Here is a 72,089-nt window from a genome sequence, read left to right on the forward strand (position 1 = left end):
TAACCACCTTTTGGTGAAAACTATTAAACAATAGCTGGATATGTTTGGAAAGCTTTGTTGCCAGTTATCAGAATATCATGATGTCACTTGAATGTTTGTATTGCTAGCTGGACTCAAACAGATACGCCCTGGCTTTGCTGGCGTTATTGACAGGTATGCTTTATAAATAAATAAAAAAATGTCAGGCAGTTTAAACTGGAGCTGATACCCACCAGTGTTTGTATTCATTGTAGTGATATCTGGCACAAGCAGCTCCATACAGACATGACCATATTCTCAGCTCTTCCTCTTTCCCTCTCTCAAAAGTAAAGTATAAGAGTACTTTTCATAGTGTCAATTTCAATGTCATCTTTTTTTCGAAATTGATATTTAGTGCCAAAACAGGGTTAAAGTTTATACAGTAAAAAACATCCAAAGCACTACTTTGTCTTGTTATTTAGTTAAAATCCAAACAAACAATGACAGCAATCTGCTTTTGAAAGACTTTCAAGCAGCACAAGTTATTGTTTCTGTAACTACTGCCTTTATTTAAAAAAGAGTGCTAGCAGGAGTCAGGCTTCCTGTGGTTTGCAGGCCAGAAGGTAGAAATACTTCACAGACAACATCACCTCTGTGTCCTCAGAGCTCACCCTCATCACTGACATCAACCTGAGGAGAGGAACAGAAGAAACAGTATTATATGATCACTTGGTCAGTCAGAGAGGGTCGTTATGGACTCCAAATTGTCACCATTAGACATCTTAAACACGTTTATTGGACGTAGATATTAATGGGGTTTTTTATGCTTTTTTTTTGTCTCAATTCTATCTACCCTATTTGAAGGATGATTATAATGTGTTGTTTATGACCCTAATTGGTCTAATAATAAAATAATAATGTAAATATAACAATACAACTGTTGGAACTTTTTGACCTATTCAAGGCTTCACTTTCTATGTACTACAGTTCGTAAAGTAGGGCCAAAAACAACCTCTGCTTCAGACATATCTAATAGATCAGTTGAAGCATCCACAGAAACTTCTTTTTTTATTAAGAGTTATTATTGGGCTTTTTGCCTTTATTCTCTTGTGATAGGAAAATCACAAAAGACATTAGGGAATGGGGCCGCAGGTCGGACTTGAACCCACGTCATCCACTTGGCTGATTATAGCCTCCGTGCATGTAGCATGACCTAACCCCTATAGGCCATCAGTGTGCTGGAGCCAAAAAAAAATTAAAGTCAGAATATACACATTTTATCAGAAAGCATCATAAGCCTCACTAAATATTAACATATAGGTAGCATTTCAATGTTTTGCTCATGCATTTTAAAAGTTGGTAGGTGAAGTTATTTTTATACTCATCAAGTTGCATGTTGCTTAAAATACAAATCATCAAACTTGCAGGTTTGCACTGCTATCCGTCTCTATAGATGGAGAAGTGTGTAGGGCTTTACTTTTGACAGATGTCTCTGGAGAGCTCGGTGGCTTTCTGTGGGTCTTCTCTCAGCAGACGCTGATAGCTGGAGAACGACTCTACCAGCCCCATGTAGCTGGAGAGAGGCAGGGGCCTTTTCACCCACACACACTCCTTCCTGTTGTACATTCATAGGAAGACACACAGAGTACAGTACACACACAATCTGTGTTGTCTATGTTGTAGACTAATAATTAGAATGATAAAATGCCTTAAAAATAAGAAACAACAGAACATCTGGGTGATAGCAGCAGGTTTTGAATGTCTGCAGGTGTGTGACCTATTGATCAGAAGAGGTCTGGCACAACAGAAGCTGTCACTCACCACTCCTTGTCAGGGTAAGGGATTGAGTTATAGGCCTCTCTGTATAACTCAATAGAGCTGACTCCAAGGTGAGGACTGCGGTAGGGTTTCAGGGCTTCGTAAAACTGATACAAAATAAAAAAACAAATTAAAAAAAACTTCTGTTACAAGAAGAAGTTACAAGAGTGTTTATGATTTAGCTATTTTGATTTGCAATGACATAGCATTAATAAAGCATTTCATTATCAGATGTCTTTGCTCCAGTCAAATCTTGTGGCGTGTGGAATAGTATAATCTCTCCAGAGTAAGTGAATATGTTTTAAATGCATCCTTTCAAAATAGAAAAAAAGCTTTGCACATCCATTTCATAAAACAGGTGTGTCGGAAAGCAACGTGTCAAACTAATACTTACTGTGAAGGTAAACTGTTGTTGGTGTGCCTGATGAAGGTGTAGTACCGAAACGTGACTGATAAATGTTTGATTGACAGTTGGACAGTGTGCGGGAGTTTAAATTAATTATTTAACAATTGGAAGTCCCTGACATGAACTTGTTATCCATATTTACATTATTATTCTCTATGTGCAGCCTCAGTGAGTTCAATTTAGATAACAGTCCCTTAGTTAAGACATGCTTTACCCCTATTGATCCACTAGATGGTGCTATTAAACTTTTTTTTATTTCTAATCCACTGATCGTTTATGCTAAAGCCCACTACAGTATGGTGCCTGAATGCTGACAAACATTACAGCAAGTACACGAGCAGAACTAGACAAAGTTCAATTTGTACCAGTGAAATGGCAACATTGTTGCTCTTGTAGAAAGCCCAAGCAGAGGAAAAAGTGAAATAAACGTCTTCAGGGATGCTTTTCGGTTGTGTAAAAGGACTTTTCTTTCCATTTGTTTTGGGGTTTTTTTTACCAAGTGCATTAAAAAATGTATGTACATGATTTTTTAAAAATGAATTTCTCTGTCTAACTAAAACCTGACTTCTAACTTCCCATAGATGTTTTTTTTCCACATAACACATTTTGTAAAATCACAGCTGCTTGTAATAGCATTCATATTCAATAGCATTCAATGGCATTAAGTGAATTCCAAATAGACTCTCAGGGTGCTTTTTCAGTTCATGATGGTTCCCCACTCTCAAGGCCTGAGCCTATCGGTAAAAAGTTTGCCCTTTGTGCCTTGTGTTTCTACAGTGTTTTCCCCCTCCATTGTTTTTTTTTGTTATTTTTATTTGTCTCTCTCTGCTTGTCTCTGGACGTGGCTATCGTCATCCTCTTCTCACCTGCTCTACCTCCTGATTGCTTTGGCCAGCCCACCTGTCTCTCATCAAGTCATTAGCCTAAAGTGCATATATGTACCCCCTTTCTTCTGAAGACAGATTGTTCATGCTACATCCATGGTGCTATGTTCACCTTGTATCTCTTGTCCAAAAGAGAATATATCTGGATCATAAATCCACTCGTTCTCTGCCTGCCCACCTCTCATTCTTCCACTGAAAAATTATAATCTGCAACTATCATTTTATTAAAATACTTGAGACTAAATATTGAAGTGAGGAATGGGGCAGCAGTAGCTCAGTTAGAACTTGGGTTGGGAGTCGTCGCTGGTTCAAGTCCTCGTGCGGAAGTATAAGTGCTGGAGAGGTGCCAGTTCACTTCCTGAATACTGCTAATGTTTCCCCAACATGTAAGGAGCGCTCCCTATGAAGCAGCCCCATCCTGATGTCTCTCCTTAAATGCAAAGTGTGTGAGCAGCATCTCTTTCAATAACCAGCGTTAGCATTTCCCCAAAACAAGAAATGATTTACAATAAAATAAATGTATCTCAAAGTTGTGTCTTGAGTTTGTAATAATTTCAGTAGAGTTTACTTTCACTGGAATCACTGATCTGTGGAAAGCAGGTAAACATTAGTGAAAATCCAAATGATGCTAACAACTTGAAAATGGTGATGATTTGCAAAATGAAATCCAAATCTCAGTGGGTCATATTTCATTTTCGTGTAAAAAGGCACGTTACTCACTATTATTAGTAATGCTGCTTAGTAAAGTTTCTAAACCTTAAATTGCTTCTGTTGACAGTGAACATGTATAACCATCTATTTTTGCACCTGTGGCTGAGAGTACCAGTACGCATTCACTGTAACCATTCAGGTGAACATTTTTGTCATCACCTCTTTGCAGACATCGTTGAGTGTTTGGGAGCAGCAGTCAGGGTAGCTGAGCTCCATGTCAATGGTGTAGTTAAGCAGCGCCAAGCATCCATTAGGCTTCAGGACTCTGTTGGCCTCCTTTAGAAAGCGTGGTCGGTCAAACCAGTGGAAGGCAGACATGGCTGTTATCAGATCCACTGAGCTGTCAGCAAATGGCAGCTCCTCTGCCACACAATGTCTAAACGCAGAACAGTGGCAATAGGAAAGTCAAAATCCTAGGGATATATTCACAAAACCTCCTAAATACTAACAGTTAGTAGTGACAAAATTCTAAGGAAACGGGACATTTTTTAAGAATTAGTCCTTAAAGTTCAGACTAGATCGTTGTAAAAGTAAAGGTGATTCACAAAGTGTCTTTTCCCTTAGAGGATCTCCTAAAGTGTAAAAAATTAGGATTAGTGAGGAGGACTTCTAACAGGCTGAAGAGAAAATATATATAGAAACATTTGCATTAAACACTATAATAATATACAATAGGGGGCGCTGGTGATGCAGTGGCAGTGTGCGTGTCCCCACGTATTGAGGCCATAGTCCTCATGCAGGCGGCCCAGGTTTGCGTCCGACCTGTGGCTCCCTGACTGAATGTCTTTCCTCGATCTCCCTCCCTGGTTTCTGACCCTATCCACTTTCCTCCTCTAATAAAGGCTAAAAAAGCCCAAAATAAATGTAAAAGAAAATATATAACAATAATCTACAACAGTGACTTAAAGGCAGGGTTGGTCATTTTAAAAGTTGACAAGCAGTGTGGGGTTCCCAGACACAGAAAGTAAAGGATTATGATTGGAATAATAATAATAATAATACATTTAATTTGTAAGCGCTTTTACGAGGGCTCAAAGGCACTTTACATGTAAAAAAGAAATCACAGTAAACAGTTAAAAACAGTAGAAGAACATTAAAGGACAGAGAAACAGAAAGAGAAGAGGGGAAAGAAGAAGTTAAGTAATAAACGTGTTTTTTAAATCAATGGTAAGAATGTAGTTATTCTTTCTTTACTGCACCTTCATCTAATCCTGTGACAGATAAACCTTTCAGAAGACGTATTACTTTCCTGGGTTTGCAGCACATTTGCTTCATTGTTTGGGCTAGTTGGTCGACTTTCACTCGACAATGGTCACATTGTTCCTACATTGGCCCACATTCAACTAAGTGGCTTACAGACTTTAAAGACTGAACTGATAATGTGATATTTGTTGTTGTGCATTTTGCTATAGCCTACTGAAATGATTTCACAAATCCGATTGTAAACCAGCGAAGCTCATGGAGTTAAAGCAAGAGGAAAAAGTATTTGTTGGCTTACCGATATGTAACATTTGGTTCCTTGGCATGCTGCAGTGCCATTTCTATCTGGGCAGGACTAACGTCAGTCCCCACCACAGAGCCAAAGTGTTTGGCCAGCAGCACCGTGCCTTGTCCTGAGCCACAGCCCACATCCACAGCCAACTCATAGGGAGCCCCTTTCTGACCAAATATTTCACAGATGGCATAGCTTTACAGTGAGTAGTCATTCACATTAAGCCTCATCATTTTTGAATTAAACATGCAGAAGCCACTATCAGTATTCAAACTGTACCTACCTGTTTTTCCAGGAAGTCAAGCACCTGTTGTATGAGATGATCTGATGGAGAGATCCTGTATTTCCAGTAGGAAGAAGCATGCTCTTTTCCTTCAAACAGGCGATAAGTCATAGTTACTTGGTTCTTCTCTGAGTTGCTGATCTAACATAAAATCAGTTTTTTTCTGGATAAAATTAGCACACTTTTACATCAGCAAGACTGTTTTCCTTTCTGCATCGGCACACACATATCCCCTCACAAAGGGGGAAAGAGTGGGGTGCCTGGGATTTGGGAGGTCCCATTACTTCCACTGCTGTGTGGTATGTTTGACAATGAGGCCCTTTAACCCTTTATCGGGCAAGTTTTTGGTAATTTCCCCCCTGCTGTACCTCAGTGGGGTCGAGAAGCATGTGGTCCTCACTCAGCCAATCAGCAGAGAGCTGGCGCGACTCCAAGGGTGCATTCGGGTTGTCCCTCCCCTAGGAAGGATATGGGTTTTTTTTGTTTGTTTGTTTTTTCTACCATGAAAGGGCAAGGAACCAAATATGGTAACTTTGTCAACGTTGATTTTCTACATGACAAAAATATAACAGCAATAAAGTTGTGCTATGTCCTCCAATAACACTCTGTGTTATCAGTTATCAGTGCCCTATGAAGGGAAACACTACGTTTTATACAATACAGAAAACGTTTTGACCTTCTTTTCTGAACATTCCTATAGAATAACATGCTACATTTCAAAAGTAATCCTCATGTTTATGTTAAAAGGAACAAAGGTCCAGCTAAACATCTGTGGGCTAAAGGTTCACTTCATGGGTCATTTGTTGGTATGTGTTTGTCAAAAGCAATAGAATCAGTGAAGAGGTGGTTTGGGTAAGGTACAAGCCCAGCAGGGAGTAAAGAACTACAAACACCTTGTTGCTTCATAGGTTTTATTTAAGAGTTTACTTTTCTGACGGCTTTTGTCTTCTGTATCTTCTTCATTTCCACACACAGATGTGTTTCTATCCCAACGTCATTAAAGAAACAGACTCATGTATTTGGATGACTGTATATTAAATAATACAGATGGACACTTTACATATAGCCATATTCTGTGTGAATAGGTAGTTCCTATCTGTGAAGTAAAAGTGCCATAAGAGCTCATGTCCATTTACCATTTTATTAAATGCAGTGATAGTGACAGGGAGACCTTGTACCAACTTGGATGAATATAAACCAGCCAACATTGCCAAACTAATATCACCGAAAATTAAACAATCATGAGACATGCCCATTCACTTAGATGTGCAAGTTGGAGAAGATTAATGTTCATTATAGTAGTAGTAGGAAGCCTTTTTGCACCTTTAGGATGTTTTCATTAATGTGTGTGTGAAGTCATGTGAAAACTATGAATTGATTCAATGCATATTATTTGTCTCCTTAGTTTAATATAAAGATTCCAAATGTAGTTTTGTGAAATAGTTACTTAAGAAGCTACATATTTGTGTCCCTTTAACTTTTTTTATGTAAATCTGTATGCTGAGCTTGAGTGACTTCAGCTCCTTTTAAAATGCAACAAACAGGTTTAATGTGAACTGTCAGCAGGTCAAAGCTTGGTCTGACCTGAGAACGAGCAGAGAATAAAGGAGGGGCACTGAAGCAGTTAAAACAAGTAAATGGGCCACCAGCTGGGCCACCGCCATGAAGATCTTTCTCTCAAAAACATTTGAGTCTTCTCATATAAACCAAAGCATCTGAGCTCCCCTTCTGTGAAAGACCTGGTCAAATGTATTTTTCTAGTTACATAACCTCGCAGTGTGTGTTAAAGTCTGCAGGGAGTCAGCTGGATATTTGAGAGGTGGAATCAGTGAGAAATAAAACATACTCTTTGTGACACCGAAAATAAAGTAGATAGAGTAGAATAACTTCAATAAAAAAAGAAGAGCACAACTGATTCATCGCACAGACGATAATATTGGCCAATCATATCCAGTGAATATAGCGGCAATGTACATTCTGTAATTTTATTGCAGATATGCACCAATATTACTTTATTTATCCAACACTTAAATTGAACTTTATTCGAGTTATATTAACCTAGCATTTCTCCTTCCCGGGCAGAGTGTGCTATATGATTACAATAAGACATGGTGATGCACGAACATGCACAGCTATTTTCCATTTGAGTGAGCATCTTGTCTTCTTTATACAGTACAGGTATATCTTTCCACAAGTGTTTGGTATATGTATTTGAGGGATTAACAGAGTAAATGTTTTTATCTATATCTATCGATTTCTACAGATCAAACATACATCTAAGAAACATATCAGTTGATACAGCAGTATCAAATTTTTACATTGGCCCACAAAATCCCACATCTGTCAGACCCTAATATAAAGTTATAAGTTCTATTGACAGACAACATAATACAAAAAACAGTCCAAAAATGATTTATGACAAAGATAAGTGTGAAGTATTATAATTGCAGCAAATAACAAGTTGATTGGGTCTTCTTGCATTACACAAGCCATCGTACTGTAAATTCCAATATCTCTGACATCAAACATTTCCCTCTCAGTACTTGATTATTGTGGTTTTGATGCCAAGACACAGAAATACCCGAGCTCCAGCCCTATTTCAGTGTCAGGAGACGTCACTCCCATCTCCTTCAGAAACCTGTAAGTCAGAGCAGTGATTGGTTATTCAGAGGGACTGAGAAGTGGATTTGGGAAATGAAACAGCTGAAGGAAAACGTGTGTGGATAGATGACCTCTTCTGAGCGTTGAGCAGCAGGTCACGAGCGCTCTGGTGATCTTTCTTCTTGTAAGCTTGGAACATGGAGAAGGACTCAATGAAACCCAGCAGGTTCCTCACTGAGAGGGGCATGTTCACTCGAATACACTCAATCCTGTTGATTCACAATATCAACAAGTTAGAAATTATAACTAAGGAAAAAATACACTTGACACTGTAATATATTCATGAACAAGGCGAGATCCAGATTTTAGCCACTTTCACTGATAAAGGGCAAGGTAGGAGCAAAGTATCAAAATTGTGTTTGATGTTTACTCTGAACTATTGCAGACAAACTAATATGGCCACATAGCTCCTAAGTCAAGGTTAGTGTTATACATGCAGGAATTCACAGAAATCTAATCATCTGATTAGATTTTAAAAATCAAGCAGTAAAGTGATTATTTACCAAAAATGACCAATTAGGCTTCCAAAATAAAGCTTGAGAATTGTTTTTGATGTGCAACAAATTATATTAAAATCTGGTTATTTTTTAATGGTTCTGTTTTTAAAATGTCTTGGTCTCGAACCAAATCAGTTTCATAAAGACGGTCACCTACTTGGGTAAGTATCAAAGTATCTTAGTTACTTAACTGAAATATGTAACTATATTGGAACTTCAACACATACACATTAACCAGAATGATGTTTCTTACACCAGATTGTGCTACCTCGGTGTTACCTCACATCACCAAGTTATGCAAACCAAAGCAGACCTTTGCACGCTCACACAAAAATACTAAACTTATACAGTGCATTAAAACAATATACTGGTGCTTTGAAAAGCAGACTTTTCCACTATAGGACGATAAACTACATCAGCTACAGATGTAGAATTATTACAATCACAACTTTAACATGTGGCTGTTGTTTTTATATCCATTTTTTTTTAATCCATTCGTGTTTTTTAGTTATTTTTCTTATTTATCCTGTTGCTTAAATCAGTTAACTATTCTGTAGTTCACACAGCTGACAGAGATGCTTTACTTTTTTGCACAATGATAATAAAGAATAAAATTTTGCTTAAACAGACTATAGACAGTAAAAGCATGCAACAGCTTCATATTTGGAAACATTGCGCTTCTGTTCACGCTGCTTAGTAAGATTGGTCTGTGGCAGTAGACATTGTATTCTTACCTCTCTTTGTCAGGAAACGGGATGGCTGAGTAAAGCTCTTCCAGCTTTCCCTCACACGCAGCCACTCGATTAGTGGTGTATGGCAACAGAGCCTGCTTCACCTAAGAGTTCATGTACAGTTATGTAATCCTAGTTAATTGTGTAGTGTTTATATTGCATGTGTTTCCATAGGTTAGAGGGTAAACATTTGGTACACAGTTCTCAGTACAGAAATGCTTGTGTTTAATCTGGCAACCTGATGACAACAAGAACCTGATTCCCCAAGTGGGGGGGGAACGGTTTTATATTTCTGTTAATGTATGACGGGTTTAAATTGACACTTCTAAACATTAACAGGGCCAAACAAAACAGTCATTCATGTGATGTCAGACACATCGAGGAAAAACAATGTTTCTTGGGAGAGAACATTTCATGTTGTTGTTACGAAATTCATACTTTCCAAACCGAAATCATGTGAACACATTGAAGTCGGAAGAATCACTTCCCAGCTCAAACTCTGAGACGATCAGAGGAGCAAATGAATGCAGCATTAGTCTTTGCTTCTGCCTCGTCTTTATGCTAGGCTAAGCTAACCAAGTCCTGACTCCTGCTCTACATGATGCAAATTTAAACAAAGTACTGTTTCTTTCCCAAACATGTTGAAAAATGTCCTTAAAAATAAAGATTGTCATGTCCTGGCTCCCAATTCTTAGTCAATAGTTAAACTGTGTAGCAGCTGCCAACCTTGCAGTGGCAACTCGGCGTCCGCAGCTGTATGCTGACTGTGACTGCAGCATAGATAGTTGGATTAAAAAAAGTTTCCTTAATCAGGCAATCTTGACTTTATTTTGTTTTTTAAAAGGTCAATCAAACCTCAGTTATAACAACAGCCTAATTACATTATAGAAAAATGAAATGAAATTTTTTTTAAATCCACCTCATATGGTGTTAAGTGTCGTGTAATATTACTTTATTCTAGCTAGTAGCTTAGTCAATTAACAGCTGCATTTCACCATCGCTGTGAGGGAGCTCAGTGTGGGAGGGTAAGCATCTCTCTGAGCAGTGGCAGGTGTGTGTGGGACTGATTGGCCCTGATTTGGACCAGGTGTGTCAAACTTAAATATGCCCTGGAGTTGCAGCACTCTGTGTTGACTCATTATCTCACCTTCAGAGGTAGTGAGCGGCTCGCCTTGCATTGTCTCTTGTTGTCTGTGTGTTCATAAACACAAATGAATAACTTTCTGTGAGTTTGTTTTTTTTTTAACAATTTTTGGTAGATGTTTGAGGTTAGAAGGGTGTTTTGGCTCTATACTTTTGTTTGTTCCCTCCTCCCTCCCCAATCTGTCGCTAGCAATTTCTTGTGGTTATCCTTCTTGGATTAGTTAAAGAAGCCCCTGGGTCTGAACCTGTGTCCCACTTCCCCCCTATCCTGACAATGAAAGTCTGGTTTTAATGTAGAATATTTGAAGGACATTGGACTGAGCACAACATTTGATAGTATTGGAAATGAGGGACACCTCAAAGTCCTTAGAGAATAAATACAGGTTTGAAATGAACATGTGGCTCTTTACCTGATGATGATACTTGTGAAAGAACCTTATTTACAAGATAATTTCATAAATTGCTAGGTGATATCAAATATCTACATGTGACTCACAGAGGGCAAGATTACTGATTTATGATATTCTTGAGCCTCATCGGAAGAATATCTCTTTTCCTCTTCTGAGCCAGTGAATCTAAAGTATGTGGCCTCATATTGGGGGACTCCTCACTAAGTACACACTTGTGTATTGTGCTCTCTGTTTTTTTGTCTTATGTTAAGTTTGTATTGACTGTCAGAGTAGGTAAATCTTCCACAGGTCCTTTCCTTAAAAGGTACATAGACGAAAAATAAAAATTGCTAACACTTTGCCCTTGCATTCAAAACCACAGATGTTGTAGGGAGACGCCACTGCAGTAATGGCATCTTTTCAACTTCCGGTAATTAGACAGATTAGTGTGTACTGACCCTGGCTCAGGGTTTATCATCACTCCCATAAACTTGAAAGTCTGCACCCACCTCCTCATAGATGTGATTGAGTCTGTCTCCACAGTCGTGGAAGTGAAGTCTGGTGATGCTGTCGCTGAAGCCCAGCAGAGCCATGCAACCCTTGGGTTTTAAAACTCGACTCGCTTCAGCCAGAAACCTCGACTGATCAAACCAATGAGCTGCTGACGCTGCTGTCAGCAGGTCAACAGAGCAGTCAGGGAAAGGAAGCTCCTCTGCTGTCCCCGTCCTGCAGGTTCAACAAACAGGTCACAGATGAATTAATCATTTCATCATCAATATCATTATCAATGTGCAGACAAACTCATACAGTACACTCCCACCTGTATGTAATATTTGAGTGTCCTGGTACACCTCTGGCCTCCTCCAGCTGACACTCACTGATGTCAATGCCCACCACTTCCTGGAAATGTGGTGCCAGCAGCCGGGAATTCTGACCTGTGCCACATCCAAGATCCACGGCCAGCACATGTGGCTGTCCCTTCTGAGAATGTCGGCACACATCAGTACTACTCAAAGTGTTAAATGTTGCCTTGTCAACTTTAGTTCACTGAGTAGGAAAAAAGTATAGTCTTGACTTACCTTTCTATCTAAGTACTGAAGAATAATGTCCTTGAGCTCTTCTGGAGGAGTAAAGCGATACTGTTGGTAGATGGACGCATGCTCCTTCCCCTCAAACAGTCGGTATGTCATGGTGATGCTATAATGCACAGGTGTCAAACTCCAGTCCTGGAGGGCCGGCTTCCTCAGACTTTTAGACGTCTCCCTGCTCTAACACACCTGCTTTAAAACAATGTGTTGTCATCAAGCTCTGCAGAAGCCTGATAATGAGTCACTCATTGGATTCAGCTGCGTCCAAGCAGGGAGACATCTAACAGTCTGAGGAAGCCGGCCCTCCAGGACTGGAGTTCCTTTCCTCTGGAAATAAGACAGGTCTCCCTTCTCGTCCTCTATTGCTCAGTCTTGTTTTCTTTTCTTGTTTTTCTTGTTTTTGAGCCTCTTTTATCTTTAGTTACATTCCATCTTCTGATCTTTGGTTTTCTCCCTGAACACTCTCGAGCCCTGCAGACTATGACCCTAGACCTACTTCTACAAGCTTAGTTTTTCAGTTGAAGAGTTTCAGGGTAAATCATGCAGCAGCTTAAAATCACCAAACAACCAAACACCTTAAAAAAAAGAAACTTCAATGAAATCAAGAAAGACTATTTGCCAATAAATGACGTTTCTTGCTTGTTGAGAGCTGTCTCTCATGGCAGGAGTCTTTACAACTCAGCTGCGGATTAGTTGACAATATTTAACAGAGGCGGGTTCTCTTTCTTAACCCTTTCATAGTCAGAGGCTTCAGCTGAGTGCATTTTATCCTATTAACATAGCAGTGGCTTAATGTTTGAAAGAATGAAACCACATGAAATCTTTGAAACTGTGGTTCTGCAGGTACACCAATAAACGGTTTGGGGAAAATGTTGTCTGACCAGAACAAACAACATAGTAACGTCATGAGTCACATGTTGTAGCATTGCTGATACAAAAGTACACTCCCTCATCATGTGACCCCCACATACAGATTCAGCTGTTTCTTCCAACATGTCTTTATTTGAATTTGCTCTTAATATCAGTTTATGTCTTGTTATAAAATGCTTTGCACATGATTAATATTTAATCGTAGGTGTGTAGGAGGCTTTATAAGAAATGTTCTTCTGTCTATGCCTTTTAAGTCACTACTTACAATACACAACTTTTGACTTTGTTTAAACTATATGGTTTTAAATTATTGTATCTTGTATGATGGCTGAAAGAAACCTAATATAAGGTTGTGCATGTGGTAATGGCCATGCAGGAATTATAAAATAAAAAAAGCCAAACAAGTTGACAGATTTGCTTTTGTAGACTTTTGATTACATTGTTTGTTTTTAAATAATCTGCACGACAATCTTGTTGTCCTGCCTTAAGTCGATTTTTAAGGTTTATTCTAAAGAGCTGTAGGACGGGGTGGGACGCTGCATGAAACACACTAAGACCACAATTAAATGTGAGCTAAACTTACACGTCAATATTTGATCATCGAACAGCTTTACGTTTTTGAGTTGAATGATCGATTTTATTCCTGTGTGGAAACCAAAAGTAAACAAAAAAAAACAAAAAAACAATCTTGTCTTTGTTAGCATAAATCCAACAAACCTCACCATTTGACTAGTGTTGTACGGGAAAACCAGACAGATTACCAAAATTGGTGTCACGTAGCACTAGTACTGAACTTTCTAAAGTTGAAAATGCCAGGCGAGTTACAGGCTAAAAACAGTTTAGGGCCTTGAACCTTGGTTTCTATTTTCCTTGACATTTTTCCTTAATTTTACAGAGGAAGCATTTCTCAACCACTGGCTACTGTGATTACCGCAGCTCTCCTTTTAAAACTAACAAATGTTACAAGCCAATCAGAAACCGAGAAGGGCGGGTTTTGGCAACAGCTGTGGGATCTAGCCATGGAGACCATATTGTTGGCAAACAGTCGTGGAAAATTTTTTCGCCCACATGATCTGTATTTAAGATCAATCACTGTGTGTGAAAAAATATAGTTTACAACAGGCAAAACATAAGTAAATAAGTAAGGTAAATTAATAGATAAATAATTTGATAAACATAACATTTGTCCACCACAAATTCAGTTTTGCCACAGTCATCCTTCCTCAACCCAACAATAACGACAGACATGGGACATGGACTGAAATGCCTCATTTTCTGAGAGCATGCCTCATACTCTACACACAATTTCAAAATAACATACAATCGGCAAAATCCCTCAAGTCTCCTGCAAAATTAAGCTTCACATTCAAAATAATTTGTGCTGTGATTTGGAAATCTGCAAAAATCTGTGCTTAAAAACTGACGAGAATGCAGGAAAATAAATGTTGCTTGGTAGTCCTAATCAATCGAAGCTGATCCCCAACGCTGCAGCTAAAATCTCAGTCTGAACTCAGTTCAAAACTGGTTGAAAGATCAGCTTGGGTTACCAAAATTATAAATATAAATCCGAGTGCAAGATAAATTGATGTGCTTCGTCTTTTAAATGTCAATTTAAGTATGGCCATTAGGTCAATGAAGAGATATAAAAAATAACTAATTTTATAATAGATCCAATTTACCAGCAGAGGGCGCTGTTCATATGTCTTTGAAGTAGAGACGCACATGTTAATTTACCATCTATTAAGTTGTATACATAATTTCGGATGCTTATATGTACACACAAGTGTTGGCAGGACTATAGTACTGACTTTTTAAAATTTATATCATGTTACATATATCTTGACTAGCAACATGTTTGAAATTCAGTCAGTTAGATAAACCTGAAACTGTGAAAACTGAAGTGGAGACCTTTATGTCTTTAGTAAAGACATAAAGTCAAGATGTTTTCAAACACACATTTTAATTTAATAAAATCCAAGCCTTCTGCTTTCATTTTCTGACATATTCTTATAGAATGATAAATCATATAGTCTTTATGAACACAGCCACACAATGACAAATATACTTGATAATAAAAACTTTAAAAATTAGAACTTGAGTTCAGCCTCTGCTGCATTTGTGCTTTTTCTTATTCCCTTCAATAACCATTAAAAAAGAAACATAACTGAAACAATGAATTTGATTTAAGCCACATTAACACTATATCTCACACGTTTCTTTGACGTCTTACTGAACAATAGGTAAAACTGATTTCCTGCTACCAAAAGCATGAAGAAACAAAAATGCTGTCATCCAACTAAGTCTCAAATATCTGTGGCATCATTATTTGATTTTAATGTTCAGAAAATGCAGAAATCTGTGTTGAATCTTTTTCAGTTTAAAACCATAAATTAGATAGATAGATAGATAGATAGACAGATAGATACCGTAGATACTTTATTGATCCCGAGGGAAATTCAAGCTTTCAAAAATTAAGTTTTTGACAGTTTGAGGTAAATCCTTTGAACCGTATCGACTGTACATAATATCAAGTAGTGCAATCACAAAGAAAGTGATCAGGGAGGTTAAATGTGGCACACATGTCTGCATGAACTTTGCCCTTTTTTCTGCAGAATTCACACATGTTTTGATGAGATACATGTAGGACCAAAATATAAAAACACCATGAAGAACGTAAAATATAATCGTTATGTAAGTCATAATGTTGTTAAGAATAGTTTCAGCTGGGTAACATGCAAGGGAGACAATAATCCAATTCACACAGCCTGGCAATATGATAACTGCATAACTTTAATCTAAAAAATGTATACATGTGAGATGTTATGTATTTGTTTGTGAAATGATCTACAGACCATGTTTTCAAAAAGGATATACCGAAAGTTAAAGAGCATAAGGTTGCTGCTATTACTGCCTTATACAGTATCTTTCCCTCGTTCTAATGATCAAGTACAGTAGTAGTGTATTGACTTTTAAAAATGTATATCATGTACATATATCCTGACAAGAAACATGTTTGAAATTCAGTGAGATACATGAACCTGAAACTGTGAAAAATGAAGTGTAGATTTTTACATTTTTAGTAAAGACAGAAAGTCAATATGCTTTCAAACACATTTGAATTTAATGAAATTCAAGCATTCTGCTTTCATTTTCTGACATATTCTTATAGGATGATAAATCATATATTCTTTATATATACAGCCACACAATGACAGTGTATGAAATCAGATATACTTGATAACAACTTTTAAAAATTAGAACTTGAGTTCAGCCTCTGCCGCATTTGTGCTTTTTCTTCTTCCCTTCAATATCAACCATGACCATGACCATGACAACCATTTGATTTAAGCCACAATAATACTTGTAATGTGCCCTTCTTAAATAATATCTAACACGTTTGTTTGACGTCGTTCTGAAGGTAAAACTGATTTCATCCATGCAAGTCTGCAAAATCAAATATCTGTGGCGTCATTATTTGATATTAATGTTAAGCAAACGCAGAACTCTGTGTTTAATCTTTTTCAGTTTAAAACCATAAATTAAAGGATTCATCAGAGGAGGTATGATCAGAAACTCTATAGAGATATAATTATGGACAGTTTGAGGTAAATTCTTTGACCCGTATCGAATGTACATAATATCAAAAAGTATCACCACAAGGAAAGTGATCAGGGAGGTTAAATGTGGCACACAAGTCTGCATGAACTTTGCCCTGTTTTCTGCAGAATTCACACATGTTTTGATGAGATACATGTAGGACCAAAATATAAAAACACCATGAAGAACGTAAAATATAATCGTTATGTAACCCACTATGTTGTTAAGAATAGTTTCAGCTGGGTAACATGCAAGGGAGACAATAATCCAATTCACACAAAACAGCCTGGCAATATGATGACTGCATAACTTTAATCTAGAAGTTAGAAAGATGTTTGTTGACATGAAGCAAAAAGGTGTAATCACAGAGAAACACACCAACTTTACCAGTCTCTGCTTTGACATCAGGGAGTGGTACTCCAACGGTCGACATATAGCCAAGTATCTGTCGTATGCCATCACTGCAAGAATGGAGAGATCACAGCAGGCAAAGGAGTACATCACTAAAGCCTGAATGAGACATCCAGAATATGAGATAACATGAACTGGAGACAGCAGATCCCAGAGAAACTTAGGATAGAAACCAGATGACCCATAAAGGCTGTTTATACAGACTGTGCACAACAGAATATACATCGGTTCATGCAGAGTTTTATCTATGATGATGGTCACAATGACAATAGAATTGACCACTAATATCATACAGTAACAAAGTAAAGTGAGAAAGAAAATAGTCAAGCGGTAGTTACTTGTCTCACTCAATCCTGAGAGATAAAACATTGAAGATACATTATCCATCCTGGCAGGAGAATTATGTACTATTTTCTTCACTTTGAGGCAAAACTCTGTCCCTTATTGTCTCAGTGCTCTCTCCTCTTTTCATCTCTTCTCGCTGGTATTAATATGTTGTCTGACCATATAAACACACAGGCTGGAAAGGGACAAATCATTAGAGGTTTCATGATTATCACCTAGTAACAAACTATAAACAATACAACTCACATGATTAAATGATCATCATTGAACGCACACAAAAAAATCCACCTGCAAGCACAATGGTTTTTGGTTTAAATTCAAGCTATTCATGCAATTTCATCCTTCTTTTTGCTTAATGTGCATAATGGCAATATTCTATAATAATTTCTAAGCAAAGACAATTAACTTTTTTTTCTGTCCAGTGTTCCTGTTTTCTCTCTTTCCATGTGTACACACAGTCTTAAAAGCTGAAGCTGAGAAGTATGAGTTAAGTGTCAATACATGTGTTGACATAAATGTTGTTTTCAAATGCCAATAGGAAAACAGAAGATCCAATATACATTTACTGCAAAAGGCCAATGCAAGTGTAAGATGTTAGGTAAGCAAGCATCAGGATGCAGGCCTAATGGAGCAGATGTGAGGTGACCAATTTTAAACCTCATGAACCAGAAAGTGACCAGTTGTTCTTTTCTTTTACTCAGGCACTTAAGCAATAAGGAAGCTGCATAAGATAAGAAATGACAGACAGAAGCAGGTATGCCATGTTAAAAAAAGAGATTTAATAAAACCTGTTTTTCGTGTTTGCTGATTATTATTACACTGATTTGTGTTCAAGTTCTTTTTTTTAAATTAGTGATTTGATGTTATAAAAAGGTGTAAACTATCATGTTTAGCAGGTCTGTTGCCATATTTTTGCTGACAGGTGTGAAAATTGCAGCATTATGTGCAGCAGAGTAGAGCACAGGTGAGTGAAAATGTAAAGAATACTAATAATACATGAGTCATTGAACTTAATACTGTACAATTCATGTTTTGGTTAGCAGAAGTGACTTTTAGAGCAGAATCATGAAGGTCTATTATACTGAAATATGGCCATTGAAAGTGCAAATCTACAAATATATATTATAAAATGTCCTTACTACATAATCATATTAAGACCCCAACAATGTTTTCTTTGCCGTCTTTTCTGTCAGTAAGGCAGCAGCCAGTATGTCCTACTGTGTTTTAATTCTGGTCTAAAATAGTTTTTATTTTGATGCGAGAGGACAGGCAGTTTAAAGGAACGCTCACATGGTTTATCTGGACGCCTTTCATTCTGCCAGGACAACAGCAAACCAATCGGTGTTACAGCAATGTAAGCATACAGGTGAACTGGTTCAGATATAAAGCCCAGTTTTCACCAAATGGTTCAGTTCGGGTCGTCTCGGTATGGAACGCATTTTGGGGCATTTCCATCTAAAGATCCCCAAATTACCAACCCGGACCGTCCTAATTTTTGGTACCCTTCTTTTGGGGTGCCAAATCTATGTGACCCTAAAAGGAGGAACTGAAACTGCAGTCCGTTGATTAGTTGAAAGAATCACTTTCACTTTCCATGCGACAGTGGCAAACACAACCACACTGTGTTTAAATAAATACCCAGAAGATGTTTTTATTCGGCTGTATGAATTGCTGGATGTCTTCCATCATTGTTGTTTTTTCTTACTGTATCATGTTTTTCTCCTTAGTTGAATTTATTTGCGGGATAGCTGATAGCTATTAGCTGCTATGATGTGACGCTATTATATAGCTGACCGGCTATCGACATAAAGCTTACACGCCAGCTTTGTCTGTGGAAATGCAAACAGGATCAAGCTTTACCGAACCAAACCAAACTGTACTGATCCATACCAGCATCCTTGGTGGAAACGGGGCTTAAGTAATTCAACCAGGCCTAAAAAGCCTCTGCATCATTTTTCTAACAACGTCACTTCACTGGCATAGAAGGAGCCAGAGCTAATGCGGGAGATGGTGTGTTACCAACTTGACATACAGTAGTTGGGATGTGACGAAGCGGCTCAGGGGCATGATGCTCATTGACTGCCAAGTGTAAAGCCTCTCACATAGTTGACTGATGAGCTGGTCTCCCATTTTCAATGCAACTGCAGGTGCCGGCTTTGTGACCTCCTCCTGAAGAGATTGCTCCAGCATTTTCATGAGTGGGATAACTTTAGAGGCAGACATGATTTCCTCTGCCGACAGCTCTACAGTGGCATCATAAAATGGAGACAGCAAAGAAAATCAACCTGCAACAATGCTGAACTCCTCTGATGACAAGATCAGGATGTCATTTTTGTAACCCTGCAAAAGCTGCTCCTACTGGCTCCCTCAGATCAACCAAACGTTGCAGCATCAAATAAGTGCTGTTCCACCTGGTCTCCACTTCTTGCATGAGCTTCATGTTTTTCATCACCAGATGAATCTGCACTTGAGCAAGCTTCTCCTTTAAAAATACAGACGAGTAGGCCATAAAATCACTGCAGTAGGAACACAGAGAAACTATTAGCGTTATTATAAATTGGAATAAAGGGAAAGAGCATACCTTTGCAGTGGTACTGCTTCTAAATTAGCCAATCAACTTCCTTGCTCTGGCCCAAATGCCAGAGAACACAGGGTGCTGGTCAAGTGCCTTCTTTACAATCAAATTCAGTGTGTGTGATGCCAGTATGGTGCCGAAGCTTCAGCTCTCACACAGGAAACCATATTAGGAGCACCATCTGTGACCAAACATGTCACCTTATTAGTGATTCCCCATTCCTCCTTTAGCGAGGCTTTCGCACAAGCTATATCAGTGTGTGATTGGGGGAATACCTGCACTCCCAACAGCACTTTTCTCCCCCACAAAATGGCATCTTACAGCCAGGTAGGCTGACTCAAACTTGGCCTCCACCATGGCCTTCAGAGTCTAAAAGCAAAAATATAGAGTGCTGAATTGTGAGACATAAAATAAAATACTCATTCTTTTCATGCATGCATCCATACATATCTGCATTGCAGGGATAACATAATTGGGATCCAGTTTGGACACAAATGTTCTGAACCCAACATGATCCACAATACTGAAGGGCTGTGTATCCTTCCCCATCATTGAGACCAGGGCTTCATCTAGCTCTTTTGGATTTTTTTCTCCCACACTTCTATGCTAGTAAACATTTTGATGTTTACCAAGAAAGCCATTTATTCCTGGAATACCTCTGTTGGTGGAGACATTTTTCTTTGCAGACAAATCAGATGCCTGTTGTCAGCAAAAGCCAACCAGTACCAAGATGCCTCCTTTCTCCACAGATGACCTCCAGAAACTGCTTCAGCAGGTTGCAGTTTTGGAGAATAAAGTTCTACGTTTAAAAATAAACCCAGAAGTGAATGGACCCTGCAGAAATGACAGCACCCTTCCGTTGATTCAAAACAACAGACTGGAGAATGCTAACGCTCAGCTAATGAGCTCTGATACAGCTCCCACCAAACAGAGGGGCTGTGCAAAGGGTAACAAATCTGCCACTATCAATTCTCCCTGGAATGCTCTCAGGGCAAAACCAAAGAGTACACCAGCTCCCACATGGAGACATCCAGCTGGTAGAACCCAGCGCCCAGAGATCTGTGATGCTACAGGCTGGCCTGCGGTATATGCCTCCTCAACACCGGTGCAGAGAAAGACACAGCCGTGGATAAAGGCTAAAGGGAAGATTAGCAACAAGGCTCCAATACCAGCGGCTGTGGAGTTATAAAATCAATTTGGTCCTCTATTGCAGGACCCAGAATTTCCATCTGGACACCTGGACAACCCCCTGAACCCACAGAGAAAGGTAAGATTCGTCAAGAAGTCAAAAGTTAGAAAGCTCCAAGGAAAGCTACTGAATGATGCTGAGACTCTGGTTGTTGGTGATTCTGCTATCAAAGATGTGGTAAGCATGTACAGCAGGAAAACAAGAGTGTTGTGCTTCCCTGATGATAAAGTCTCCAATATGACCGACAGAATCCTCAGCCTTTTTGAAGAAAGTCCCAATTTGAAATGCCTTGTACTGCACACAGGGGCAAATGATATTGGGAAAAGACAATCTGAAGCGCTCAAACGAGACTTAGGTAATCTGCTAAATGCAGTGAGCTCTCTGAAGGTTGAAGTCTTTTTCAGTGGGCCTTTACCAACAGTCAGAGGAGGAAGAGAGAGATTCAGCAGACTGTTGGCAATCAACAGATGGCTTTCAACTGAATGTGAGGTCCGCTCGGTCCAATTTATTGACAATTTTAACTTTTTCTGGGGCCGAAGAATTTTTTCAAAGGGGATGGCATTTCCCTAAACAAGTCAGGAGTAAGGCTTTTCACCTCCAATCTCTCTTTCTTCTTGCGTCACACTGTTCCCACTTCCAAGGACAAGAGACAAGATGAACTCAAACAAAAGGAGCAAACACCAAAACAAGAAGGAGAATCGACTCTCCCCCCGCCTGTGTTCTGGCCATGAGGGGTGCCAGAATGAAAAAGAGGAGGCCTCATGTCCTCCACCAGGAGCCACTGCTTGAGAGGATTCACCTATTCTTCCTGCACTTTTTCAACACCTCAGGTCCACTACATGCAGTCTTGACATTCTGCCCACAAGCTTTTTAAGAAATGTTTTAACTGTGTTGCACCAGATGTATTGTAGCTAGTTAATAGCTCTCTTCAGACAGACACTTTTCCTAAGTCGCTCTAAGTAGAATCAGTTCGTGATGCCACTGTAAGGTGGGGGTTTCTGTATCTGGTCAAATAACATAATAACATCACAGACGATATCTCAGACATGCTTCATGACCAGAACCTTGCAGTTACTGGCATGGGGCTCACATTCTTACAATGGTTGACATGCTGCTGAACCAGGCTGGTGGTGGACCAGGACTCTGTAGTCACTGGCCACACACTGACCAGGATCTCACGATCACTGGCAAAGTATTCTTCTTCACAGTGTCCCTTTTATTCTGATAGAAAGACAGCCCACAAATACTTAACTCTGTATAAGGCAAGGTATGAAGAACTCATCTCCTTGACTCAAATGTCAAACATCTATGTTAAGCTACATCTCTCAGACAACAACAGACACTTGGCTATTTGTGTACTTCTCTATAAGGCTAGAACAAAGAAGACAGTTCGCTCCAAACCAAATATAACTCTGCTGCTACTGTAATGTGATCTCTTACACACCTATGTAGTACATCTTCACAAACCTAAAAAAATTACTCTCACATGGTTGACACAATTAAAAGATATATCCACAAATGTATCAAGATGAATGAATCCACGAAAATACGTACTATCAGTCGCTAAAGACAAAAGTGATCAAACCTCTCCTAAAAAAGAGTAATCTGGATGCTTTACCAATTAATAACTACAGACCCATATTAAACCTGCCTTTCTTAGGTAAGATAATCGAAAAAGCAGTTTTTGTGCAACTGAACACTTTTATGGTACAAAACAAGTATTTCAGTGTTTTCCAGTCTGGATTCAGGTCAAAGCGCAGCACTGAGACTGGTCTTATCAAAGTGCTAAATGATATCTATGTGAACAGTGATGCATCTAAAGTCTCAGTCTTAGTGTTACTGGATCTTTGTGCTGCATTTGATACTGCTGGACAGACTTGAATACTGGCTTGGAGTTTCTGGAACTGCCTTAAATTGGTTTAAATCTTACTTGCCGGACAGGGACTACACTCTGTCTGTTGGTAATTATGAATCTGAGTGTATGAAGATCACCTGTGGAGTTCCTCAAGGTTCCATCCTTGGGCTGCTTTTATTCAACCTCTACATGCTCCCTCTTGTTCAGATCATGGAATATTACAACATTTCCTATCATAATTATGCAAATGACACACAACTCTATATATCAGTGACAACGAATGACCATAGTCCCTTATACTCACTGAGCAAGTGCATCAAGTGGTGATTGTTTTTGGCCCCAAAGAGGAAAGGTCAGAGGTCAGAGGTCAGCGCTCATCTTGACTCTATGTCCTTAAGAACAACAAATCAAGCCAGAAATCTTGGTGTGATTATGGACTCAGACCTGAGATTCAACAACCACATTAAGATGGTAACAAAATCATCTTACTACCATCTGAAATATATTGCAAGAATCAAAGGTTTTCTGACCAAACAGGATTCAGAGAAACATGTTCATCCTTTTATTTTCAGCAGGCTGGATTATTGTAATGGTGTGTTTACAGGCCTGAGTAAAAAATCTGTCTGACTGCTGCAGCCCATCCAAAACGCAGCAGCCAGAGTCCTCACCAACACAAAGAGGGTGGAGCATATAATACCTGTGCTTCAATCACTGCACTGGCTACCTGTGTGTCAGAGGATCAACTTCAAAGTCTTACTACTGGTCTATAAAGCATTGAATGGTCTTGGCCCTAAATACATGTCAGATCTACTTGTGGAATGTAAAACATCCAGACCACTCAGGTCTTCAGGAAGTCAGAGGCAAACAAGGCGAAGCAGCTTTTAGTTACTACGCTCCTCACCTGTGGAACAAACTCCCTGAACACCTGAGGACTGCTGCCACACTCAGCTCCTTTAAATCAGGCCTTAAAACTTTATTATTCACTCAGGTTTTATCCATCCATCCATCCATCCATCCATTTTCTACCGCTTATCCGGGGCCGGGTCGCGGGGGCAGCAGTCTAAGCAGAGACACCCAGACTTCCCTCACCCCAGACACCTCCTCCAGCTCTTCCGGTGGGACCCCGAGGCGTTCCCAAGACATAGTCTCTCCAGCGTGTCCTGGGTCTACCCCGAGGCCTCATCCCGGAGGGACATGCCCGGAACACCTCCCTAGGGAGGCGTCCAGGGGGCATCCGGACCAGATGCCCGAACCACCTCAACTGACTCCTCTCGATGTGGAGGAGTAACGGCTCTACTCCGAGCTCCTCCCTGGTGACCGAGCTCCTCACCCTATCCCTAAGGGTGCGCCCAGCCACCCTACGGAGGAAGCCCATTTCGGCCGCTTGTAACCGAGATCTCGTTCTTTCGGTCATGACCCAAAGCTCATGACCATAGGTGATGGCAGGGACGAAGATCGACCGGTAAAGCGAGAGCTTCGCCTTTCGGCTTAGCTCCTTCTTCACCACGACGGACCGATACAGCGACCGCATGACTGTAGATGCCGCACCGATCCGTCTGTCGATCTCACGCTCCATCTTCCCCCCACTCGTGAACAAGACCCCGAGATACTTAAACTCCTCCACCTGGGTCAAGGACTCCCCACCAACCCGAAGGGGGCAAACCACCTTTTTCCGGTCGAGAACCATGGCCTCAGATTTAGAGGTGCTGATCCTCATCCCAGCCGCCTCACACTCGGTAGCGAACCGCCCCAGTGCGCACTGAAGGTCCGGGTTCGATGGAGCCAACAAGACCACATCATCCGCAAAAAAGCAGAGACGAGATCCTGCGGTCCCCGAACCGGACCCCCTCCGGCCCCTGACTGCGCCTAGAAATTCTGTCCATGAAAGTTATGAACAGAACCGGTGACAAAGGGCAGCCCTGCCGGAGGCCAACGCGCACCAGGAACAGGTCCGACTTAATACCGGCAATGCGAACCATACTCCTGCTCCGGTCGTACAAGGACCGGACCGCCCTTAGCAAAGGGCCGGGAACCCCATACTCACGGAGCACCCCCCAGAGGGCGCTGCGAGGGACACGGTCGAATGCCTTCTCCAAATCCACAAAGCACATGTGGACTGGTTGGGCAAACTCCCATGAACCCTCGAGCACCCGCTGGAGAGTGTAGAGCTGGTCCAGTGTTCCACGGCCAAGACGAAAACCGCATTGTTCCTCTTGAATCCGAGGTTCGACTAACAGCCGGAGCCTCCTCTCCAGTACCCTGGAATAGACTTTCCCAGGGAGGCTGAGGAGTGTGATTCCCCGGTAGTTGGAACACACCCTCCGGTCCCCCTTCTTGAAAAGAGGGACCACCACCCCGGTCTGCCAGTCCAGAGGCACTGTCCCCGACCTCCACGCGATGTTACAGAGGCGTGTCAACCATGACAGCCCCTGCACATCCAGAGACTTCAGATACTCATTGCGAATCTCATCCACCCCTGGTGCCTTGCCACCAAGGAGCTTACCAACTACCTCGGTGACTTCGGCTTGGGTGATGGACGAATCCACCTCTGAGCACTCAGCCTCTGCTTCCTCAGTGGAAGACGTGAAGGTAGGATTGAGGAGATCCTCGAAGTATTCCTTCCACCATCCGACTACAACCCCAGTTGAGGTCAGCAGCTCCCCACCTCCACTGTAAACAGTGTTGGTGAAGCACTGCTTCCCCCTCCTGAGGTGACGGACGGATTGCCAGAATTTCCTCGAGGCCGACCGAAAGTCCTCCTCCATGGCCTCCCTGAACTCCTCCCAGACCCTAGTTTTTGCCTCCACGGCCGCCCGGGCTGCGGAACGCCTGGCCTGCCGGTACCCGTCAGCTGCCTCAGGAGTCCTATGCGCTAGCAACGCCCGATAGCCTCCCTTACTTCCGGTGTCCACCATCGGGTTCGGGGATTGCCGCCACGACAGGCACCAGAGACCCTGCGACCACAGCTCAGAGCAGCTGCTATGACAATGGAGGTTCAGAACATGGTCCACTCGGACTCAATGCCCCCAGCCTCCCTCGGGATCTGTGAAAAGCTCGTCCGGAGGTGGGAGTTGAAGACCTCGCTAACAGAGGGTTCAGCCAGACGTTCCCAGCAGACCCTCACTACACGTTTGGGCCTGCCGAGTCTGACTGGCTTCCTCCCCTGCCAGCGCATCCAACTCACCACCAGGTGGTGATCAGTTGACAGCTCAGCCCCTCTCTTCACCCGAGTGTCCGAGACACACGGCCGGAGGTCAGATGACACGACCACAAAGTCTATCATCGACCTCCGGCCTAGGGAGTCCTGGTGCCACGTGCACTTATGGACATCCCTGTGCTCGAACATGGTGTTTGTTATGGACAGACTGTGACTAGCACAGAAGTCCAATAACAGAACACCACTCTGGTTCAGATCAGGGAGGCCGTTCCTCCCAATCACCCCACTCCAGATCTCACTGTCGTTGCCCACATGAGCATTGAAGTCCCCCAGTAGAACAATGGAGTCCTCAGTCGGAGCACTGTCCAGCACCCCTCCCAGGGACTCCAAGAAGGCCGGGTACTCTGCACTGCCGTTCGGGCCATGGGCCGAAACGACTGTTAGAGACCTGTCCCCTACCCGAAGGCGTAGGGACACGACCCTCTCGTTCACCGGGGTGAACTCCAACACCTGGCGGCTGAGCTGTGGGGCTACGAGCCCCTCTCAAGGAGCTGGGTTCCAGAGCCCAAGCAGTGCGTGGAGGTGAGCCCGACTATATCTAGCCGGTACCTCTCAACCTCCTGCACAAGCTCAGGCTCCTTCCCCCCCACTGAGGTGACGTTCCACGTCCCAAACGCCAGAAGCTGCGTCCGGGGATCGGGTCGCCGAGGCCCCCGCTGTCGACTGCCGCCCGATCGACACTGCACTGTAAATTTCTGTTGTATTCTTTCCTTACGCTCTGTCTTAATGTTTTTTGTCAGTAAAGCACTATGAATTACCTTGTGTCTGAGCAGCGCTATATGAATAAATATAAAATAGATGTATGAATCTATAAAACAGACTGGATGATAGAAGATGGCATAACCCAGGGGATCTGACATACATACTGAGACTTAATGCAGGTTGTAAGACAGACAAGTTTAATGATCTCTGTGCATCCGTTAAATACCGTTCACAGCATGCGTCACAAATTCCTTCTAGCTTTAGATTCCTCTATACATGGTGTGTAGAAGAATGTCAAGCATCTATGTAGAACAATCCCTCATTACACTGCTGATCGATTCAGTACATTTTGCTTCAGAGACATCCATCCATCCATCCATTTTCTACCGCTTATCCGGGGTCGGGTCGCGGGGGCAGCAGTCTAAGCAGAGACACCCAGACTTCCCTCACCCCAGACACCTCCTCCAGCTCTTCCGGTGGGACCCCAAGGCGTTCCCAAGCCAGCCGAGAGACATAGTCTCTCCAGCGTGTCCTGGGTCTACCCCGAGGCCTCCTCCCGGAGGGACATGCCCGGAACACCTCCCTAGGGAGGCGTCCAGGGGGCATCCGGACCAGATGCCCGAACCACCTCAACTGACTCCTCTCGATGTGGAGGAGTAACGGCTCTACTCCGAGCTCCTCCCTGGTGACCGAGCTCCTCACCCTATCTCTAAGGGTGCGCCCAGCCACCCTACGGAGGAAGCCCATTTCGGCCGCTTGTATCCGAGATCTCATTCTTTCGGTCATGACCCAAAGCTCATGACCATAGGTGAGGGTAGGAACGAAGATCGACCGGTAAATTACATATGATATATGTTTCTTCAAGTATGGTCATAGCTACTCAGAATAGATTGAAGAAGTGATCTTGATATCAGCAGACTACAGAGTGTACCCAAACTGAACGAATACAGAAAGATTAGTACTATCAATAGAGTTGCCTTGCCAAACTCCTTGGAACACAATAAACACCTCACCTTTGAATAAAATAACAAACATTGAATGAAAAATGTAGTTCTTCAAAAGCAAACATAATGCCTCTGAAATTATGTTATATTTATCTTACCTTATTAGGAGAAATCAAATCGAAATGTTCCTGTTACGAACCAGAATAAGACCCAAATGCAAGGAAACTAACAACACAAGTGGACAACACTAAAACAACCCAAATCATAACAGTTCCCACACAGGGGAAGCTCTCTTCTTCCTAGTTGGCTCCATCCTTTTCCCTAGATTTCTCTCCACTCTCCTAAATCTTCAAACGATCTCTCGCTCTCTAAACTCTTCAAACTAAACACTATGCAAATTCTTGTATCCCTACTCTTGTATCATAAGCAAATGCTCAATTGACGGCAACTCCTTCTCAATAACTCACATTTTGAATGGAGCATGAGAGGTTTATATTGCTGTCAAACATTAAAATACGATTAAAATACGATACGTGCCTCGCAAAAACGTCCCCTCCAATACTCAACACACGCTTCAAAGCCTTGCCATATCTCGTAACATCAGTACCTTTTTGCAAATCTGCCTTGGAAATTTGTCAATAATATTTTTTCTGGGTTTTTTTTGTAAATGTGCATTTAAAAATGCGGTCAAAAATAAATCCACCAATCACAGTCTTTGACTACGCCTGTTTGTTTTTTCAATCTTTTTTGATGTTTGAAAAGAGAACCCTGTCAGACAACTAAACACACAGGACCGGTCCTGGAACCAAACTTCTGGACAGGGGCTGGGCTCTCTCCTTCTCTGGAGTTACCCAGGGTTAGAGGTGCCCAGCAGGATTGGAGATACTCACAAACCCCATAGATTTTCCCCCAATTTATTTATGCCTTGGGCCCGATAGACTCTAGAATCGCTACTGGAGGATGCCAGAGCTCAACGCCGGTGTCCGAAACCTAAAACGTATATTCTGAATGTGTGGAGATGTCCTGGGACGCATGACGAAATAAATGTTGCTTGGTGCTCAACCGAACTCAATCCCTACCGCTGCAGCCAAAATCTCAGTCTGAACTCAGTTCAAAATTTGAGAGCCCTGTATGCGGTGTGGTCAAAAGATCTGCTTGGATTACGAAAATTATTAAAATAAATCAGAGCGCAAGATAAGCTGATGTGCTTTGTCTGTTAAATGTCAATTTCAGTATGGCAATTAGGTCAATAGAACTCATTTTATTTTAGATCCAATTTGCAAGCAGAGGGCGCTGTTCATCAGTCTCTGAACACATACAAGAAGTCAAGAAGTAATGCTAGTTCACGATCTATTAAGTTTTATTTATCATTTCAGAGGCTTACATGTACCAACAGGTTTGACTATAGCAGGACTATTATTATTTTGTCTCTCTTACTGAAGAGAGACAGAAACCCATTAAACTTTTTTCTTTTTGTTTGAAAGACCTAACAAAGATATTGTGAAAAAGAAAATGTTGTTCTTAAGAAACTTCACAGAAAAGTTCACTACAGTTTAAAGACATGTTTATATTTTTTGATTAAACAATGTACACGTGAGAAGTTGTATAAATGTATGTTTGTCAAATGATCTACAGACCCATGACCATGTTTTTAAAAAAGGATACAGAAAGTGAAAGAGCATAGGGTTGCTATATGCTATGACTGCCATGTACAGTATCTTTCCCTTGTTCTAATGATCAAGTACAGTAGTAGTGTATTGACTTTAGCGAAATCCATAATATGTACAGATAAAGAGACAAGTAACATTTTTTAAATTGATTGAGTTACTTAAACTGATCTTTATGTCTTAAGTAAAGACAGCAAGTCAGGATGCATCAAACAAACATTTGAACTTAAAGAAATTCAAGCATTCTGCTTTCATTTTCTGACATCTTTTTATAGGATTTTAAAATACACAGTCTTTATAAATACAGCTACACAATGATAAGAAACTTTAAAAAGCAGAACTCAAGTTCAGACTGCATTTGTGCTTTTTCCCTTCAATAACAACCACTGAAAACAACGGCATGATTTAACTATGAATTTGATTTAAACCACAATAATACATGTAATGTGCTGTTCTTTCATATATCTTAAACATTTGTTTGAGGTTTTTCTGAGCAATAGGTAAAAATGATTTCCTGCAACCTAAAGCATGAAAAAAGACATTTACAACAAAACTGTCATCCATTCAAGTCTGCCAAATCAAATATCTGTGGCATCATTATTTGATTTTAATGTTAAGAAAATGCAGAAATCTGTGTTGAATCTTTTTCAGTTTAAAGCCATAAATTAAAGGATTCACAAGTGGAGGTATGATAAGATACTCTATAGCAATAAAGTTTTGGACAGTTTGAGGTAAATCTTTTGACCCGTATCGAATGTACATCATATCTAGCAGTACAGTCAAAATGAAAGTGATCAGGGAGGTTAAATGTGGCACACATGTCTGCATGAACTTTGCCCTGTTTTCTGCAGAATTCACACATGTTTTGATGAGATACATGTAGGACCAAAATATAAAAACACCATGAAGAAAGTAAAATATTATCGTTATGTATGTCATAATGCTGTTAAGAATAGTTTCAGCTGGGTAACATGCAAGGGAGACAATAATCCAATTCACACAAAACAGCCTGGCAATATGATAACTGCATAACTTTAATCTAAAAGCTAAAGAGATGTTCGCGGACATAAAGCAAAAAGGTGTAATCACAGAAAAACATACCAACTTTACCAGTCTCTGCTTTGACATGAGGGAGTGGTACTCCAACGGTCGACATATAGCCAAGTATCTGTCGTATGCCATCACTGCAAGAATAGAGAGATCACAGCAGGCAAAGGAGTACAACACTACAGTCTGAATGACACATCCAGAATATGAGATAACATGAACTGGAGACAGCAGATCCCAGAGAAACTTAGGATAGAAACCAAATGACCCATAAAGGCTGTTTAGACAGAATGTGCACAACAGAATATACATCGGTTCATGCAGAGATTTATCTGTGATGATGGTCACAATGACAACAGAATTGACAACCAATATCATACAGTAACAAAGTAAAGTGAGGAAGAAAATAGTCAAGTGGTAGTTCCTTGTCTCACTTAAACCTGAAAGAAAAAACATTGAAGATACATTATCCATCCTGGCAGGAGAGTTATGTACTATTTTCTTCACTTTGAGGCAAAACTCTGTCCCTTATTGTCTCAGTGCTCTCTCCTCTTTTCATCTCTTCTCACTGGTATTAATATGTTGTCTGGCCACATAAACACACAGGCTGGAATTTGACAAATCATTAGAGGTTTCATGATTATCACCAAGTAACAAACTGTCAACAAACCAAATCACATGACGTGTGAATGATTGTGATTGAATGCACACACAAACTCCCCCTGCAAGCACAATGGTTTTTGTTTTAAATTGAAGCCAAATCATACAATTTTCATCATTCTTGTTGATTGGCAATATTCTATAATCATTTCTAACTAAAGATAATTAACAATTTTTTCTGCATCATGTTCCTGCTGTGTCTCTTCGATGTGTACACAGTCTTAAAAGTTGAGGCTGAAAAGTTTGAGTTAAGTCTCAGTTCATGTGTTGACATAAATGTTTTTCTCAAATGCCAATAGGAAAACAGAAGATCTCATATACATTTACTGCAAAAGGCCAATGTGAGTGTAATTTGTTTGGTCAGAAAGCATCAGGAAGCAGGCCTGATGAAGCAGATGTGAGGTGACCAATTTTAAACCTCATGGGCCAAAAAGTGACCAGTTGTTCTTTTCTTTTACTCAGGAACTTAAGCAATAAGGAAGCTTAATCAGATAAGAAATAACAGACAAGTACGTAGTAACATGTAACAGAAGCAGGTATGCTATGTTAAAATAAGATCACCAGATCGATCTATATGACATATTCTGGCCATGCTGTATGCTAAGTGTTTAAGAAGATTGATATTGCAACATCTCGGCCAAGATGAAGCCAAAAGATTTTGTGCTGAACAGATGAGACATTATCAAAAAACCTGCTTCTTATCGTGTTTTCTGATTATTATTACACTGATTTGTGTTCAAGTATTTTTTTTTTTTAATTAGTGTTAAAATAAATGTTATAAAAAGGTGTAAAATGTCACATTTATGTCACTCAAACGTGTAGTGAGGGTCTTGATAGAATATTAGGCCTTTTTCTGCTTATAATCAAAGTGTTTACTGCAATAAAGTTTCATCACCCGATCCAAAGGAAAGGTTTGATATTTACAGTTTGAATGATGTTCGCTTACATTTATATTATACCAGTTATTTTATCATGTTTTATTCCAGGTTTGTGTGTGTTAATAAAATTGCCATACCTTTCAGTAAGGCGTTTGTGTGAAGAGGGCTTGCAGAAGTGAGTGCACATTTCAACATGTGTTTGATGTGGCCCTTTTAAACTGAATCACTCACCAATTCAAACATAGGTTTAGTTTAAGGCCCTGAACAGTTAATCACTCACCCACTTTTATATAGGTTGAGTGAGCCTTGATTCTTAATTACCTAAATTGTCATCTCCTTAAAAAGAATTAGTTACTAGACGAGATGTCAGGTTGTGATAAGAAACAGGCCAGGTAGGATGTGTCTTCCCCTACAGATGGTGAAAGGATTCGGGAGTATGATGCACCAATGAGAGAAGGGGAACCACTCATCCGAAGACGCATAATTTGGAAGTTGCCCCAATCGGAGGAAGGAAACCGCACATTCTTGAATGCATTATTTGGTTAGATAATCTCTGTCTAATGTATAAAAGGGTTCAGGGAAAGATAGTCGGGGCTCAGACTTCGTGAACTGATCCAGCATCTGTCTGTTGTCAGGGACGCGTAGTGTTGAACCCAGAGACTCTGTAACTTCTATTCTTGATTCATCGGGTTAATAAACTCTGTTAACCTGAAAGAGACGCCTCCAGTCATTCCTCTCATCCCATCAAAAGAATGCGCAGAGATTTGAGGTAATTATTTAGAGGAGTCAGATTTCTATTAACAACATTTAGGAAAAGGATGAAATAGCAACTTTTATCCTTCAATAACAACTTTTATCTTTCAGTCTGTTGGGAACGTCTGGTAGAACTCTCTGTTAGTGAGGTCTTAAACTCCCACCTTCAGGAGAACTTCTCACAGATCCTGGGGGAGGCTGAAGACATTGAGTCAGGGTGGACCATGTTCTCCACCTCCATTGTCAAAGCGGTTTTTCTGAGCTGTGGTTGCAGGGTCTCTGGTGCCTGTTGTGGTGGTAATCCCCGAACCCGGTGGTGAACACAGGAAGGAAGGGAGGCTATCACGCTGAAGAAGGAGTCCTATCGGGCGTTGTTACCACATAAGACTCCTACAGCACCTGACGGGTACCGGCAGGCCAGGTGTGGTGCAGCCCGAGCTGTTGTGGCAGCAAAAACTCGGACCTGGGAGGAGTTCGGGAAGGCCATGGAGGAGGACTATCGTTCGGCCTCGAGGAAATTCTGGCAAACTATTCATCACCTCAAGAGGGAGAAGCAGTGCTTCACCAACACTGTTTACAGTGGATGTGGGGAGTTGCTGATCTCAACTGGGGATGTAGTCGGGCGGTGGAAGGTCTCGTCCATCACCTAAGCCGAAGTCAACAAGGTGGTTGGCCAGCTTCTCGGTGGCAAGGCACCGGGGGTGGATGAGATTCGCCCTGATTATTTTAAGTTTCTGGATGTGCTGGGGCTGTCATGTCTGACATGTCTCTGTAACGATGTGTAAAGGTCAGAGACAGTGCCTCTGGACTGGCAGACCAGGGTGGTGGTCACTCTTTGCAAGAAGGGAGATCGGAGGGTGTGTTCCAACTACCGGGGAATCATACCCTCAGCCTCCTTGGAAAGTCTATTCCAGGGTTCTGGAAAGGAGGATCTGGCTGTCAGTCGAGCCTCAGATCCAAGAAGAACAATACGGTTTTTGTCCTGGCCGCGGAACACTGGACCAGCTCTACACTCTCCATCGGGTGCTCGAGGGTTCATGATAGTTCGCCCAACCAGTCCATGTGCTTTGGGGATCTGGAGAAGGCGTTCCACTGTGTCCCCCATGGCGTCCTGTGGGTGGTGCTCTGAGAGTATGAGGTTCGGGGACCTTTGCTAAGGACGGTCCAGTCCATGTATGACCGAAGCAGGACCCTGATTCACATTGCCGGCAGTAAGTTGGAACTGTTCCCGGTGCGCGTTGGAGTGCAGCTGCCCTTTGTCACCGGTTCTGTTCATAACTTTCATGGACAGAATATCTAGGTGCAGCCAGACGCCGAAGGGTGTCCTGTTCAGTGAGCACAGGATCTTGTCTCTGCTTATTGTGGATGATGTGGTTCTGTTGGCTCCATTGAACCTGGACCTCCAGCGCGTACTGGAGCGTTTTGTTGCCGAGTGTGAGGCGGCCGAAATGATGATCAGCACCTCTAAACTTGAGGCCACGGTTCTCGACCAGAAAAAGGTTGCTTGCCCTCTCCTGGTTGGTGGGGAGTTCTTGCCCCAGGTGGAGGAGTTTAAGTAGCTCGGGGTCTTGTTCATGAGTGGGGGGAGAATGGAGCGTGAGATCAACAGACGGATCGGTCCTTCGATTACCAAAATCATTAAAATAAATCAGAGGGTAAGATAAGTTGATGTGCTTTGTCTTTTAAATGTCAATTTCAGTAGGCAATTCGGTCAATAGAGGGATATGATAAAGAACTATTTTTTATTTTAGATCCAATTTGCAACCAGAGGTCGCTGTTCCTCAGTCTCGGAACACAGACAAGAAGTCGAGAAGTAATGTTAATTCACGATCTATTAAGTTTTATTTCTCATTTCCCACTTAACTTTTTTCTGTTTTTTTAAAGACCTAATAAAGATCTTGTCAAAAAATAAATGTTGTTCTTAAGAAACTTCACAAAAAAGTTCACTACAGTTTAAAGATGCGTATATATTTTTATTAAAAAATTTTACATGTGGTGGCGCTGATAGCGCAGTGGCAGCACGCGTCACCATGCATAGAGGCAACAGTCCTCACGCGGGCGACCCGGGTTCGACCCCAGCCTGTGGCCCATCTCCTGCATGTCTATCTCCTCGATTTCCAACGCTATCCACTTTCTCTCCCTCTCTTCAATAAAGGCATAAAAGCCCGAAAAAAATGTTTAAATAAAAATAATAACGTACATGTGAGAAATAACTCCAGACCCTTGTCCATGTTTTAAAAAAGGATATACAGACAGTTAAAGAGCATAAGGTTGCTGCTATTACTGCCTTATACAGTATCTTTCCTTCCTTCTAATGATCAAGTACAATAGTAGTGTATTGACTTCAGTAAAATCTATCATGTGCTGACTATGTGTTGACAAGTAACATTTTTTGAACTGAGTGAGTTACATAAACCTAAAACTAAATGAAATGTAGATCTTTATATCTTTAGTTAAGACAGCAAGTAAAGATGCATTTAAACACATATTTGAATTCAATGAAATTCAATCATTCTGCTTTCACTTTCAGACATCGCTTTATACGATTTTAAAATATAATCTTTATAAATACAGTAACACAATTATTGTGTATGAAAGCAGACATACTTGATACGAAACTTTAGAAAGCATAATTCAAGTTCCGCCTCTCTTACATTTGTGCTGTCTTCTTCCCTACCAGAACAACCATTGAGAAACAATAGGACTTAAACAATGAATTAGTTTTAAGGCACAGTCATACATGTAATGTGCTCTTCGAACATATAGAGTACAGTATCTTACATGTTTTTTGACATCTTTCTTAACAGTAGGTGAAACTGATTTCCTGCAACCTAAAGCATGAAAGAAGACATTTACAAAAATGCTGTCATCCATGCAAGTCTGCAAAATCAAATATCTGTGGCATCATTATTTGATTTTGATGTTAAGAAAATGCAGAAATCTGTGTTGAATCTTTTTCAATTTAAAACCATAAATTAAAGGATTCATCAGTGGAGGTATGATAAGATACTCTATAGCAATAAAGTTTTGGACAGTTTGAGGTAAATTCTTTGAACCGTATCGAACATACATAACATCAAGCAGTACAGTCACAATGAAAGTGATCAGGGAAGTTAAATGTGGCACACATGTCTGCATAAACTTTGCCCTTTTTTCTGCAGAATTCACACATGTTTTGATGAGATACATGTAGGACCAAAATATAAAAACACCATGAAGAACGTAAAATATTATCGACATGTATGCCACAATGTTGTTAAGAATAGTTTCAGCTGGGTTACATGCAAGGGAGACAATAATCCAATTCACACAAAACAGCCTGGCAATATGATGACTGCATAACTTTAATCTAGAAGTTAGAAAGATGTTTGTTGATATGATGGAAAAAGGTGTAATCACAGAGAAACACACCAACTTTACCAGTCTCTGCTTTGACATGAGGGAGTGGTACTCCAACGGTCGACATATAGCCAAGTATCTGTCGTATGCCATCACTGCAAGAATAGAGAGATCACAGCAGGCAAAGGAGTACAACACTACAGTCTGAATGAGACATCCAGAATATGAGATAACATGAACTGGAGACAGCAGATCCCAGAGAAACTTAGGATAGAAACCAGATGACCCAAAAAGGCTGTTTATACAGACTGTGCACAACAGAATATACATCGGTTCATGCAGAGATTTATCTATGATGATGGTCACAATGACAATAGAATTGACCACTAATATCATACAGTAACAAAGTAAAGTGAGGAAGAAAATAGTCAAGCGGTAGTTTCTTGTCTCACTTAAACCTGAAAGAAAAAACATTGAAGATACATTATCCATCCTGGCAGGAGAATTGTGTACTATTTTCCCCCTTTGATGCATAACTCTCTCACTTATTGTCTCAGTGCTCTTTTCTTCTCTTCTCGCTGGTATTAATATGTTGTCTGACCACATAAACACACAGGCTGAAAATTGACAAATCATTAGAGGTTTCATGATTATCACCAAGTAACAAACCCAAATCAACTCACATGACGTGTGACTGATTGTGATTGAATGCGCACACAAAATCCCCCTGCAAGCACAATGGTTTTTGGTTTAAATTGAAGCCAATTGATACAATTTTCATCATTCTTGTTGCTTAAAATGCCAATATTCTATAATAATTTCTAACAAAAGATAATTAACTTTTTTTTCTGTCCTGTGTTCCTGTTTTGTCTCTTTCCATGTGTGTAAAAGCTGAAGCTGAGAAGTATGAGTTAAGTGTAAATGCATGTGTTGACATAAATGTTGTTTTCAAATGCCAATAGGAAAACAGAAAATCCAATATACATTTACTGCAAAAGGCCAATGCAAGTGTAAGATGTTAGGTAAGCAAGCATCAGGATGCAGGCCTAATGGAGCAGATGTGAGGTGACCAATTTTAAACCTCATAAACCAGAAAGTGACCAGTTGTTCTTTTCTTTTACTCAGGCACTTAAGCAATAAGGAAGCTGCATCAGATAAGAAATGACAGACCTAATACCATGTAACAGAAGCAGGTATGCTATGTTAAAATAAGATCACCAGATCGATCTACATCGCATATTCTGGCTATGCTGTATGCTCAGTGTATAAGAAGATGGATAATTTAACATCTCTGCCAAGATTAAGCCAAAAGATTTCGCGCTGATGAGAAATTATTTAAGAAAACCTGGTTTCTATCGTGTTTACTGATTACTATTACACTGATTTGTGTTCAAGTGCTTTTTTTAAATTAGTGATTTGATGTTATAAAAAGGTGTAAAATGTCACATTTAGCAGGTCTGTTGCCATATTTTTGCTGACAAATGTGAAAATTGCAGCATTATGTGCAGCAGAGTAGAGGACAAACGGTGAGAGAAAATGTAAAGAAAACTAATAATAAAAGAGTCATTAAACTTAACATACTGTACGCTATATTCATGTTTTGGGTAGCAGAAGTGACTTTGTTTTTGCCTCATGAAGGTCTATTACACTGAAATATGGCCATTCAAAGTCCAAATCTACTCATTCATATTATAAAATATCCTTACTGTATTATAATACATTAAGAACCCTGCTGTCTTTTCTGTCAATAAAGCCGCAGCCTGTATGTCCTACTGTGTTTTAATTCTTATCTAGAATAGTTTTTATTTTGATGCGAGAGGAGAGGACAGGCAGTTTAAAGGAACACTCACATGGCTTATCTGCACGCCTTTGATTCTGCTAGGACAACAGCAAACCAACAGGTGTTACAGCAATGTAAGCATACAGGTGAGGCATTTCCATAGACTAAAGATCCCCAAATTACCGACCCCGACCGTCCAAATTTTTGGTACCCTTCTTTTGGGGTGCCAAATCGATCCAACCCTAAAAGGTGGAGCTAAACACTGCAGTCCGTTGATTGGTTGCAAGAATTTTTTTACTGTGTCCTTTTTTTCTCCTTAGTTGAATTTATTAGCAGGGTAGCTGTTAGCTATTAGCTGCTATGATGTGACACTATTACATAGCTGATGCAGCTATCGACATCCAGCTTACACGTCGGCTTTGTCTGTGGAAATGCAAACAGGATCAAGCTTTACCGAACCAAACCAAACTGTACTGATCCATACCAGCATCCTTGGTGGAAACTGGTCTTAACTGATTCTACCAGGCCTAAAATTCCTCTGCATCATTTTTCTAACAACTTCACCTCACGTGCATAGAAGGAGCCAGAGCTGATTTGGGAGGTGTTGTGTTACCAACTTGACATACAGTAGTTGGGATCACCTCAACACACAGCACCAGTTCTGGAACCAAACCTCTGGACAGGGGCTGGACTCTTTCCTTCTCTAGAGTTACCCAGGGCTTGAGGTGCCCGGCAGGCTTGGGGATACTCACAAACCCCATGAATTTTCTTCTGTGAACAAGAGGGTCACCTCTTTGTGACTCCAGGTTTTGCTAATTCAATTGCCCCCAATTTATATTGCCCCCTATATTGTTAATACTGTAATTTATCTACCTCATAGTAATTTATCCACATTCTACCTCAAAGCGAAACACTCACAAGTGCCCTTGTCTGTCGATTGTCTGTTGTTCGTTATTTGTTGTCCAAATGTCTTTAGTTAAGTTATTTGTTGTACAGTATTGCTAGTTTTTTTAGTGCTCTTTTATGCACTGCAGGTTTGCACGGGGGGGGGGGGGGGGGGGGGGGGGAGGAATGCAATTTCATCTGTGCTGTATGTTTAACATGTGGCATATTTGACAAATAAAGAACCTTGAACCTTGAACCTTGATTTATGTCTGCCTTCGCCCCATTAGACTGTAGAATTGCTACTGGGAGATGCCAGAGCTCAACGCCTGTGTCTGGAACCTAAAACGTCTAGTCTGGATGTGTGGCCTGGAACATTACGCATGACAGAGAGGAGTGTTTAGTCCAATACCAGCACATTACACATTTACTTTGCTGTACATGGGTGAAGTATGGCTGGAAGGTCGACTGTTCGATCCCCAGCATTTGTGATTAACAGATGTCTCCTGGGCAAGACACTGAACCCCAAATTGAATGGGTCTGAATGGGTAGGTGTGACATGCGGTAAAGTCAGAAGTCTAGTCAGTTGACTAGAAAAGCAAGCTCAAGTTCATTTACATGTTGTAATTCATCTATAATTTTGTGAAAACATTTATTTTAACTTGTAAAAAAGTCCTAAAAAATATTTTTCAAAAATGTTCCCAAAAGGTCTTGTGGACCAAGTTAAACCTACTGTCGGGCTGGATTCGGCCCACGGGCCATTATGTTTGAATTCCCTAGTTTAGGGTGTTGGTAAGAAGGCTCCGCCCGAATCTCGAACCTGAGATAAAGGAAGAATAATGTGGATTTCGTCCTGGCCGTGGGAACAATGGACCTGCTCTTTTCCATAGGACGCAGATTCTGAAGATCAGGGCGAGGCCTTAGCACTAACCTTAGCAGAGGTCAATGAGGTGTTTGGAAAGCTTCTGGCAAGATACAAAATTAAGACAATTCATCCATCTATAGAAGAGAAACAATTATTGTGTTTTTGCTTTTTGAAGTCATAAAGAGGCATCTTTGATCAACACACAGGAGCCTTTTTATTTTTTTTAAAGTACATGAGAATGAAAATAAGTCTTGAATGCCACTCAGGACAAGAGGGCAAAAAAATGGCCTGGAACAGGATCAATCAACACGTGGTGAAATGCCTGGCTTATGAAACACTAGAGAGACCTGAAATGGATTTATCTTTCAAACAGATAATCATGTCATCCCATTCTGTATATAGTGCCATGGTTTGTTTCAAATCTAGGCTCAGTAATAGCTGTCTTTATTTGTTCAGGGTCAATGGGTCAGTCTTCCCTCTGTCTTTGTTAAACACTGATTGCACCTACCGCTGGGTGTTTGCCAAAAACAATGTTTTCTCTTGACCATTTGAAACACTGAAAAACATATTTGTTTTGGTTTGGTACCCATGGTGCCCCTCCAGGGTGGCAAAATGTGTCTAATTGCACTCCAGGGATGGCGGAGATAATGACCTGTTGACCATATCCAACTTAATGATTCAACATTATTATTCTTCAGACAGTACAGTATACAGCTTCCTGTCCCATGGGCTCTCATTAGTCCGAACATCATCAACTATTACATCAGAGGCACTGAGTTAAACCCTTTTCTTTCACATCAAATGTATTTTTATGTTTCATTATTTCAAGAAAATCTTATTTCTATGCAGTATGCAGTGACTCTTTTAACCCAAGTTCTGTATTTTCAACACCTAGTGAAGATCCACAAGGGATTGAGTCAGATAGCTGGATAGAGATATTCAAGTATTGTCTGTGTAATGAAGGTATTTCTCTGTAACACAATGCCCTGTTTTGGGAGAGAAAAATGAAATCACCTTAAAACAGGACAGGAGGCACTGGTGATGTGCGCGTCCTCATGTACGACCCATTTGCGCGGGTGGCCCAGGTTCGTGTCCAGCCTGCCCCCCCCCCCCCCCCCCCCCCCCCCCCCCCCATGGCATGACCATCCCCACTCTCTCTCCTTGGTTTCCGTACCCCATCCACTGTCCTCCTCTATAAAGGCTAAAAATGGCCAAAATAAATCTTAAAAAAAAAAAATCGTATCCCATCGTATTGTGTCATACACAACCAATCTATTGAGGGGGCTTTTTGTGCCTTCATCTTTTCTTGAGGACAGGATAGGGCAATTTTCAACAAACACCAAACTTTACACCCATTGGGCAGGACAGTGAAAATGAAGATGGCGGGAAATTTTCCCTCAAGCTTCATCCTATGAATCACTTCAAGCTCCAAAAAGAAATCATTGAAATTTCAGCATCAAAATAATCATAATTCTTTCAAAATCAAAACCATCTTCATTATAACCTTCGCTCTAGTAGGACCATGTGTATGTGTCATAGGTGTGTTGTGTGGAATCGTGTAGGATCTTGTTAAAAATGTGTTTGGAACTGATGTGCTCTTGAAACTATATGTTCATTTTTTTAATGATTTTATCATTGTTGTTCATTTTAGTCGACTGTAAAGCACAGTGATCTTACATTTGTATGAAATGTTCTAAACAAATACAAAGCAATTTAATTAAAAATACCATGAAATGTTTTTTTAGAAATGTATAAGGCCTCAAGACTTTTTAATCTTGCAGGAAGTTTTTTTTTTTTTTTATCTGATTGACCAAAGTGTTAGTTTCTGTTATGTACATGCATGTATGTTATTGTTTTGTTTTGTCTGTATATGTTTTGCACACACAGAAATCCCCACCATGGCCCCCATGGATACATACATGACCATGGCTGTGACATAATGAGGTATGACAGCTTAAAGAGAGGTTACCTGCCATGCCAGAGAGCACAAACAGACAGCATGACACCATGTGGGTGAAAACAAACTTTTGATTTTACACCAATTATAAATGTAGCTGAGATTCTGATTTCATTGAATGATTTTTACTTAATTCTGTCGCAATATAAATAGCTGTATCTTCCTTACTTGTCATACGTGTGTATCTTTTATCACTTAGTGAATCTCTCCTCACTGTTGTGTTCAATGTACTTCATACTTAATCTGTTGACTCCTCTAGTCTGAGTTTCAGCTGCAGACTCCAGCTTTGAAGTTGTTACGTTCATCAAACTATATGTTACTGTGTACATTTTAGATGGAAAACGGTACTAATTCTCCTTACTTTAATCTCACCATGTTTGTGAACATAGGCAACTACCGCTACCCAACATTCATCTTGTGTTTCCTTTTGTGCGCTCTCATCATCTCAGCAAATCTTGTCATTGTTGTCGTAATAACCCTTGAGAAGACTCTGCATGAGCCCATGTATATCTTCATCATGTGTCTGTCTCTTAACTCTCTGTACGGCTCCGCTGGCTTCTTCTTCCGATTTCTGAGTGACCTTTTGTCTGACAGTCACATGATCTCACGGGCAGCTTGTTTTATTCAGGTATATGTCATTTACACATACGCTTCCTACGAGCTCACCCTTTTAGGCGTTATGGCATATGACCGTTATGTTGCCGTTTGTCAACCTTTACACTACCACACCAAAATAACCTCAAAGCTGGTCTCCCTGCTGATTTTCTTGGCATGGCTCTATCCCGCCTTTGCTGTTTTTGCCTGTGTTTATATGGCTTCTAGACTTCCGTTGTGTGGAAATAAGATACAAAAGGTGTTCTGTGCAAACTGGTCTGTCGTGAAATTATCGTGTGTCTCCACAGTGCTTAATAACATTGTTGGTATGTTTGTGACGACCAGCACCGTCTTTCTGCCTCTGGCTTTTGTCTTGTACACATATGTACGAATTTTCCTTCTCTGTCGGAAACGCTCCTTAGAGTTCAAGAGCAAAGTCATACAGAGCTGTCTGCCTCACATTGTCACGTTTGTCAACTATTCCATCACTGTGTTTTGTGATATTGCTCTCAGTAGAACAAATTTAGAGGAGCTGAATCCTTTTCTGGCGGTTTTTTTATCACTTGAGTTTGTTGTCATTCCTCCCCTCGTGAATCCTCTCGTCTATGGTCTGAAGCTACCAGAAATAAGGAAAGTTATTTTAAGAATTTTGTCATGCTAAACCTGAGACATTAGGGTAACATGATATCTGGGAGCTGTTTAAGCTGTATCATCATCAACACTAAACTTGCATCCCTAAACCCTGTTGCATCAATAATTTTCAAAATAAAAGGGGTTCACACTTACATTCAGATTTTAATGGAATTAGATTTTATAATTTTCTACATGTTACTGATTTCTTTTAATCAATTAAAAAACAATAATCTATCACGTTGTTTTTTCGTGTCTATTCCCAACATCAAATGTTTATGTATTAAGAAACAAAGACACTCAGAAAAAAATGCATAGTCAATTTGAATAAAGAACTTTTGAAAAAAACAACAACGATTTGTATAAAAAGTTTACAAGAATAAAGTTTTTAATCAAAACCCCCCAAAAAGTTGTATTTCAAAATAATGTTATCGAGATGTTTTAAAGTATTCCTATATTATCTTACAATCATTCATATATTTACATTTTATTTCTATGCTTTAATGGGATGACTTCTTGAAGTGCACATTTATCTAAATATCAATCTGTCTGGTGTTCCTCCCCCCCCCCTCATTATTCTGTATTGTTGGACTTTGGAAGCCAGTTGTAGGCTTGGAAGAGAAGATGAACAGTTGTAAATAAAATATGAAGAAACGTGTCTTGTTGTCCATGTTTTCAATAGCATTTAAAAGAATTTCTACAAAAAATGTAATTTTTAGATGTTGATTATAACTAAGTTTGCCATCAGACTGAAGGCTTACTCTGAGGTTTTTTTTTTTTCCTTTTTATTTGAAGGGTTGCCCTTATTTAGTTAAATTAGCCAATGTTGTAACAATGTTTATACAGTGTCTGAAAATATGAAACAGCATAGAACTCCATCTCCATTCTTTGCAGCGCTCAGTGTGCGTGCACTTAAGTGCGAATTTGTCTGTTATTGAAATGATCCCGACCCAAAACATTACAACTCTCCAGTTCATGTTTATAGAAGTATTCAAATAAAGGCATTTTTATGTGAACATGTATTGGACTAACACTCTGAATGTTAATGAAAAGATTGTATCAAAATAGTTTATCAGAAAAGGCACAAATTGGTGCTTACAAACTGATCAGAATGCAGGAAAATGAGTCTACGAAATCTTCTGGGGGAGTTTCCCAGATCCTCCATAACCTGTTGGTGAACACTGTTAAACTGCGTCAATCGGACGGAGCCTCCTTTCCAACACCCTAGGTATGAGAAGATACCCCTATAATCAGGGCCACCCATGGTCAAATTGGAGCTTTAAGCAACACCAACAAACCCACAAACTCAACTTCATCATTTTCCCAATCCATCAAACTCATCTCAGAAAGCAAATTTGAGTATTAGTCCACTCTATATATTACACCCTGTTTCTCTTACCCAAAGTAATTGATTAAACATAAATACTATATAACTAAATACTTCACAGAAATTTGGGTGTTTATAGCATTGCAGCCAAACTGTGGAAACAACAAAACATGTAGTACAGAAAAGTACATGACAAGCTGATTCACTCCAATTTCAATATGAGTTTACTGCTCCTAAAACTTCCCCCCCATGTGTTGTCAAATTGTGTTGCTTTGTTTCTTTCAGGGGCTCTTGTCTTTTCCATGATTAGATAATATAACAGTTAATTTTTCCACTGATTCGGTGTCGGAGGAGAGGTGGGTTTCCAATGATGTACCAATATTTTTTTTAAATATAATTGAGGAAAAAAGAATATTCTAACTTAGTGGATATCACATGCTATTGTTTGCAGTATCTTGAAAACTGCAAAGTGCTGGATTGAAATGCAGTTGTACTTCCAAAGCCTCAGATATCCAGCTCTCTATTTCGAACCATATTTTCCTAATTTCACTACAGTTCCAAAAAGCTTGAATCAATGAATCTGTCACACCACATTTCGGACAATACCCTAAGACCTTGTTATCATGTTTATTAATTTTTATCTCTTGGGCAGTAGGCTATGTTCTACATTATTTTATATTGAATTGTCAATATTGAGTCTCAGATTTTATTATGTTCACATGTAGATTGCATCACATTGAAGATCATAGTTCAATTGTTGGAACATTTTTACTGTTTACAGTTTGTTACTAGGTGATAATCATGAAACCTCTAATGATTTGTCCGTTTCCAGCGTATGTGTTTATGTGGTCAGACAACATATTAATACCAGCGAGAAGAGAAGAAAAGAGGAGAGAGCACTGAGACAATAAGTGAGAGAGTTATGCATCAAAGTGAAGAAAATAGTACATAACTCTCCTCCCAGGATGGATAATGTATCTTCAATGTTTTTTCTTTCAGGTTTAAGTGAGACAAGAAACTACCGCTTGACTATTTTCTTCCTCACTTTACTTTGTTACTGTATGATATTAGTGGTCAATTCTATTGTCATTGTGACCATCATCATAGATAAATCTCTGCATGAACCGATGTATATTCTGTTGTGCACAGTCTGTCTAAACAGCCTTTATGGGCCATCTGGTTTCTATCCTAAGTTTCTCTGGGATCTACTGTCTCCAGTTCATGTTATCTCATATTCTGGATGTCTCATTCAGGCTTTAGTGATGTACTCCTTTGCCTGCTGTGATCTCTCTATTCTTGCAGTGATGGCATACGACAGATACTTGGCTATATGCCGACCGTTGGAGTACCACTCCCTCATGTCAAAGCAGAGACTGGTAAAGTTGGTGTGTTTCTCTGTGATTACACCTTTTTGCTTCATATCAACAAACATCTTTCTAACTTCTAGATTAAAGTTATGCAGTCATCATATTTCCAGGCTGCTTTGTGTGAATTGGATTATTGTCTCCCTTGCATGTTACCCAGCTGAAACTATTCTTAACAACATTGTGGCATACATGACAATAATATTTTATGTTCTTCATGGTGTTTTTATATTTTGGTCCTACATGTATCTCATCAAAACATGTGTGAATTCTGCAGAAAACAGGGCAAAGTTTATGCAGACATGTGTGCCACATTTAACCTCCCTGATCACTTTCCTTGTGACGATACTGCTTGATATTATGTACATTCGATACGGTTCAAAGGATTTACCTCAATCCATTAAAAACTTTATCGCAATAGAGTTTCTTGTCATACCTCCACTGATGAATCCTTTAATTTATGGTTTTAAACTGAAAAAGATTCAACACAGATTTCTGCATTTTTTAAACATTAAAATCAAATAATGATGCCACGGATATTTGATTTGCAGACTTGGATGGATGACAACAATTTTTAAATTGTCCTATTTAATGCTTTAGGTCGTGAAAAACATAAAAAAAAACCCTTGTATGTAAGATATACGAGCATATTGAAAGCGTTATTGCGGCTTTATTCAAATTCATTGTTTGAATTACACGTTTTGGGGTTTTTTAAATCAATGGTTGTTATTGTTGGGAAGAAGAAAAAGCATAAATGCAGCAGAGGCTGAACTTGAATGCTGTTATTGTAGTTTTTTAAGTTTCCTATAACAAAAGCCTGCTTTCGTACACATATTCATTGTGTAGCTGTATCAATAAAGACTGTATATTTTCAAATTCTATAAAGAGATGTCAGAAGATCATAACATAATGCTTCCATTTCATTAAATTCTAATGTATGTAGAAATGCACCTGGACTTGCTGTCTTTCAATTCCAGTTTATGTCGTTCACTTGATTTTAAAAATGTTACTTGAATAGATGTACATAATATGGATTTTGCAAAAGTCAATACACTACACTGTATGTGATTGTTAGAATGAGGAAAATGTATTTTACAAGGCAGTAATATCATATAGTAACCTTATGCTCTTTAACTTTGTTATTCAATTTGTAAAAGTAGGACAAGAGTCTGTAGCGCATTTAAAGTCTACTTAGAAATATATTTTCAAGTAAAGCATGGAAGAGTCCAATAGATGAATTCACAATATACTAGTTTACAATACAATAACTTTTAGTAAGAGAATAACAGTGTTTAACTTTGCAAATATTTTCTGCATCATTACCTTAACTTACTTACTTCACTGAGGCTTTCAGAAACTTGACATGAACCACAAGAATTACCCGTACAACACTTAATCATCATTTTATTCATCTATTAATTTTTTAAATCCTGCTTCTATTCAAATGTTTTGATTATTTCGATGTGCCTCTATTATTTTCATTGCCGTAATGAAATTGTGACATTTATAAGACAAAACACATCAATTTATCTTGCGCTCTGATTTGATTTCATAATTTTTCGTAACCCTGAGCTTTCAACCACACCGCATAGCAACAATTTTTTCAAGTGATTTGAATTAAGTCTAATTTGAAAGGCTCTACATCAGTGGTTCTCAAACTTTATAAACTGCGTACCACTTCCAAAAAACACCACCATAATGTTAGACGTTACAATACAGTGTAGGCCTATTTCAACACATGTTTCGCGCTGGAGGCAAATGTATGCATGAAAAGAACATTATTTATCATTGACTGTTGGTAGCCACGCTGTGGGCCTACTAAGGGATACATTAAAGGCAAGCAATATATATTTCCGACCTGTTTTTGTTTAATTTTAATTTATTTACAAAATGTATGTGTGCGAGATACGCGTACCATAGTTCCACTGCTCTACATGAATACATTTTTTAAAAGGGATAAGAAACTATTCTTAACAACATTGTGAGTTATGGATCAATAATTATTTATATACTTCATGGTGTTTTTATAGTTTAGGTCCTACATGTATCAGGTCAAAGGATTTACCTCAATCCATTAAAAATGTTATTGCTATAGAGTATCTTGTCTTCCCTCCACTGATGAATCCTTTAATTTATGGCTTTAAACTGAAAAAGATTCAACACAGAGTTCTTCGTTTTCTAAACATTAATATCAAATAATGATACCACAGATATTTGATTGCAACGACCTAGATGGATGACACCATTTTTGTGAAAGTCTTTTTTTTTTGCTTTAGGTTGCAGGAACTTATCTTTAACTATTCAGAAAAACATCAAACAGACGTGTAAGATATTATGTAAGAAGAGCACATTACAAGTATTATTGTGGCTTAAATCAAATTCATTGTTTCAGTTATATTGTTTCTTTTTTAATGGTTGTTATTGAAGGGAAGAAGAAAAGGCACAAATGCAGCAGAGGCTGTACTGGAGTTCTGCTTTTTAAAGTTTCTCATCAAGTTAGTCTGTGTAGTCATTGTGTGGCTGTATTTATAAAGACTGTATGAGTTAAAATTCTATAAAGAGATGTTGAATTTTTTTTTTCTCCCCCCTGAACTGCTACCTTATCGTGGTGGGGGAGTTTGAGCACTCGAATGACCCTAGGAGCTATGTTGTCGGGGGCTTTGAGCCCCCAGCAGGGTCACCCAAGGCAAACAGGTCCTAGGCGACGGGTCAGACTAAATGCAGTTCATAAAACCCCTATGATGAAAAACATAAATAGGACCGTGACGTCGCCCGGCATGGCGGAGCCGGGGCCCCACCCTGGAGCCAGGATTAGGGTCGGGGCCCGCAGGAGAGCGCCTGGTGGCCGGGACTTTGCCCGTGGGGCCTGTCCGGGTTCAGCCCGAAAGGACGACGCGGGCCCGTCCTCCTGTGGACCAACCATCCACAGAGGAAGCCGTAGGGGTCGGGTGCAGTGTGGATCAGGCGGCAGTCGACAGCGGGGGCCTCGGCGACCCAATCCCCGGACGCAGCTTCTGGCGTTTGGGACGTGGAACGTCACCTCACTGGGGGGGAAGGAGCCTGAGCTTGTGCAGGAGGTTGAGAGGTACCGGCTAGATATAGTTGGGCTCACCTCCACGCACTGCTTGGGCTCTGGAACCCAGCTCCTTGAGAGGGGCTGGACTCTCTACTTCTCTGGAGTTGCCCGCGGTGAGAGGCGGCGGGCTGGTGTGGGCTTGCTCGTAGCCCCACAGCTCAGCCGCCAGGTGTTGGAGTTCACCCCGGTGAACGAGAGGGTCGTGTCCTTACGCCTTCGGGTAGGGGACAGGTCTCTAACAGTCGTTTCGGCCTACGGCCCGAACGGCAGTGCGGAGTACCCGGCCTTCTTGGAGTCCCTGGGAGGGGTGCTGGACAGTGCTCCGACTGGGGACTCCATTGTTCTACTGGGGGACTTCAATGCTCACGTGGGCAACGACAGTGAGATCTGGAGTGGGGTGATTTGGAGGAACGGCCTCCCTGATCTGAACCAGAGTGGTGTTCTGTTATTGGACTTCTGTGCTAGTCACAGTCTGTCCATAACAAACACCATGTTCGAGCACAGGGATGTCCATAAGTGCACGTGGCACCAGGACTCCCTAGGCCGGAGGTCGATGATAGACTTTGTGGTCGTGTCATCTGACCTCCGGCCGTGTGTCTCGGACACTCGGGTGAAGAGAGGGGCTGAGCTGTCAACTGATCACCACCTGGTGGTGAGTTGGATGCGCTGGCAGGGGAGGAAGCCAGTCAGACTCGGCAGGCCCAAACGTGTAGTGAGGGTCTGCTGGGAACGTCTGGCTGAACCCTCTGTTAGCGAGGTCTTCAACTCCCACCTCCGGACGAGCTTTTCACAGATCCCGGGGGAGGCTGGGGGCATTGAGTCCGAGTGGACCATGTTCTCCACCTCCATTGTCAAAGCAGCTGCTCTGAACTGTAGTCGCAGGGTCTCTGGTGCCTGTCGTGGCGGCAATCCCCGAACCCGGTGGTGGACACCGGAAGTAAGGGAGGGCGTCAAGCTGAAGAAGGAGTCCTATCGGGCGTTGCTAGCGCATAGGACTCCTGAGGCAGCTGACGGATACCGGCAGGCCAGGCGTTCCGCAGCCCGGGCGGTCGTGGAGGCAAAAACTCGGGCCTGGGAGGAGTTCGGGGAGGCCATGGAGGAGAACTTTCGGTCGGCCTTGAGGAAATTCTGGCAAACCGTCCATCGCCTCAGGAGGGGGAAGCAGTGCTTCACCAACACTGTTTACAGTGGAGGTGGGGAGCTGCTGACCTCAACTGGGGATGTAGTCGGACAGTGGAAGGAATACTCAGATATGGATTCGTCCATCACCCAAGCCGAAGTCACCAAGGTAGTTGGCAAGATCCTTGGTGGCAAGGCACCGGGGGTGGATGAGAATCGCCCTGAGTATCTAAAGTCTCTCGATGTGCAGGGGCTGTCATGGTTGACACGCCTCTGTAACATCGCGTGGAGGTCGGGGACAGTGCCTCTGGACTGGCAGACCGGGGCTTTGGTCCCTCTTTTCAAGAAGGGGGACCGGAGGGTATGTTCCAACTACCGGGGAATCACACTCCTCAGCCTCCCTGGGAAAGTCTATTCCAGGGTACTGGAGAGGAGCTTCCGGCTGTTAGTCGAACCTCGGATTCAAGAGGAACAATGCGGTTTTCGTCCTGGCCGTGGAACACTGGACCAGCTCTACACTCTCCAGCGGGTGCTCGAGGGTTCATGGGAGTTTGCACAACCAGTCCACATGTGCTTTGTGGATTTGGAGAAGGCATTCGACCGTGTCCCTTGCGGCGCCCTCTGGGGGGTGCTCCGTGAGTATGGGGTTCGGGGCCCTTTGCTAAGGGCGGTCCGGTCCTTATACGACCGGAGCAGGAGTTTGGTTCGCATTGCCGGTATTAAGTCGGACCTGTTCCCGGAGCGCGTTGGCCTCCGGCAGGGCTGCCCTTTGTCACCGGTTCTGTTCATTACTTTTATGGACAGAATTTCTAGGCGCAGTCAGGGGCCGGAGGGGGTCCGGTTCTCGTCTCTGCTTTTTGCGGATGATGTGGTCTTGTTGGCTCCATCGAACCCGGACCTTCAGTGCGCACTGGGGCGGTTCGCTACCGAGTGTGAGGCGGCTGGGATGAGGATCAGCACCTCTAAATCTGAGGCCATGGTTCTCGACTGGAAAAAGGTGGTTTGCCCCCATCGAGTCGGTGGGGAGTCCTTGACCCAGGTGGAGGAGTTTAAGTATCTCGGGGTCTTGTTCACAAGTGGGGGGAAGATGGAGCGTGAGATCGACAGACGGATCGGTGCGGCGTCTGCAGTCATGCGGTCGCTGTATCGTTCCGTCGTGGTGAAGAAGGAGCTAAGCCGAAAGGCGAAGCTCTCGATTTACCGGTCAATCTTCGTCCCTACCCTCACCTATGGTCATGAGCTTTAGGTCATGACCGAAAGAACGAGATCTCGGATACAAGCGGCCGAAATGGGCTTCCTCCGTAGGGTGGCTGGGCGCACCCTTAGGGATAGGGTGAGGAGCTCGGTCACCAGGGAGGAGCTCGGAGTAGAGCCGTTACTCCTCCACATCGAGAGGAGTCAGTTGAGGTGGTTCGGGCATCTGGTCCGGATGCCCCCTGGACGCCTCCCTCGGTAGGTGTTCTGGGCATGTCCAGTTTGGACTTAACCTAGCCTGTATTTAGACAACGAACTCTGTATTTTATAAACGGATATTTATGTGTCAGGATACTGAAAATGATTGATTAGAATCTAAATGATGAAACGTTCAGAAGATAAAAAAGTGAGAATATAAAACGGACTCCTCTTTGTCAGACTGTTTTTAATCCCAGCTCATCACAGAGCGACTCTTTACAAACTCACTGATTTTCATCATCTGTTTAAATGTCCCACGCTCCGTTTCGCGTCTTTTTATTGTCCCTCTTTTCTCCAGTATTAAACTCTGCTCATGTTGAGAAGTTTCACTGAAGTCTGATCCTGTGCAGCGTCCAATCAGTGAGTGATATACGAGAAGGGGGCGTGTCTGTCAGTGAAAAGACTTCCGTGAAGTCAGCTCTCGTGTCTCCTCGGTCATCGCTCCTCGGATCAGCCTCCTCTCTCCTCGATCCTCTCTCCTCCGTTCGCTATAAGAGCTTTGGGACGATCCTCAACATGGCGGCTTTGGAACTACTTCCGGTTCGGCCGAGGACCGAGGACCGAGGAGACTGCAAATAAGGAAAGTGAGACGTACCCTATGTCTCTCGGCTGGCTTGGGAACGCCTTGGGGTCCCACCGGAAGAGCTGGAGGAGGTGTCTGGGGTGAGGGAAGTCTGGGTGTCTCTGCTTAGACTGCTGCCCCCGCGACCCGGCCCCGGATAAGTGGTAGAAAATGGATGGATGGATGGATGTTTAATCTCATTAAATTCAAATATGTTTAAATGCATCTCGACTTGCAGTCTTTACTAAATATATAAAGATCTATATTTCATTTACTTTTTGGTTTATGTAACTCACTCACTTTGACAGTCAGGATATATGTACATGATATAGATTTTGCTAAAGTCTATACACTACTGTAATTGATCATTAAAACGAAGGAACGATACTGTATAAGTCATTAATAGCATATAGCAACCTTATGCTCTTTAACTTTTTGTATGTCCTTTTTTAAACATGGTCTGTAGATCATTTCACAAACACGCACTGTCACGTTCCGAGTAGGCAGGAAACAGGGAGGAGGACCCAATTGCAGAAAATAATTGTTTATTTTAACAAAAAAGGCAAAAACAAAAACTTACTTAGAAAAACCAAAAATCCAAAAACCACGACGAGGAGAAACACATGGAGCAGGGAGAGGAAACAACAGGCCACGACAACTGACATCCGACAAGACAATGACACGACAAGAAACTGAGGCAAACACAGAGACTAAATAGACAAGGGGTAATCAGACACAGGTGATACTAACGAGACAGGTGAGGAACATCAGGGTAATCAGAAAGGCGGGAAACACAAGGAACAAAGAACACAAGACCAGAACACTGAGGACATGTACAAAGTAAAACCCAACACTGACACCACCACCAAAACCAGATCTACAAAACAAAACAGGAAACACTAAAGACTAGACTTAAAACACAAGACAGGAAATAAACTAACAGGCAACATAGAAGAACACAAGGATACAGGGAAACACACTACGGACTAAAGTAAACACACTAGGAACATACATACACCGAACACGAGGGAAATAATAAACTAAAACAAGATTAAATACAGAACAAAAACCAAACCATGACACGCACAAAGACACACACACACACACATATATATATATATTTCATATTTACATTATTGAACAAAAAAATACAAACAACAGTGGGTTTCTGTCTCTCTTCAGTAAGAGAGACAAAATATGATAGTCCTGCCAACACTTACAGAGTCAAACCTGTTGGTACATGTAGGCCTCTGAAATGATAAATAAAACTTAATAGTGAACTAACATTTTCAACTTCTCTACTTCTCATCTGTTTTCAAAGACTGGTGAACACCGCCCTCTGCTGGCAAATTGGATCTACAATAAACTGACTTAAAAAAAAAAAACAGAGCTCTCTTTGCACTCTAAATTTTTTGTTAAACACTTTTCTGCCTTCTTTCTCAATTTAAAAAAAAAAATAAAAATCTCCAATATTTATTCAACAATGTATTTGTTATTATTCAGTTTTATAGCTTATCTGCTTATGGAGCTTGTTAGAAAAATGACACAGAGGCAATTTAGGTCAGATAGAATCAGTCATATCTGAACCAGTTCACTTTTCCGCTTCCATCGATGCAACACCTGCCCGTTTTCTCTTTTCCTGACAAACTGGGTGACAGGAGTCCACCTAGTTAAGCTTTGTATCATTAAAAACATGGTAGTAGTGTTGAATGGTCGTGAATCCAGCGCTCATTTTGCCCTGAGATGAGAAAAAATATGTTTTTCTTTGCCTTAATGTTCTTTGCGTGACGCAAAAATTGTCATATTGCACAAATATATATATATATATATATATACAAAGCTTAATGCAACTGGTTGAAGTATCCCTTTAAGGTCCGTGTATGAATTATAATTTATATGCAGTAGTTCGTGTTGTATAATAAAACATGTCCGTTTAAGGGGTATTTCTTCATTGAAATTTATGTCATTGAGCAAGGATTCGTTAAGCTATTCGGCGCAGCTTGTTGCATTATCCAACTTGTACAATGAAAATTTAAACAAGGAAGTCGACAGCCACAAAAAGACACAGTTCGCCTTCAAAATAAAGCTGCGCGTTTTAAATCCTGTTAGCTGCGTATGTTTTCATTAAGGACTTTTCACTAAACTTACTGTTTACTCTCGGTTTATTAAATTTTCCTGAAAATTGTTCAGGTGAGGTTAGATATTTGCAGTTCAAAGGTTTACATTTTTAATACACGTTAACGTTGTTCAAGCCGTGACGTCAGCTGACACAGGGGATCCCTTTCACTTGTATTGTTTTAACTAAAGTGAGTTATTTCTCGCCTACAGTTAAAAGTTGGTCGGCTAAATCAATAGATTAATCCATTGACATCATTCCCGACCGGCGAAAATCAAGACTCAATGTTGTAAACAATGACGTACAGTCACTGACAGATGAAGCAGCGAGGACACAACGTGGAGCTTTTTACCTGGAGCTAACTTTAAAAGTAAGTAAACACTGAGTCTCGTGAAAATGTTCAACTGTAACTGTAATATCATATCATGCGTTAGCTCACTAAACCAGCCTGTGTGTGAGGGACAGAGATTCAGAAGCAGACACTATTAAACATCTGTACAGTGCAGCATGCTTAATGTTAAGAAAGCTGCATGTCAGGTACAATGAGTGTCAACAGGTGAGTTCACATCCTGCATCATAGTGGTGTTAGAGTGCAGACATGGTATCTTAGACATGAGCAGTATGGTCAGAGCAGGAGAAGAGGTCAACAGAGGACTGAGAGCAGGCTGTGCTTACTGTAGATGCTACATTAACTACACTAGCTGTATAAAAGGCTCAGACAGTCCGCGATGTTCAGCTTAATTGATCACGCTCTTTCTGCATGTCGATGACGTCATTACCTCATGAACAGTTATCAGAGCTTATCAGAGTTCCCGGGACTTTATTAATAAGTTTACTTCTTAAGTATTACCTTTGTTCAGGGATCCTTACTGTCCTGTTTCCAACAGTGTTGCCAGAGTTGAGTCAATGACGGAACGTAAGTTGTCCTTTATGTTCGATAATATTCATAAGTTAATACTTACACCTGTAGCCTCCTGCTAACTAGAGAAAGGATGATTGTATTATGACCTCTGGTTTATTGTTGTTGAATGTTGTAGTAGTTTAATGTTATTTCTGAGTTTTAATCGCGCATGAGGCGTGTTTCTCTTTGATGCTGATTTAATTGATTCCATGCGTGGTTGAAAGTCCGTTTGTGGACGCTGCTTGTAATATTCTTTGTTGACCAGCAGATGGCGCCTGTAATGCTTATGCACACAGTATAGTGAAATGGTTATCTGTCTAGAAAGATGATTTCTGCCATTTTCTATTTCCCACCTCTTCCTGTTGAAGAATTTGTTATAATGATTCTAAGGAATGTATTTATGTTCGAAATAAGTTTACAAATTCATATTTGTATTAGAGCCTTAATTTATTTACCTTTTTTGTTACAGACTAAATGAATACAACACTGGATTTTCAGTTAATAAATACTGCTGGATCACAGGCAGTTTCAGACTAATCACGTCTCCTCATCATTTTCCTCTGTATCCTGACCGATACACCATCCTGTTTCAAGTCAAACCTTTAAAGAATTAGCTGTGCCTTACTACCTCTCCAACACTAGCTGTGACTCCTTGATACCTTCAGGGAACTGACCGCTCATCTATCTGTGCTGATTGTGTTTGCAGAAAGTCACAAGGGGCCATGGCGGGATGGCAGTTGTTGTCTGATCTACCAGCAGACCAGATTCCTGTGATCTACTTCAGTGAGAGAAGTCCAGATGTCCTGCTGCAGGAGACAGGGACTGGATGTGTTCAGTTGTATTGCTCACACATTGATCAGTATATAGTAACACAGGTGAACAAAACGCTGAAATGTATTGAGGTACAAAACAAGCTGTTCTTTGTGTACTGTTACACTGACTTATCCATTGCTATCCTCTTATAGACCAAAAGGAGTTTCCATCGGAACACCACAGCAAAGGATCGACTTCCTGTCCGAGCTTCATACTCAACTCTTCAGCAGGATTTACACAAGTGCAAACTGGACATTCAGGACTGATTCTGCAACCAGTAACAAGACTTTATGGGGTTCAGCTTCGAGCACCCACTGCCTCTGCTTGACACAGCTCCTCGTCAGTCGTGTTGTCGTCTACGTTGTTAGTTTGACCCTGTACCACATGCCGCACACACCTCACACTCAGCCGGCACACTGACCCACTGACAAACACACCTCACTCCTGGTGTAAATGATGGTTCTATTTCGTATAGGCTTCGCCCTCTACGGCTATTGCTATTGGGTTTATCCCTCACGCGCATGCGCAGCACTGAAAGAGTTGTAGTCCACGCCCACCCACGAGGTGGGCCCCCTCCCACAGTCAGCCTGCCGGTATATAACCGGCTGGGACAGTGTGTTCTGTTCCCTCTTTTCTTCAGCGAGTAAGTATGCACAAGCACCTGCAAGAGAAACACAAATTAACCATGTCTACCTCTTCCATCTGTGTATGTCCAGAGTGTCAGACCGAGTACATCATGCCGGCTGATTCCCACCGTCTCTGTGAGGCCTGCCTTGGGCCGGAGCATGCCAGCCTGGCCTTAACTTCACGGGCAACGTGTAGCAGCTGCCTACGCCTTCCCCGTGATGACCTGCAGGGGAGAGCGGAAACCTTCGCTGTAGCTGCAGAGCCGGTGTGGCAGGTGGGGGGATACACCAGGGAACAGGCGATAGACATGCTGGACCATGGAGAGGAGTCTGCGGATTCACCATACTCCATCCGTGGGTCAGTGTCAGGGTCTCCCATCCCTCCCCTCTCCCTGTCGGGAGGGCTGGAGGATGCACCTGACACCGTCACCGAGTCAGATTGCCCAGGCTCCCCTGGGAATCAGACTGCGAGCGGCTCTCAGCCCCCACCGATGGTGGGGGGTCTGCTTCAGGAGCTGCCGGGAATCATTAGAACGGCTGCAGCCCGACGGGGCCTCACTGTGCCTGTGGCACGTGAGGTGGAGCCGATCGATGAGATGGCGGGGGATTTTCCGCTTCCCCGGCCGGTCCGGCGGGACCCGATGTGGCCGCGGTTCCCGGCTCTGATCCCCTATCAGGAGGGGGCAGCGGCGGATCCGAGGCTCTTGAGGGCTCCGGTCTCCACCTACACTTCAAGTGGAGGGGTTTACGGACCGTGGGTTCCCTCCAGTACCGCCTTTGGAGGCTAACCTGACGGCCTTTTTCGGAGTCCGTGCCGGGGGTTTCTTACAGCTTCTAAGCTGACCTCTTCACATGAACACATTGATCACCCATACTGTTGTGCTGTATGTTTCAATAAGCCAAACATTTTTTAAGTCACTCAGATTGTGAAGCAAAAAGTCGTAAGCAGCTGTTACATTGCACATTGTGTTTGAACCAGTTCAGCCACTAAAAATGTAATCATAAATAAAAGTTAAACTATATCCAGAGATGTTAGCCAACAATGCCTTAGAGTGAAATTATCAATTTATATAGGAGTGCAGGAGAACTATATTTTTCTAAAACATGTCTAAAGAATGAAATGTGATAAATATGCCTTAATACATATTGTAATTTCATAAAGTATAGATACTTAGTTTTAAGAGAAATTGTAACTAACTAGGCCTGCTTCCCATATATGCCCACATTGCTGTAAACTAAAAACATAAAATGATGTTTTTTGTCTTTAATATCCAGTTTTGAAATAACATAGGAGCTAAATTTGATTTTGTCCCAAATAATATGAAGCTAATTACACTTTTCATTTTTAAAGAGGAAATTTTGAATGAGATATTTTTAAGAGAACCTTTACCGGAGATCTAATTACCACTGTTTCTCTGCATTTGATTCACACCTGTTCCTCTCGTCTTACTTGAATAAATCCATAGCGATTATAAATAGACAGGATGTTGAGTCATCATCATAAAGCCTTGCATAATTTTAATATAGTTAATGCATTGCACTTAATAAACATGAGTTTAAATATTCCAACTTTAATAAACACACCTCAGGGTTTCTACCTCATTTAACAATGCACCACCCACTGAGATAAAACTAGCAAAAGGGTCTGATGCTTTTATCCCCCCCCATTGTTGGATAAGACAGCTGAAGAGAAGCAAATTTTCATCTGAAGGATATGCTTCATGTAATGTCATTCTGTCAATAAAAGCTTCAAAAGCCATGCTTTATGTTACATACTTTTTGTTTATTTCGAACCCGAAAATTCCATACATAGGAAATCATGGTCTGGATAGTTCCAACTGCCATAACCACTGAAATATACTGGAGGAACCCTGCCTCCCTCTCCACAGAAAATATGATTTATGTGTAACAGAAAAGTACACAAAGAACAGCTTGTTTTGTACCTCAATACATTTCAGCGTTTTGTTCACCTGCGTTACTATATACTGATCAATGTGTGAGCAATACAACTGAGCACACCCAGTCCCTGTCTCCTGCAGCAGGACATCTGGACTTCTCTCACTGAAGTAGATCACAGGAATCTGGTCTGCTGGTAGATCAGACAACAACTGCCATCCCACCATGGTCCCTTGTGACTTTCTGCAAACACAATCAGCACAGATAGATGAGCGGTCAGTTCCCTGAAGGTATCAAGGAGTCACAGCTAGTGTTGGAGAGGTAGTAAGGCACAGCTAATTCTTTAAAGGTTTGACTTGAAACAGGATGGTGTATCGGTCAGGATACAGAGGAAAATGATGAGGAGACGTGATTAGTCTGAAACTGCCCGTGATCCAGCAGTATTTATTAACTGAAAATCCAGTGTTGTATTCATTTAGTCTGTAACAAAAAAGGTAAATAAATTAAGGCTCTAATACAAATATGAATTTGTAAACTTATTTCGAACATAAATACATTCCTTAGAATCATTATAACAAATTCTTCAACAGGAAGAGGTGGAAAATAGAAAATGGCAGAAATCATCTTTCTAGACAGATAACCATTTCACTATACTGTGTGCAGGTGTATTACAGGCGCCATCTGCTGGTCAACAAAGAATATTACAAGCAGCGTCCACAAACGGACTTTCAACCACGCAGGGAATCAATTAAATCAGCATCAAAGAGAAACACGCCTCATGCGCGATTAAAACTCAGAAATGACATTAAACTACTACAACATTCAACAACAATAAACCAGAGGGTAAAAGCCATAATACAATCATCCTTTCTCTAGTTAGCGGGAGGCTACAGGTGTAAGTATTAACTTAATGAATATTATCGAACATTAAGGACAACTTACGTTCCGTCAGTAGTAAACTGATTAATTATTATTAATAAAGTCCCGGGAACTCTGATAAGCTCTGATAACTGTTCATGACGTAATGACGTCATCGACATGCAGAAAGAGCGTGATCAATTAAGCTGAACGAACATCGCGGACTGTCTGAGCCTTTTATACAGCTAGTGTAGTTAATGTAGCACCTACAGTAAGCACAGCATGCTCTCAGTCCTCTGTTGACCTCTTCTCCTGCTCTGACCATACTGCTCATGTCTTAGATACCATGTCTGCACTCTAACACCACTATGATGCAGGATGTGAACTCACCTGTTGACACTCATTGTACCTGACATGCAGCTTTCTTAACATTAAGCATGCTGCACTGTACAGACGTTTAATAGTGTCTGCTTCTGAATCTCTCTCCCTCACACACAGGCTGGTTTAGTGAGCTAACGCATGATATGATATTACAGTTACAGTTAAACATTTTCATGAGACTCAGTGTTTGCTTACTTTTAAAGTTAGCTCCAGGTAAAAAGCTCCACGTTGTGTCCTCGCTGCTCCATCTGTCGGTGACTGTACGTCATTGTTTACAACATTGAGTCTTGATTTTCGCCGGTCGGGAATGATGTCAATGGATTAATCTATTGATTTGATTGAGAGACTGTGTCTGCTAGAAATTGTACCATATTAGCCGACCTACTTTTAACTGTAGGCGAGAAATAACTCACTTTAGTTAAAACAATACAAGTAAAAGGGATCCCCTGTGTCAGCTGACGTCACGGCTTGAACAACGTTAACGTGTATTAAAAATGTAAACCTTCTTTGAACTGCAAATATCTAACCTCACCTGAACAATCTTTCAGGAAAATTTAATAAACCGAGAGTAAACAGTAAGTTTAGTGAAAAAAGTCCTCAATGAAAACATACGCAGCTAACAGGATTTAAAACGCGCAGCTTTATTTTGAAGGCGAACTGTGTCTTTTTGTGGCTGTCGACTTCCTTGTTTCAATTTTCATTGTACAAGTTGGATAATGCAACAAGCTGCGCCGAATAGCTTAACGAATCCTTGCTCAATGACATAAATTTCATTCGCCAAGTCGGACAATGAAATTAAGAAATACCCCTTAAACGGACATGTTTTATTATACAACACGAACTACTGCATATAAATTATACTTCGTACACGGACCATTTTCGCTCGTTAGTTTACATTTTTTAGCCTACGTTTTAATTGGACACATTGGCATAATTGCTTAAGATGCCAGTATCAAATGACCTGGATACTCAAAAAGTTTACCCTAAATTGAAGTAGATATTCCGCATATTATGGTTTACATCACGCCAACTGTGATGCTCATAGTAGGCTACTGATATAAACAATACAGCAACATGGCCCTATTAATATATACTTCTCATGAGGCTGTAGTTGTCAAGCAGAGATGTATTTGGTCTGGAACTTTAAACCAAATGAGTGTGTTATTCTAAGTAGGCAAAGGACTCCAATCATGGATAAACATTGCATGTGTTTGCAATAAAACTTTACAGGGATTTGAACATTTCATTCTCCTCTATTGTAATAAGGTGGAGACAGAAATCTTTTTTTTTTACACATAACTAATAAGCAGTGGTGAGTTTAATGTTCATTGGGTAGGTTATGAAAATGTTCTGCAATTAAATAAATCTCCACCCTAGTTGACCCTTAACTTGATTGATAAAGGATTGAGCAATTCAACCACTCCCGATAATAACATTACCACAACTCTATACTCTACACTTTACATTACCACAACTCTATACTCTATACTTTACTAGGTTACACATTTACTCTGAAATTACAATTGTCTAGTGACAGCAACCTTTAAAGCACGTTTCCTTCAGTAGGATAAGTGGTATCATGATGAGCATGACACAAAGAACATGTTCTCACTTAATCTAATTTATGTGAAATGTATGACATTTAACTCTCTGTTACACAATGACTGAAAGTCAAAACAACAACCATGTGAATGTTATCAAACCTTTATTGATAATGAAAATACTACAATTTAGAAAGGAAATGCCCTCATGTTTACAAGATACTTGAAACAAATGTCAGGAGGAGTACATTAACACTCATGTGGCAGGGAGTCTTCTGCTGTGAAGGAAACTTCTTTGGTTTAAGGGGTTAACTAAGGGAACATAAAGAAGAAACAGTTTTTTTGAACCAAGATAATTCTAAACAATATATTGCTACTTGGTTATCATGTGGATAGTTTCTCACATATGAACAATGTAAGAGAGGTTAATTTCAAGACAAATAAAAATTTAGACTTTTAGACAAATATGTTTAATATTAGCAGGCAAGAAGTATTACCAAAGTAATACATTTGATTGATTAGGCAGGAGAAAACTCAAAGCCAGTCACATTTGACCTTGTAAGTACAGATAATGTACACAGTAAATGAGCCTAGTGTTTGATCCCTTTTAAGTGAGATGATCTATACATAGAGGAATCAAGAGGAAAAAAGCCTTAGATAAATTATGCACATTTCATCAACACAGTTAACAATCGGTTAGTCTAATTATTGTTTTTTTCCCTACAGATCCCAAGAAGTTCACTGGCAGGTGTTTTTTTTTAAAGACATGAATTACTTAAAAGTCTTTAGGTGTTAAAAATTGTTGTACAATTTTAAGTGCACTCATTTTCTCCTGCTTACTAGAACTCAAATTAGACTGTTTTTTTTGCATAGCTAGAAATCAATATTTTTTGTTAATTCGTATTTATCGTTTCTTCATCTCATCAAGAACAAGAATAGTTGATATAGGAGAGTTTAGGTAATGGAATCAGGCAGAGACTGACACCAGTATGTGAACCCCTCAACAATTCATTTTCGACATTCACAACTTATTTCTGCCAAGCTGTACATATGCCTCACCCTGTGGCAACTTTGAAGAAGTGCTTTATAATCTTTTCCAAATAACTAAAGACCTTTCTCACACTTCCAACACTCATACTTCGTCTTTCTTTTAATACAAACTCATGCCCAGGAGCCTCCACACGGGCAGAAGAACACCTGTGGCTCTGTGCCGCTTCAACAAGGAGGGCCAAGACCATGAAAAATGTGCCGAGCAAAAGCAATCCGTCAGAGCTAGGAATGCTGTCCTCTGCTTTAATCCACCCCTTGACCTCTCTTGGATCTTCTAGATACCTGGTGTCTGGAATCTCTTGCTAGATTATATTTAGGGAGTTGTGGGTGTGAAATGCAGGGATGACTTTCAAATCTAATAGTGAATTAATTTTAGTATCATTCAAGCTCAATTGCATTGTGTTTTTAAGAAGCTGGTGTTATCTATTCACCATAAAACGAGAGTCTCTTGCATCCCTCAGGAAAGGGAAAACATGCACTCTTCTGAACATGCTCAACTATCATTCTTATCGACAGGAAACCTTTCTCTTAGGAGTGGAACAACTCATACTAGCTTGTACATGTTAAGCAACTGTAGGTGTGTGCGTGTGTGCGCATGTGTTCAGGAGGAGGAGGGGCCGGATATTGTTGTTGTCTTCAACATAGTGAACTCAGAAAAAAAAAAGAAAAAAATCAAATGTAATCTATGGATGATTGAAAGAAAAAGACAACTAACGAACACCCAAGTATCATACTGTAACTAAAAAAAATAAATCACAGAAACAACTTCAACTATATAAAGTATACACACACTTAAGGCAGTTATCTTAGATGTACTCATTTACGGTGTATGTGCTCTAAACACAGAGAGAGCAATGTGACCTTACATGAAGAGATGAAAATAATGTCTGTACATAAACCTACACTGTTGTCTTGCAATGGAAAAGGGCAGTAAAAGTTGCATTTAGATCATTAGCATTAAAATCAGTAGGTTTATTTGTGTCACTTATCTAAAGCAGCCTCCATCCTCACTGTCCTTCTTTCTGTCAGTGTGATTGAACGCAGACATGTAAACTTAACTAGAAATCATTTTAGATTTTGTCATTACGATTGTTATTTTTGTAATCCGTAACTTGACTACTAAAAATATATACATGGGTATCCAAATTTTCTCAAAATCAAATACTTTGATTTTCCACCTTTAATAGATGTGTTTTATGTTGGTTATCAAATCACAACTTACAAGTTAGACATCCTGATAGAAGCAACAAAAACATTGAAAAGATGCAATTTTATCTAAGAGCTGGGATTTTTCAGCACAGGTCCAAAGAAATCAGTAATCAACCTCTAGTTCACTACAAAACAACCCAGGACCGTCCTACTTTAAGCCCAGAAACTCCTCATTCCAACTCTTGCACAACCAAGGCAACACACTGCCTCAAACAGGCTGTGGGCATGACCTCTGTTGCCAAAGATTTACTATTTTTCACAAAAAAAATACAAAGAACAAAGAGGCTATTTGTCAGTGACGAAGAGAGCTCCAGAGACAGACAAAACAGAGCAGTAAGGAGATAGTTGGCCCAGCGCCCTGGAGATGTGCTGCTATTGAAGAGGTGGGCACCCGCTGATTGGAATGAGTGATGGCGCATGGGTGCAATGATGCATTCTTTAGACAACACTTTTACAGGGTTTAGGAAACACTTGCACTGGATTCAGATCCACTGTGAGGTCTAGTGGTTAACCGTGCTCATGTCAAGTCTACAAGACTGTTAGACTTGGCTGGTGATAATCAAAGGATATGTAAAAGGATAGTCCAAGGATGGGCACCTCAACTATGTTGGTCCAAAGATGGATGACCCAAGTATGTTCATCCAAGGGTGAACACCTCAGGTACATTAAATCAGGGATGGAGGACCATAATATGTTGGTCCAAGGATGACAAGCCTGTCAGTCCAGGAATACAAATTTTGAGTAAACTAGTCCAAGGATTAATGACAAGAGAATCATTTAAGTGTATAATGGTTTGTGTAAGGATACTGGTTTACGGTGCTGATTGGGCAAAGAACCAAACTGTTTAGGTGTAGGATGATTTGGGCCTACTGGGTGTTAAAAATCTAAAAACTTAAGGCAGAAAAAGAAAGATTTGTAAACTAGAATTGATGCTCTTTTCAATCATACAAATTAAGACACTTGCTCTACAGCAATTGTTGCTGTGGGCATCTGGGCATCTACTCCTGTCGCAACAGGGCTTTTGTGTTTTTCTTTTTCTTCTTCGTTGTCATCCTCCTCTTCATCCTCCCCAACTATTTCATCATTTTCTGGGGTTGCCAAGCCTGCAGAACGATCTCCATTTATCTCACATTCAATGCTCGGTGCCTCTCCATTGATAGCCAGCTCTGCCTTTATGCCATCGAGGTTGGGAGGACTGAGCATCTCCTGAATTTCTGCAACCATGCCTTCTTGGGTATGCACCTCTGCAAGGGGAGCCTCTTCATCTCCATCCAAGCTTCCAAGAGCAGTAATCTCCACATGGGCTTCTTCCTCCACAGGTGACACCACATCTTGTGTGGGTACTTCCCCATCTCTGACTTTCTTGACATTGAAGGTCATAGGAGACACCTTGAAAGAAGAACTCTTGGTAGTTGGGCTCTTGGGATGGTTAGGGGTAAGGCTTTTCTTGATTTTCTCACGCTTCTCCGGTGGAACGATCTTGGTGGTGATCTGGTTCATCTTCTTCTCAATGCTCTGGCGAGAGAAGGCCTTCTTGAGGCTATCGACCTTCTTCAGGCTGTTGCGCTTGAATTTGTCAGCCCTTCTCTCATATGGGCGGGAAGGGCCTAAACTATCTCCATCCTCGAACTCAACCAGCTCGTCTTTGTGAGCTGCAAGAAACTCTTCTTCATCAGAGGACAGGCTTATGGTCTGAAGACCCTCCTCTTGGGTGTGACAACCATCAACAGAGCCAGCAATAGATGGAGTAGGGCCAGCAATAGAAGGGGTAGGGTGGGTGGATTCTGCATCATACTGGCTTGTTCGAGGGGTCTTAAGGGAGTCTTTGACTAACACGCTGGTAGGGATCTCGTTGTCTTCCTACAGGAAAATAAGACAGACATAGTTAGGTTTAGAATGTAGTCATATAATTAAATTAACAAGGCGATAGTTTTACAAGAAATGACCTTTCTTTGAAACCTAGTGGTCACCTGACGAGTCATGCATAACCAAGATATTTAAGATGTACTTACAAACACATACCCCCATCTGAAAGTTGTGTTCACCCTGGCCATGGTGTAGATAGTGTTAATGGACATTCATTTAATAGACACAGCATATTGTGCTTTTGCTCTGCGTGGTGAGGACTGGGGTAAGCAGTCTCTGCATGCCTTACAAGTTCTCTCCTCAAGACATATGAGGAATTCCATCTGTTTCTCTGCAGCTTCTCGGTATTTAGTCTGTTTGTATCCCTCTCTGCCTTTAAACCCAGTCTACATGAACACATACTTGAACATAAACAAAGGGAGAAAGAGAACACTGGGTCAAAAATACAGTGTTTCCGTTTTTTTTCCCCCCGACTCACTCTCATGTTCCTCCCTCTTGCTGCTCATCCATCTGCGCACAACCATGCACTCATAAACATTCAGTAACACACACATGATGTTAACGCTCCACTGGGGATGGATGACCTACAGTGCCCACCCCCCATTGCCCCCATCCTCTTGCACACCCAGGATTGAAGTGAAGGTGCAGCCTCTGTGGACGACATACTTGACTACACTTCTGAAATGCTTATAAAGAAAGCCCCCCTACTGACATCAGCTTAAAGTATCAACAGTAGATGCTTGGTTTTGTGTCGTCTTAAGGCAGCACAGTGTACAGCTCTCTGTCATGTTTTAAAGTTCAGTACTAGTCTTAATGGACTGTTAACAAACGTACATTTACGTGCTAATAGAAAATCAAATCCATCTCTGAACAATCTCAAAGCCCAGGCCTGGAGTAGGACAAATCATTCTCACAGATGGCTCTTTACTTGTAGTAACAATACAACATGTTTTTAGATTCATATAACAGATATAAAAAAGAGTTGAGAAAACTATAATGGAGCAACATTGTGGCCTTCGAAAGCTTACTTGAGCTGTATATAAATATGAACTTAAATACAAAAAAAGTCCGAGGTGAGCTGCATGTGTAAACACAAACAGCTGAACTTTGAACTTTCAACCAGGATTTTTTCCTGCCAGCCCCTTGTACTTTTTTGGCATCAAGTCTTGGGGAGCTGATTTGAGAACCAATGAGGGAATATTTATTTAAATTCACTGTGAGCAGTATGCAGGGAGACGACGTCTACATCCTGAGACAGAGCCACGGCTACAGACTGTAAAGTGAATAAACCTCCATGCACATCATGAAGCTGCCTTATGTGTTCTCTTCACCAACATGTAATTCTCGCTTTTTGTTGACACTGGGAAAATGGCCAATTATTCTAGATAGTTAATTGGCCTAGGGTTTTAATATTGCCATGCTTTATATGGTCTAGCTTGGTGTTTTTTTTAATTGACAATATGAGCTTTGTGTTTATGACTCGATGACAGTCGAAACTGTATTCATTCTCAGGTCAGTGTTTGGGACACTCATATTTGGGATGTTTTACCTCAGGATATGTCAATTTTAAGGAGGACTGAAATTCCCAAGTCATACTAAGAACACACTGGAATGACACTTTGAAACAATAGTTGTTTCTGTGTACCATGCTGGTAAAAAGCCTGTAACAAAGATTGTCAGCATTTCAAGAATGTAAAGCAGCCATGAAGCATTGCTTAAAGATAGAGGTTGCCTTAGGTTGTCGAAGAAGTGTGAAATACATCTCTCCTGGGGTGTCATTACGCATACTGGGCCAACCAGATGGTTAAGAGAATTCCAGCATCTGTCCATTTTTCTCTCAATACCTATAGTGTGATTGTGCACAAACAGTACCTGATGTGTCACTGTTAACATTAGCCCATTTAAGCCAAACCAAACTTGTATTTTCTGGTATTTTGGTAAATAATGGAATAAAAAAAGATACAAGATGTGTAAAAATAATGCCAGAGGATAAAATATGTTGTAATTATGGCAAAAAAGCTGCCACTGCAACACACACGCACACGGTAAATGGCATATAGCTAACAGGAAATACAAATGGCATCTATAGTTTTACACCATTTGGAAAATCATAAGAGCATTAAATTCTTTAACCACTTCTTGAATTTTTGCATCACTTCATTTATCCTGGTTGCATAATGTCTTTGTTTGAAATGAGCACCATGTCCAATCACTGTTTCACCTCTGATTCATAGCAGAACTCAGCACTCAATTAAGACACCAAAACAATTTTATAGAGATTGAAAACCCCTGCAAAAGACTCCCTTTTCACCACCTTACAGACACCTGATACCTTCTGACTTGATCTCAAACATGCAGGCATGATTTACAGTTGCGATGTGTGCCAAGCATGTGTGGTATCGCCAGGTTAAAACTCATAAATCTGTCAGTGTGTGAATAAAGGCAAACAGCCAGCTCAAGAACAGGTCCGTGCTGTCAGCGGTAAGTGGAAGAGAAAAACTCTAAATGTCTTAGCACTTAAGAAGATACAGCACACTGTACAGTGGAATGCGTTATTATTCAGGGGTGGTATATGCTAGCCTTTTTCTGGAATTAATTACAAAAATGTCTTCATTATTTTACAAAGTTCCCAACAAAATATACATCAAGGAACTGCTTCACTGTGTATGTTGATAAAGAAAACATGTTTTCTCTTTTCTCTTTCCCACAAACAACTGGGTGCTGAGTCCCGAAAAATGTTAAAATGAGGACAGCAGTCCAAAATTGTGTTTTAATTGCCACACGAACATTTCGAGCAGACGCTCTTCATCAGTGTGTAACAGGCAATTTTCTCAAAACATACACAGGTGGGACTAATTTATACTTGTCCAAAATAGGTACTAGCAGAGGGAGCCTCTGGGATGAACTAGCAAGTATAAATTAGTCCCACCAGTGTATGTTTGAGAAAATTACCTGTTAGACGCTGGTAACATTTGTGTGGCAATTAAAATACAATTTTGGACTGCTGTCCTAATTGTTTTTCTTACTGTGAGTGTGTTGACAGTTTTTTTTAACAGACAACAACCACTAGAGCCACCAGCTTTTAGAGGGAATGCAGGGCAAGTATGTTTTCTAAAATACAAAAAGACAAAGGTCACCTCTTTGGGAATAGCTCTGGTTAGCACCACCTCTGGTTTGGTTGGTTTCTAACTGTTTAGTGTTGTTCTCAGTATCTCCCTCCAGTCATTGCTGTAGGTCCAACTCTGCACCACACCCACAGAAGGACTGAATATGTTCATGCAGAATCAAATCACAAGGGCTTTAACTACAGCCTGCACATGTGCACCCCTTGAAAATGTGTCGAGAATTTCAGGAATCACCTTCTCCTCCTGCTCACTCGAGGAGAATTCTCCTGATTATATCCTGCTATGTTCAGCTCACTCCTACTTTCTGCTGAAAAAAATACTAGGGGGGCTGGCAGAAAAAACTCAGGATAAAGTCTGAGGGGAAAATGTGACTGTTGGCGTTCACACATGCAGCTCACCCCAAAAACCTGTGCGCAAGTGTGAAAGCACTGTGTGTGACAGCTTTTGTACTAAATACCTGGCATGTTAACGAGAAATGCCAGGATGCTTGCTTAATGGTGGAATAATTTACTCTAGAACGTATGCTTATCTACCTCATCTCATTCAAGTCAAACAGTTATGTGAGGTAGCTGAAGAGTTCAGCATCTCTCTAAATCTTACCAGACAAGATGAGAAAATCAGAGCTAATACGGCCTATCCAGACCCTCAGAGGACGATTCCCAGATAATAAACGCTAATCTCCCCTGATTGATCGGTGGTGTTAAGGTTTCTAAAGCATCAATCTGAGATAACTCAGCTCCAGTCTGGGCACGCCATAGACTTTTTGATTAAGCTCAGACATGTTTGATATAATCAGTGTAGGTACTGGAGTGTGTAGGAGGCGGCAAAAGAATCTCAAAAATATCTCAGGAGAACACAGCTTCTGGTACACACTGTGCCAAACCAGCAGCAGCTTCAAAAGTGAATTTATTTAAACAAAAATAACCGAATTCAGTCAAATTAACCTTTTCCAAAGCCTCGATACAGACGACCCTTTTCTCATTTTTGTAATCAGGCTTTTCAAGTTAAAATATGTTTGGCTGCTCCCATAGTACAATACCGCAAAATGAGCGTGTCCTCAGTTTAACCCCTGACAATCTTGGCAAACATGCAACAACAAACAAAATTATTCCTAAATACCATTTGACCCAGGTCTGTCCTGTGTGTGTGTCAGTGTGTGTGTGAGCGGCTCTTTTCTCTTGGGAACCCCGTTAATTAATGCACCCTCTAAGCAAGCACTCATTAGCCGCTAAGAATTTGATATGCGTTCGTGTGTGTGCGTGCGTGTGTGTTGCAGTGTCTGTGTCTTTGTGTGAAGAAATGTAGGACATCAGCCATTGTTAAGAAACTGCTTAAGAGTGCAACATGAAAGAAAATTAAAAAACAATTTGGAACCAACCAAAAAAACAAAGTTAATTTAGTGTGACAGCGACCTTATTGTATATGTTAAATTACACACACTTCAAAGATATTTCGTAGGCTTTGATAATGAAGTTCCAGATCTCACTTAACAGTTGCCTGGTAGATTTCTCAACTAATTGCAAGTCCTGCAAGTTGGTTCTAAGGCAGAGCTTATGTAAGTCACCTCTCTGGAGCAGCAGCCTCCTCTTTTCAGAGAGAGAGAGAGAGAGAGAGAGAGAGAGATCGATCAGGGCGGGGCAGGATAGAGACACTCCTGATTGAGCGAGCTTAAACGGACTCACGTTACACTGAGTGTGTGCCTCTGTTTATACAATGTGTAAGGAAACCCTATACTGTTGCTTGTGCTTGTGTTCTCTCGTCTTTGTTTATGCAACTGACAATAGTGACTTTGGTGATTCCCATTGGTGATTCCCTGACTTTAGATCTAATAGCACCAGTGAGACAAAATGCATTTTTGTTTATTATTTATGTACAACTTTCCAATCAAATTCAGCTTTTTGACAGTGCTAATTAGCTAACTTTAGCCTACTATTCCCTAATGCTAAACCACCGACTGTAAAAATGAACTGACTTTGAGCTGCAAGTTACATGTGTGTTTTGGTGAACATTATGGGTGTGGTGTCACAATCGTGGAAAGGTCTCTACGACGCATCTGCAAAACGTGCCATCAGAGCAAAGGTCAGCGCCCACGAAAGAGAGTATTTTGGCTTCATTTTTGTACAACATGGGGAGACAGAGACATGTCGTCCCTTCTCCGTACGGTCTTGGTGTTAAACTAAGATGGTGAACTTGCTAAATGAAAACTTACACTGTCAGTAAATATTAGAGTCACATTGCCTCCAGTGATAGGTATGTTAGCAGGCTAACACTAGCATTTAGCTTGAACCATCAGACTAAATTGCGCTTTCTTTATATCCTTTATATTGTATGTTATGTTATAATGTATTTAGACAAATACATTTAAATAAATCAGCGAAATTACAGAAAATAAAATACTGTACATGTAACGCAAAACCCCAATATCTTTTCCATATTCATTTTAATTAAAGTTCGCTTTGAGGTTAAAGTCATGCAGCATAAAAAAAAAAGACATAGCCCATATGATTATATCATGATCGTTTGATTAACTATATTTTTACTGCCTGCTCCTTATCATGCTACATATTTTATCATAACTGGTGTTCTGAATGTTTGTGTGCTTTCTATAGAAAAATCCTTATTATCTGGTACCATTAAACTCCTCGTACAGTACATCCCCTCCCAACATCAATCAACGGCTTGCTTTGCAATATATTTGGCATTTCTCCAGAGCAGCTTGATTATGTTATACTTTTCCATGCACTGTATTTACGTTTGACTCGAAAGACAGAAAGTTGCACGCAAACGAGAGTAATAAAAACACCCAAATAATGTTCTGAACAAGCACACACAACATGAAAGAAAGCAACCCAACTTACAAGTACAAACCTATGACTGTATGTTTTAGATTTCTGCACATTATCAGGGTTAATATTATCATTTGTTGATGTGTGTTAGCAATGTAAACATGTCTGCGTTCCTGGCCTGTAGAAGATGAATTAAGGATTAAGGTAATATTAGGTGAGGTAGGTCGAGGTCTCTTTGCAGAGTGACTCTTAGAGGGTACACTATGACTAACTCCCACTATCGTATTCATCTGAGCAACTCTTTGCTTTGTAAATCCCCTGAAAATTAATTTGATTACAGAAAGAATAAGACGTACAGAAAACAGTTTGCAGACTAACTCATTAATCAATTCAAGGAAATACAGCTTGGATTGGTGTTGAAATGCAGATTTTTTTGGCTTAATTCAAACAAAAAGGGCTAAAGACAAATCTCCAGTTATTTTTTCCTTCTCCTAATCCTCTCCACCCCTCTCTCCCGGTTTCACACTCTGCATACGCTCAACTTTATTCAATAAGTGACCTGTTGCAGACAAGTTAAACTTGTGTGATTTGTTTTGATTACATCCATCCTTTAACTGTGCACCAAGTTGTTTTACATTCATTCAAACCCAGCTTGTTACATAACCTTCCACCCTTAACCTAATGTGTACGAGGAGCCATCTGTGGAAAGAGGAAGGAAGGCAAGAGGAAAGGACATTCAACGATTTGTCATGGGGCTGGATAACATGATAAACTCCCACTGTACAATACACACACAGAGTATGGGAGTGTAAACACTGCCCTGTACTAAAACATTTGCATACAAATACTTAAAAAACACAAATAAAACTGGATTAAATCTCTGCCCAACAATGCACTATTTAATTAGAAAGTAGCATAAATATCTCGTCAGCAGTCTTTCCCATTCTGATTTATGCCTCTCTGCCTAATACGAATAAAGCTTTGCATAACAAGCTAAGGCATTCATTCTCATTCGCACCCCTCCCATATCTGCCTCTCTAAAAGAAAACAACACATGTTTACTGGCCTTCCAACTTGCGTAATCACACAACACAATAACCAATTCAGGCGCGACATTTTGCTGACACGCTGGTGAAAAGAAGATCATGGCAAATCGAGAGGATCACTCGTGAGGACACAAATGATGATGTGAGACGTCTGGAT

At 40.8% G+C, this 72,089-nt stretch overlaps 7 protein-coding genes across 8 annotated transcripts in view; 2 read left to right on the top strand and 5 right to left on the bottom strand.

The window, feature by feature from the left end:
* Positions 1-423: 423 nt before the first annotated feature.
* On the bottom strand, positions 424-12,342 carry LOC306832959 (uncharacterized protein). The gene is made up of 12 exons (XM_079357981.1): positions 12,053-12,342; positions 11,794-11,954; positions 11,483-11,699; positions 9,445-9,545; positions 8,285-8,422; positions 8,112-8,190; positions 5,553-5,693; positions 5,276-5,436; positions 3,937-4,153; positions 1,780-1,883; positions 1,436-1,573; positions 424-648 (listed from the first exon to the last, which is right to left on the bottom strand). Exons 1-12 carry the CDS (start codon positions 12,161-12,163, stop codon positions 552-554), a joined length of 1,665 nt encoding a protein of 554 aa, XP_079214107.1. The 5' UTR covers positions 12,164-12,342; the 3' UTR covers positions 424-551.
* A 4,060-nt stretch (positions 12,343-16,402) lies between these two features.
* LOC306832960 (olfactory receptor 52D1-like) lies at positions 16,403-17,326 on the bottom strand (the record flags this gene model as incomplete). The annotated part of the gene is made up of 1 exon (XM_079357982.1): positions 16,403-17,326. One exon carries the CDS (start codon positions 17,324-17,326, stop codon positions 16,403-16,405), a length of 924 nt encoding a protein of 307 aa, XP_079214108.1.
* A 12,704-nt stretch (positions 17,327-30,030) lies between these two features.
* LOC306832962 (olfactory receptor 5AR1-like) lies at positions 30,031-30,954 on the bottom strand (the record flags this gene model as incomplete). The annotated part of the gene is made up of 1 exon (XM_079357985.1): positions 30,031-30,954. The coding sequence occupies one exon, from the start codon at positions 30,952-30,954 to the stop codon at positions 30,031-30,033; it is 924 nt and encodes a 307-aa protein (XP_079214111.1).
* A 4,724-nt stretch (positions 30,955-35,678) lies between these two features.
* LOC306832963 (olfactory receptor 52D1-like) lies at positions 35,679-36,659 on the bottom strand (the record flags this gene model as incomplete). Its single annotated transcript, XM_079357986.1, has 1 exon — positions 35,679-36,659. Exon 1 carries the CDS (start codon positions 36,642-36,644, stop codon positions 35,679-35,681), a length of 966 nt encoding a protein of 321 aa, XP_079214112.1. The 5' UTR covers positions 36,645-36,659.
* Positions 36,660-41,928: 5,269 nt separating this feature from the next.
* LOC306833212 (olfactory receptor 6N1-like) lies at positions 41,929-42,849 on the top strand (the record flags this gene model as incomplete). Its single annotated transcript, XM_079358325.1, has 1 exon — positions 41,929-42,849. One exon carries the CDS (start codon positions 41,929-41,931, stop codon positions 42,847-42,849), a length of 921 nt encoding a protein of 306 aa, XP_079214451.1.
* A 2,261-nt stretch (positions 42,850-45,110) lies between these two features.
* On the top strand, positions 45,111-46,034 carry LOC306832964 (olfactory receptor 52D1-like; the record flags this gene model as incomplete). The annotated part of the gene is made up of 1 exon (XM_079357987.1): positions 45,111-46,034. The coding sequence occupies one exon, from the start codon at positions 45,111-45,113 to the stop codon at positions 46,032-46,034; it is 924 nt and encodes a 307-aa protein (XP_079214113.1).
* Positions 46,035-60,997: 14,963 nt separating this feature from the next.
* cavin2a (caveolae associated protein 2a) overlaps positions 60,998-72,089 on the bottom strand; it is a 28,510-nt gene continuing 17,418 nt past the window's right edge. For both annotated transcript variants that reach the window (XM_079358198.1, XM_079358197.1), the window contains one exon: positions 60,998-64,969. In XM_079358198.1, the coding sequence (XP_079214324.1) occupies positions 64,061-64,969 (909 nt within the window). In that variant the 3' untranslated portion in view covers positions 60,998-64,060. The remainder of the gene's footprint in view (positions 64,970-72,089) is intronic.

This window comes from Symphodus melops, assembly GCF_947650265.1.
Source record: "Symphodus melops genome assembly, chromosome: 12".
Classification (NCBI taxonomy): domain Eukaryota; kingdom Metazoa; phylum Chordata; class Actinopteri; order Labriformes; family Labridae; genus Symphodus; species Symphodus melops.

Bases quoted from the DNA above. Each gene is read 5' to 3' on its own strand.
- LOC306832959 (XM_079357981.1), bottom strand. From the start codon at position 12,163: ATGACATACCGACTGTTTGAGGGGAAGGAGCATGCGTCCATCTACCAA. The intron at 11,700-11,793 runs GTGGGAGTGTAC...TTGAACCTGCAG, and splicing joins CACTCAAATATTACATACAG to GACGGGGACAGCAGAGGAGC. The intron at 8,191-8,284 runs GTCATCTATCCA...TCTGACTTACAG, and splicing joins CTGCTCAACGCTCAGAAGAG to GTTTCTGAAGGAGATGGGAG.